This window comes from Andrographis paniculata, unplaced genomic scaffold (assembly GCF_009805555.1).
Source record: "Andrographis paniculata isolate CXL003 unplaced genomic scaffold, ASM980555v1 Contig79END, whole genome shotgun sequence".
In the NCBI taxonomy this organism is placed as follows: Eukaryota; Viridiplantae; Streptophyta; class Magnoliopsida; order Lamiales; family Acanthaceae; genus Andrographis; species Andrographis paniculata.
This window is the reverse complement of record NW_026137616.1, coordinates 3374858-3446946: the sequence shown is the minus strand read 5'-3', so window position 1 is coordinate 3446946 and position 72089 is coordinate 3374858. Positions and strand designations below refer to the sequence as shown.

Sequence of the window (72089 nt, the reverse complement as noted above, 5' to 3'; positions counted from 1 at the left end):
TGGGACGGAGGGAGTATATTTTTTTATTTTGTTATTTTAGGGTTTGTTTGTTTAGGTAATGAATCTTTTGACGGGTTTGGAAAAAATTTGGTTTGAATTTGATATTAAAATAATGTAAGATGTGATGTTTTTTGAAAAAAAAAAAGAGAGTTCAAATAGTAGAAACTTAGATTTGAAAGCAAAAGAAACAAACTCCAAGATATATATAAATATATATATATATATATATGCATAAGATATGCAAATTATGTTGATAATATAAAAAATAATACTATATTCGTCCCAAAACTATAATTTTAATTGGGTTGGACACGAGATTTAAAAAATATTTATATTATATTGGTAGTTATAAAAGACTTTCTTGCCCTTGTGAGTGTATTATTGTAGAAAGTAGTGACAATTGTGTAATAAAAATGAAAAAGTAATGGTAGTTTTATAGTGATATGGTTATTTATGGAAATAAAACTATTGTTTTGGGACGAACAAAAATGATAAACAAAAATATTGTATTGAAACATAAGGAATAATATTTATATTGAATGTTAACTTTTGTGAGAAGATAATATTAACTTCGGGTCCGAGAAAAATTCTTGGGTAAACAAACTCTTAGGGTATGTTTCTTTTTGTTAAAGTTTGGAAAAATTTTTTAGTTTGAGTTTGGTATTAAAATATTGTATGATGGGATGTTTTGTGAGAGAAAAAAATATATTTTTTTGAAAAAACACAGAGTTGAAATAGTATAAATATGGGGTTTGGTGATTAAAGAAACAAACCCTTAGTTTATTCACAATCAATTAATTTATTTTTTTTAATTTTTACTATTGTACTATATAAATAAAAAATACATTTACAATTTATATAATATTAAAAAATATTAGTATAAAAAACAAATGAATGTAAGAGTTAAAAATGACCTTTTTCCATTCTATTGGACTATTTATTTATAAGATATTACTGATAATTTAAAATGTATGTATAGAAAAAAAAAAAAAAAAAATAGATAGAGGACGAATGAATATAAAATATTCCATTACGAATATTTTTTTTTTAGCATTTTGTTTTGAAAATATTATTGAGCTAAGTGAATAATTGAGCAATCACCTTTAATTTGTTTATTTTTCAATTGCAATTTTCAAGATTATATTGGACATACACTCTTTTTTTATAATTTTTTATAAACTTTTTGTTTTTATATCATAATTCCGAATTACTCTCTCCGTCCCAAAAGTATAGTCTTATTGTGTTGGACAGGAGATTCAAAAAATATTAATATTACATTGGTGGTTGGTAAAAAGTATGAATAAATGACTTTTTTTGCTGTTGTGAGTATATTAGTGTAAAAAAATAGTGACAATTGTGTAATAATAATGAAAAAATATAGATAATTTTATGGTGATATGATTATTTATGAAAATGAGATTATTGTTTTGGGGTTGAGAAAAGATTTATCATTTCTATACACTCTAAACCTAAACCACTAGTAATATTTATAATATGAAAAAAAAAAATCAATTAGTTATATTGAAAAATATTTATAATTACACATAACTTTTTTATATTAAATTTTTTTTTTTAAATATAGAAAACTATAGTTTAAAAATCATTTCCTTAAAAAAATATTGTATAGTATAAAATTTTATACTATAATTTTTGGGAAAAAAAAATTATGTAAAATAATAAATTTATTAATATAGAAGAGAGAAACTTCTACTATTCTTAATAAAAATTTTACAATGTGAAAAAAATAAAATGGTTTTCTATGAATTTTTATACTAGAGTGATAGGGAAAGAAGGCCCATAAAATTCAAATTGGGGTTTTGCTAGGGCGTGCATTCGGTCGGTTTGGTTTGAATCGAACCAAACTTTCATTTTTGATAATTTTTCGGTTATAAAAATTGAAATTGAGATCGAACCAAAAATTTTAAAAATCAAGTAAATCGAACCAAACTAGTTTGGTTCGATTTAAAACCGAACTTTTATTTATTAATATATATTTTAATATACAATCAAATATAAATACTCAAAGTTATAATATATATTATTTATTAATATATAATTGATTATTATTTTTAAAAGTTCGATTTTTTTTGTTAACCAAAATTAAAAATCGAAAAACATAACTGAACCAAAACCAAAATGTATAAATTCGATTTTGGATCGAACCGACTAATGCTCACCGTATTGCACACTGAACATGGTCCGTCTAAAATGGAAATGATACAATTATCCTTTTTTTTTTTTTTATATTGATTTTCAATTCTGAAATTATCTATTTTACTGAAGTTTATTATTATTGTTATTATTATTATATTTATAAGGACTTCTCATACTTATTTGCAATATTGATGAACTTTTCTATATGGAAAACCAGCTTTACTTTACCTATTAGATTCTCATTACTTATTATTGAGATAATTAAAAATAAAAATAATTAATTTATTGTTCAAATTTTATTTTAATTTTTATATTTGTTATTTTCTATGACGATATGATTAATATAGTAGAAAATTATAATAATAAAAAAGAAAGTATGTCTTCACTCATATTTGTATAAATACTAGAACACGCTCTTGCGCGGTATACCGTGCGACTATTCTATAATGTAATGTAGTGAAACATTATTTATTTGAAATATAAACTGTAAAACAAAAATGTAATCGAATTATTTGTGCTCAGGTCGGTGGGTCAGGTCGTTTGGTTTGGTCGGTTGGTCTGGTCGGTTGGTTAGCGGTCGGATAGGAAGGTCGGAAAGTCCTCGGTCGGTTGGTCTGGTCGGTTGGTCCTCGGCCGGGTGATCAGGTCGGTTGGTTAGCGAACGGATGGGCAGGTCGGAAGGTCCTCGGTCGGTTGGTCTGGTCGGTTGGTCCTCGGTCGGATGGTTAGCGGTCAGACAGACAGGTCTGATGGTCACCATATCGGACAGACAGGTCTGATGGTCTGCGGTCGGATAAAGTAGATCGGCTGGTCTGCGGTCGGATAGGCAAGTCAGCTGGTCCGCAGGTGGATGGACAGGTTGCTTGGTGGGTGCGGCCAAGGAGTCTTTTGGTCTAGCGATTGGTCTCTGGATTGGTCGATTGGGCTATTTGAGTTCTGGAACTGGTGGAGGCGTTTGGCGAGGCGGTTGATGTAACCGACCAGACGACGTTTCAAAATGTTTCGTCTTGGGCGGTTGACGGCGGTTGCTGGCGACGGTTCCAAAACGTCTTTTCAAGCCAGTACAAAGGTAGGGTAAGAGCTAAATTGTCATTTTCGAAATGAGGGGCATGATAGACTTTTCAAGTGACAAATCCATACAATCTCGTGTATAACAACATACAAGTTTTAATACCCAAATCAACTAATACATAAGGTCTTGTTACGTACAAAAATAATAATAATAATAATAATAATAATAATGGTAGCAGTGTCTTGAAGGAAGGTAGGACCCGAAGTCGGGTAGAAAAGTAGAAAAATTTGCGCTCAGGTCGGGAGGTCCTCAAGATGGAAAGTCATCAGGAAGGAAAGTCCTCAGGTCGGTTAATCAGGTCGGTTGGTTAGCGGGTCGGAAAGTCTGTAGGTCTGATGGTCAGTAGGTCGGACAGACAGGTCTGATGGTCAGCAGGTCGGACAAACAAGTCGGAAGGTCTGCGGTCGGGTAGTCAGGTCGGTTGGTTAGCGGGTCGGATGGTCCATAGGTCGGAAATTCTGCAGGTCTGATGGTCAGCAGGTCGGACAGACAGGTTTGATGGTCAGCAGGTCGGACAGACAGGTGTGATGGTCAGCAGGTCGGACAAACAAGTCTGATGGTCTGCGGTCGGATAAAGTAGGTCGGCTGGTCTAGCAATTGGTCTTTTGAATGGTCGGTCGGGCCAGTTGAGTTCTGGAACTGGTGGAAGCGTTTGGCGAGACGGTGCAAGACACGTGTCAATAAAGGAGGAATTAGTGGGCAGTTGATGTAACCGACCAGACGACGTTTCAAAGCGTTTCGTCTTGGGTGGTTGACGGCGGTTGCTGGCGACGGTTCCAAAACGTCTTTTCAAGTAATATTTAAGGATTTAGATTTTTTATTTTCAAGCATCTTCAATCAACTTCAACAAAGCAAAGTCAGATTTGGGGATCACCACTTTAAATTTTCAGCATTTTAATTTTCCAATCAATTTCCTTTTATGTACCGTACAGTGTTTAGAGATTCCTAATCTCAGACGCTAAAAAATCAAATTTAAGGTGTTACGTACAAAAATAATAATAATAATAAAAATAATGGTAGCAGGGTCTTGAACGAAGGTAGGACCCGAAGTCGGGCAGAAAAGTAGAAAAATTTGCGCTCAGGTCGGGAGGTCCTCAAGACGGAAAGTGGTCAGGTCGGGACGTCCTCAGGTCGGGAGTTCCTCAAGACGGAAAGTGGTCACGTCGGGAAGTCCTCAGGTCGGGAGGTCCTCAAGACAGAAAGTGGTCAGGACGGGAAGTCCTCAGGTCGGGAGGTCCTCAAGACGGAAAGTGGTCAGGTCGGGAAGTCCTCAGGTCGGGAGGTCGTCAAGGCGAAAAGTGATCAGGTCGGGAAGTCCTTAGGTCGGGAAGTCTGCAGGTCTGATGGTCAGCAGGTCGGACAGACAGGTCTGATGGTCAGCAGGTCGGATAAAGTAGGTCGGCTGGTCTAGCAATTGGTCTCTGGAATGGTCGGTCGGGCAAGTTGAGTTTGGGAACTGGTGGAAGCGTTTGGCGAGACGGTGCAAGGCACGTGTCAATAAAAGAGGAATTAGAGATTCCTAATCTCAGGCGCTAATTAATTAAATTTAAGGATATTTTCCATATCTTTGAATTTTACTTTTTGTCTGTTGAAAAAATACATCAACACTTTATTTTCAGATTTTACTTTTTATTGTTGAAAAATTGCATCAACAACAATAAAAAATAAAATAGAGGAGAATGTAGATGAAATGTTTGAGATAAGAAGGGTGACCCTGCATCTCTTTATGAGTTTTGAAATGTCAAAAATAGCAAGGATATTTCAACTTTGATAATTGTTACGCAAAAAAAAAAAAAAAAAAAATAATAATAATAATAAGGATAGCAGGATCTTAAAGGAAGATAGACACGAAATCGGGTGGAAAAGGAAAAAAAAATTGCGCTCAGGTCGGTTGGTCCTCGGTCGGATGGTCAGGTGCGTTGGTTAGCAGTCAGATAGGCAGGTCGGAAGATCCTCGGTCGGTTGGTCTGGTCGGTTAGTCCTCGGTCGGATGATCAGGTCGGTTGGTTAGCGGTCGGATTGGCAGGTCAGAAGGTCCTCGGTCGGTCGGTTGGTATGGTCGGTTGGTCCTCGGTCGGATTGTTAGCGGTCGGACAGACAGGTCTGATGGTCAACAGGTCGGACAGACAGGTCTGATGGTCTGCGTTCAGATAAAGTAGGTCGGCTGGTCTGCGGTCGGATAGGCAAGTCAGCTGGTCCGCAGGCGGATAGACAGGTCGCTTGGTTGGTGCGGCCAAGAAGTCTTTTGGTATAGCGATTGGTCTCTGGATTGGTCGGTTGGGCTATTTGAGTTCTGGAACTGGTGGAGGCGTTTGGCGAGGCGGTTGATGTAACCGAGCAGACGATGTTTCAAAACGTTTCGTCTTGGGCGGTTGACGGTGGTTGCTGGCGACGGTTCCAAAACGTCTTTTCAAGCCAGTACAAAGGTAGATTAATGGCTAAATTGTCATTTTCGAAATGAGGGGCTGGATAGGCTTTTCAAGTGGCAGATCCGTACAATCTCGTCTTTTCAAGCCAGTACAAAGGTAGGTTAAGGGCTAAATTGTCATTTTTGAAATGAGGGGCAAGATAGACTTTTCAAGTGGCAGATCCGTACAAACTCGTATTTATATGATATAATATTTATTACTCCCCCCGTCCTAGATAACGTGTCTGCTACAATGAAGACACAGTGTTTTAGGAGGGGTGTAATCAGTAGATAATTAAGAATGTATCAGTGAAAATAATTATCCTATAATATAAATAATTATAAATTAAGATTAAGATAACTAATTAGTTTAATTAAAATTTTAAAAAATAAAATTAAAAAATTTAAAATAAGATTAAAGTGTGTAATCATTTTCCAAAAAAGGAAAATGACATGGTCCGTGCGACAGACAGAAACGGCAACGTGGACATGGTATCTGGGACTGAGAGAGTAGTATTCAATTGTCAGTATAATAGGTGTGTTGGTTTGAGGGTTTGGATTTTGAGTTGAGATTTGAATAGTAAAAATTTTGAATTTAAATAATTGTATGATGTGATATAAATAGGTATTGATGTAATATTTTGAATGAAAAATTGATTTTTTAGTATAATATAAAAAATAAAAAATAGGTATTTGATTTAATATTTTTGGGGGAAAAAATAAGATGAACAGTGGAAATTAAATCCAATCCCCCAAACAAATATAATACATGTTCAATATATATACCATGTTCTTATTTTTATTCATGTTAAGAAAAAAATATGAATTATGATTTTAACTAAAAAAATTCAAAAAATATTAAATATGTTTACTTGTGAAATTTTGAGTTTTGATTTTGATTTTAATAATGAAATTTTGAATTAAACTATTATTTAATGGGATATATATAGATATGATATCTTAAATATAAAATTTAATATAATAAATAAAAAATGAATATTTCCCTAATTTTGTAGAAAACTTTTTTTTGAAATAATAGTAAAACAACAATCAAAATCTCACCAATAAACATACAATATTCATAAATTAGTGTTTCATCATTTATGTGAAGTTAAAAATAATATATTTATGGTCGTAAGAAGCTCTGCTGGTGTAGGGATTGGACTTGTGATTGCAAGGTTATGGGTTTAAATCTCTGACGTTTCAGGTCACCTGCCACACATGGTTCGCCTAGTGTGACTTTTCCGTCGGGCCTGATTTGCAGGGTATTAGGTTCGACCGGGGGTTTACCCAGTGCGCACTTTCGGGTAGTGGCTGCGGGTTCCCACGTCATCCAAAAAAAAATATGTATTTTTTGTTCCAAATAAGGTGCAATATTTGATTTTGAAATTAGATGATATGATGGATAAAAAAATGTATATTTTATTTTTTATTTTAAATTTGAATGATGTGATGCGATAAAGTGTGCGGTATAAATTAAATATAATTATTTCCTATTTTGCAGGATGTTTGAGACATACCAAAAAAAAATATTACATGATATTTGAGACGGAACGAGTAGTATTTTACTTGTTAGTAGAAGTATGTAATGGATTTTAAAATTTTTATATTTTTACTTTATGTATAAAGTAATTTTATGTAATAGTATTTTTTTTTTAATTTAAGTAAAAGATAAAGATATTTTGGTATTAATATATGATTATTTTTACTAAAATAAGAAAAAAAATACTTTTAGCGAAACAAACAACAATGATAAAAATAATAATTTGAGTTGAGATGAAAAATAAAAAATACCAAAATATAAATTAAAGTTTGTTTGGTCATGTTGTATTTAAATTTATATTTTTATTTGAATTTTGATACTCTCTCGATTCCATAAGAAGGGTATCATGAACTTTTTACATGTTAATATTTGAATATTAATTATTATATTAATACTTAATACAAATCAAGGAAAGTGACAAAAATACCTATTAGTATCTTATAATACAAATATAATAATATTTATAAAATAAATTATACAAATATAATAATATTTTTAATATTAAATACAATGACATAAAAAAACAAATGATGTTTTCTTATGGAACAGAGGTAGTATAATATTTTACTAAAGAAAATATTATTTTATTCGTCAGTCAAATTACTCTCATTTTTTTTTGTTGATTCATCGGATTAGTCTATTACTAATTTTGGTAAAATTAAATTTTAGTAATATTTATTTTACTCAATACTTACTTACTACAATTGTTACAATCTTTATTACATTATCTCTCATCATTATCACAGATAATTACTAACTAAATTTTAAAAATATTCCAATTACTTTTTTAATTTTAATTACTCTTCAATAAAATATAAATTTATTTTAATTTTCATGTCGGATCCAAATGAGCTATTTTTACCTAACGAAAAAAATATACTCCATCCGTCCTATATCTATATATTCATTTGCTTTTGACACGGAGTTTTAAAAATATTAGTATTATATTGAGATAAAGTAGAAGTAAATGTGAAAAAGACTAAATTAACCATATTAGTATTGTATAATATAAAAATAATGACATTTGTGTAATATATTGTAAATTAGAAGAGTATTTATAATGTTAAGTAGATAATATAATTACTAAAAAAAAATAGATATTTTGTTATAAGACGGACTGAAATAAAAAAATGAATATATTATTAAAGGGAGGGAGTATATATTTTTTTAGCATAGTCGTATAGAACAAAAAGATAGAATTAAGATAAAAATTATTAATTTAATATTATTTATAAAATTGATAATCAAATAAGAGTTTTTTTTTTGCTAGGAGCCTATCAAAGTAATTTTTTTTTTTCATTTCATTTCTCATTTTATTATATTTATTGTTACAATATAATACATATTTCTTTATTTTATTCTAAATTGATTAATTATCAATATTTTTTTTAAAAAAATCATGTATATATATTATATATAACAAATAAATATATTACGGTTATTTTATTATTGTTTTAAGAAGATTGTCTTGCCTTATTCAATTTTTGTATATATTATTGAAAAGAAATTATTTTTATATTTTTATCAAATTATTGAAATAATTATTCAATAACATTATTTAAACTTATTTTATTTTTAATTGTAATTTGATCTATTGGTATATTATTTAAAAAAATACTATAATTATTCCATGTTATTCATCTTAAAAGTATTTAATAAATATCATATTGTTGGATGAATTAAAGGTATTAATGTTCAAACTATGTGGATTGTCACATCTAACAATTGTTATGTGAAATGCACTTTGTAAAGATTGTATATGCATGACAACAATATAATTGAAGTAAATTTAAGATAATATATAATCCAATATATATAATACATCGTAATATTTCATTTATATTATTGTTGATTGATTTTTTCAATAATAAAAAATAAAATTCGAAAATAAAAATTATTTTTGAATTTGATAAAATAAATGTCTGAGATTAAGATGTTGGATTTGGGATCAAATATGTGTATCGAATATGTTGTTAAAGTCATTATTTTATTCAGTCTTATTATTTAAGTGATCTAATTAATACAATTAATTATTGACTGATAGGTTTGATTGTTATGGAATGAAAATGCAGCTACCCGTATAATATTATTATTTTGGTGACATGACAAATTAATAATATTAATTAAGGGCATAATTGTAATTGCAATTATGCTTGCCCTATTATAAATAGGCTAGGGTTAGGTCCCCATGATCAGCACGCCGTAAAAGAGATCTAATTCTCCCTGCAGTTTCTGCTCCTCACCCGTCAAGGACAGAAAAGAAGCCGGCTCTCTGATCTTGGAAGACCAAACCTTTAATCACCCAAGATTTGTATATGGCTTCATCAGGTACGCTTCCGCTTTAAAGGATCGGACATTTAAATTCAACAATTGGTATCAGAGCCAAGTTGAACTATTTGGATGTTTTCTTGAATTAATCCATGTTTAATCGGATCGCATTTGATCCCCAAAATAATTCAACTCCGATTTTGGGAAAACTTGAATTTCTTTTTCGAAACTATCAGAATAAATTCATTCCCGAAATAATTCGTTGCTTTCGATGACGCCGTCCGACAATAATTGATTCGAATGATTTTGTGTGAAATCTTCAAGCATATCTGGGCATCTATTTGATTATTTGTTCACCTATTTCCTCTATTTGCACAAATATGCAAATTAAGATACACACCCAGTGACATTATTGTGTATTGATCTTGGAATCCGTGTACATAATTGAATGCCTTGGAATCCGTGTACATATTAGTAATCTTCGTTAGAAATCTGTACATATATATACATAATTGGTTGATTTGATTTCCGTGCCAATATATTTTATTTTATTTTTATTTAATTTATTTGTATCTATTATTATTGGCAAATATATTCTAATATATAGATAAAGATTCATGATACAAAATTTAAGTATAGCATGGAAATTTATATATTCATTCATTTATTTTATTGATTAATTTATGTATTAAATACACGCATATTCATGTTTGTGTGTTTGTTAATTTATCATGAATATTTTGGAATATATTGTTTATGAAATTGATATATGCATCTTCAGAAATTAATTTTTGCCTATATTGCAAATATTTCAACCTTCAGAATTGGAAACTCATTAATAATGTTTGCTGCGTTTTGACGGTGAAAATCTAGTATTTGAAGTTGCCAAAGTAACCTCTCTTATATGAAATTTTTTCTTGATAACGTAAGTGTTTATATGTTTATTTTAATTCATGTGATTATTCTTCGGCCCAAAGGTAGTCGATAATTGACAGAATGAAATATACATATGCGATAATATGTATGGGACAATTATATAGATTTAACTTATGTGAATAGTAAATCAGTCCAAAGATTGGTTACTGTTTGACATTACCTTATTGTCCGTATATGATTATTGCAACAAGATGACTGCTTGCAGTTAATGGCATTGATCCAAAGATTAAACATTAATGTTGCGTTTAGTGTCTTGAGATGGGATTGCATTATTTTATTTTGAGTTTCATTATGCTACTTGAGTACTTATGTGTATATTAATTCCTTGTTATCTTCAGGATCGAATCTTTTGGTATCTTCTAACTATTCAGTCCCAATACTGTCTGGGGACAACTATCAGCACTGGAAAGAATCAATATTGATTCATTTGGGCTGTATGGATCTAGACTTGGCATTAAGGATAGACCAACCCCCTTCTCCTACGGAAGAAAGCACTGCAGATGAAAAGCAGTTGTTTGAGAAGTGGGATAGGTCTAATCGCCTTAGTCTAATGATCATAAAGAAAAGCATTCCAGAAATCTTTAGGGGCACGATATCTGATGATATCATTACTGCCAATGATTTCCTTGTCGAAATTGAGAAACGCTTTACCAAAAGCGATAAGGCGGAAATGAGTACTCTTCTCAAGAGTCTCATTACCATGAAGTATAACGGCAAAGGAAATATAAGGGAATACATCCTGAACATGTCTAATACTGCTTCTAAGTTGAGAGCACTTAAGTTAGACCTTTCAGAGGACATGTTAGTCCTATTGGTTTTGCTCTCACTTCCTACTCAATACGATCAGTTTAAAGTCAGTTACAACTGTCAAAAGGAGAAGTGGACTCTTAATGAGCTCATCTCTCACTGTGTTGAGGAAGAAGAAAGAATGAAGCGTAATAAGACTGAAGAGGTACATGTGGTGGATACCTCAAGGGATGTAGGCGGCAAGAAGAGAAAATATAAGGCCGTTAAGGTTGAGACTGCTAAGGCTCATGTTCCAGCTCCAGCTCCTCGGGCTCGTCCTGAAAAGACTTGCTTCTTTTGCAAGAAACCTGGACATGAGAAGAAGAATTGTACTAAGTTTCACGATTGGCGCGTGAAGAAGGGTACGTTTCTTACTTTGGTTTGTTCTGAGGTTAATTTAGCTTCAGTACCTCGAAATACTTGGTGGTTAGACTCTGGATCAACTACTAACATCAGTGTTTCAATGCAGGGTTGCCTGAGCTACCGAAACCCAACTGATGCTGAAAGACGCATTTACTTTGGAAATGGGGACTCAGTAGAGGTGGAAGCCGTGGGCATTTTCAAGTTGTTATTGAGTACTGGACATTTTCTTGAATTGCAAGACACTTTTATTATACCGTCGTTTAGACGGAATTTGGTTTCTGTTTCTTATTTGGACAAATTCGGTTATCATTGTTCTTTTGGAAACAATAAAGTTGAGTTGTCTTTTAATTCATGTTTGGTTGGTTTTGGTACTTTTATGGTGAATGACAGTTTATATATGCTCGATATTTTGACTTCCTATAATGTGGCACTTAATATGGAATCAAAGGGTACTAAGCGAAAATTGCATGACTCTAGTTTATTGTGGCACAAACGTTTAGGTCATATTTCAAGAAACAGAGTTGAAAGACTCATTAAGGATGGAATCCTTGATTCCATAAATTTTTCAGACTTTGACGTTTGTGTCGATTGCATTAAGGGTAAACAAACCAAGGTTAAAAGGATAGGTGCTTATCGAGCTACGGATGTCTTAGAATTGATACATACAGACATTTGTGGGCCTTTTCCCACTCCTTCGTGGAACGGTCAACAATATTTTGTGTCATTCATAGACGATTATTCTCGATATGGTCATCTGTACCTTATTAAGGAAAAATCTGAGGCACTGGACATGTTCAAAGCATTTAAGGCTGAAGTTGAAAATCAACTAAGCAAACGCATTAAGACTGTCAGATCTGACCATGGAGGAGAATATTACGGCAGAAATGATGGCTCGGGTGAACAACGTCCAGGTCCTTTTGCTGACTTCCTTAAGGAGTGTGGAATCGTCCCTCAATACACCATGCCCGGTTCACCTAGCATGAACGGTGTTGCTGAGAGACGAAACCGCACATTGAAGGATATGGTTCGAAGTATGATTAGTCAATCTACTTTGCCACCATCATTATGGGGAGAAGCATTAAAGACAGCAGTCTACATCCTTAATCGAGTGCCAACTAAGGCGACTGCCAAAACACCCTATGAACTCTGGATTGGGCGCAAGCCTAGCTTAAATCATCTTAGGGTGTGGGGTTGTCCAGCTGAGGCGAAGGCCTATAGACCAAATGAACCAAAGCTAGCACCTCGTACAGTAAGCAGTTATTTTATTGGCTACTCGGAACGGTCAAGGGGGTATAAATTTTATGATCCCACATCAAGAACTATTTTTGAGACGGCTACTGTCAAGTTCTTTGAGGATGTTGAGTTTAGGGGGAGAAATACAGTTTTAGACTTTACTTTTGAGGATCAAGAAATCACTGATGTGATTGATAAAACACCTCATGAGTTAGCAGTCATTCCAGCTCCCATAGAGTTTCAAAGTGCGACTGAGGAACCCGTTCGTATAGAACAGGAACCTATGCCTATGGAACAAACTCAACAAACTCAAGAACATACAGTTCAAGAGCCAACGCAATTGCGTAGATCCACTAGAGAACGGAGAAATGCTATTCCGGATGATTATGTGACATTTCTTCAAGAAAGTGAGGATAATGATGGCATGACTGAGGATGATCCAATTAATATTTATCATGCCATGAAGGGTCCTTATTCAGATAAATGGATTAATGCGATGCGTGATGAGTACAAGTCAATGCAAGACAATAAAGTTTGGGAACTTGTCCCATTGCCAGAAGGTGCAAAACCCGTAGGTTGCAAATGGATTTTTAAAACCAAACGGGATGCAAATGGTAATGTGGAGAGGTATAAGGCACGTCTTGTAGCTAAAGGCTATACTCAGAAAAAAGGGATTGATTATAAAGAGACTTTCTCTCCGGTTTCTTCGAAGGACTCTTTTAGGACAATCATGGCTCTTGTGGCATACTTTGATTTAGAGCTCCATCAAATGGATGTTAAGACGGCGTTTCTGAATGGTGACATTAATGAAACGATCTATATGGTACAACCAGAAACTTTTGAGGTCGGTGACCCAAAGCAAATGGTTTGTAAATTAAGAAAATCCATCTATGGGCTCAAACAAGCGTCTCGACAGTGGTATCACAAGTTTCATCAAGTAATTCTCTCATATGGTTTTGAGATGAATGTGGTTGATGATTGTGTTTATCATAAGTTCAGTGGGAGCAAGTTTATTTTCTTGGTTTTGTATGTGGATGACATTTTGCTTGCCACAAATAATGTGAGCATGTTGCACGAAACTAAGAAATTTCTCTCGAGTAACTTTGAAATGAAAGATCTTGGTGAAGCATCTTTTGTATTAGGGATCCAAATATATCGTGATAGATCTCGGTGTATTCTCGGATTATCTCAAAAGAGCTATATTGATAAAATACTCGAGCGATTCAGCATGCAGAAATGCAAGCCGGGAGATACCCCTATAGCTAAAGGAGAGAAATTAAGTCTCAGCCAATGCCCTAAAGCAAATCTGGAAATTGAGGAGATGGAAAAAATCCCCTATGCCTCGGCAGTTGGGAGCCTCATGTATGCACAAGTATGTACGCGTCCAGATATTGCGTACATAGTCGGTGTGTTAGGCAGATACCTTAGTAATCCTGGATTGGATCACTGGAAGGCAGCCAAGAGGGTGATGAGATACCTGAAGAGAACCAGTAATCACATGCTCACATATAGGAGGTCAGACCAATTGGAGATCGTTGGATACTCTGACTCCGACTTTGCAGGATGCCAAGATAGTAGGAAATCTACATCTGGCTATGTTTATATGTTGGCTGGTGGGGCCATCGCTTGGCGCAGTGCCAAACAGACACTCGTTACCAGTTCCACGATGGAAGCTGAGTTCGTGGCGTGTTTTGAGGCATCACAGCAAGCGATTTGGCTAAAGAACTTTGTCGCTGGGCTGCGAATCATTCCGATGGTTGAAAAACCCATCAAGATTTTCTGTGACAACAATTCAGCCGTTGAATACTCCAACAACAATAGGAGTTCATCCAGGTCAAAACATATTGACATTAAGTTCCTAGTTGTGAAGGAGAGAGTGAAAGATCATCATATCTCGATCGAGCACTTAGGGACGAAATCTATGTTAGCAGACCCCCTAACTAAAGGTGTAACGCCTAAGGTCTTCCATGAGCATACTGCTCATATGGGTGTGTTACAATTTGAGGAAGCTTCACTGTAGTGGGAGTATGCATTTACATTCTTTTGTCCTTCACTTGATATTTGTTTTATACTCTTTTGATCATTATTTCGGTTATGATGTTTTGGACATTATGATTAAGTAATTTACGATCTCATTCAGTTTGGACCAGTAGAAAATTGACATATTTAGATCACACTTATGTAATTTTCTCTCTGCACGTTCCATGATTGATCTATGTCATTTGATTACACTGATATTTGTGATTACTGTAAGTTTAGCTGTTGATACGGCGAATGCTTCTTTAGTCCTATATTGCTGTGATTGATGGACCAGATTGTTGCAAGCCTTGTTTTATAATGACTGAAAATTGAGCTCATAAGGAACAATATGTTCATTCAGACACATACTAGATCCAGTGGGAGATTGTTGGATTTGGGATCAAATATGTGTATCGAATATGTTGTTAAAGTCATTATTTTATTCAGTCTTATTATTTAAGTGATCTAATTAATACAATTAATTATTGACTGATAGGTTTGATTGTTATGGAATGAAAATGCAGCTACCCGTATAATATTATTATTTTGGTGACATGACAAATTAATAATATTAATTAAGGGCATAATTGTAATTGCAATTATGCTTGCCCTATTATAAATAGGCTAGGGTTAGGTCCCCATGATCAGCACGCCGTAAAAGAGATCTAATTCTCCCTGCAGTTTCTGCTCCTCACCCGTCAAGGACAGAAAAGAAGCCGGCTCTCTGATCTTGGAAGACCAAACCTTTAATCACCCAAGATTTGTATATGGCTTCATCAGGTACGCTTCCGCTTTAAAGGATCGGGCATTTAAATTCAACATAAGAATCTCTAGACATCGATACGATACATAAATAAAATAGAAAAAATAACTACTGCAGACTGTAAAAGTAAATGGTAATCCCCAAAAGAAATTCCAGTGAATTTGTTGTCGATTGAAGATTGAAGATCCCTTTTCCAAGAGGGACATGAATCTTTAAATATTCCCTAAGGAAACGTTTCAAAACGCCGCCTGGTCGGTTATAGCAACTGCCGTCAACCGCCCGCTAATTCCTCTTCCATTGACACGTGTTTTAACTGAATCATCAACCATTCCCACCAGTTACAGAACCCAACTGGCTCGACCGACTGCCTCCTGACACTTTACCTCCTTAAATAGACGGCTGATCCTGAACGACCGCTCAACCGCCCAGCAAACTTTAGACAGACTGTAGGCCGACCGACTGAACCTACCGAATAACCCAACGATTGACCAACCGACCAATCCAGATACTAACTGGTCACTAGACCAAACGACTAATCAGTCGCCCAATCGAGCGACCACCATCCAGTTTCTTCAAACGGCTGAACAACCATTCGTCCAGTCAATTTATTGGTCGCCACCAATCAAGCGACCAACTGACCGCACTTTCAAGCGACTGAACTACTGTTTGACCAAATGATCGGCCAATCGATCAGGCGATTAACAGATCGCCTAATTAAACGACCAAATAATAGACATTTCCTTTTGTCCGACCTCCGTGTCTGTCATCTCATCTTTCTTCGCCCGACCTCCTTTTGACCGATCTCCGTATCGGTCTTCTCATCTTTCTTCGCCCGACTTCCACTTTTGACCGACCTCCGTATCTGCCGTCTCATCCTTCTTCGCCTGACTTCCTCTTTCGACTGACCTCCGTATCGGCCGTCTCATCTCTCTTCGCCCGACCTTATCTTGTCCGACCTCCTTTAAGACCTTGCTACCATTATCAGGTCAATTGGACTATATATCAATCCAATTTATAAACCCTATACATTATTATTATTATTATTATTATTTTTTCTTACGTAACAATTATATTTATAGTTACCTGGTCTTACATATCATGTTACATTTTCTATTTTCGTTCGTCCTATGTATTATGTCACTTTTGTTTTGGAGAAATATTATACATTTTAATCATATTTTACATTTTAAATTTCACTATAATTTTATAATTTTTATTCAAATAATTAGTTATCTTAATCTCAATCTATAATTGTTTGTATTATATTGTAATTAATTTTACTAATAATACTTAATTATTTATTAATCATACCCCTCATAAATTTTATTGTCTACAGTAACTATGACAAAATATTAAGGACGGAGGAGTATTTTATACTCCGTATAATTTTCAATATAAATATGATGTTAACTTGACTGCAAAAAAATGGTATCGAAAATATGAATTTAAAATTGTCACACAAACAATATGAGCTTATCTTTCAATATCAATCATCTTATTTCAAAATTTACAAGATCAGGTATATTTTACTTCTATAGTATACATATATATTACTCTATTGTTAATCATTTTATCACACTAATATTTCTTTAAATATATGATAGAGAAACAATATATAATTAATATAAAAATTTATTCACACTTTTATAGATCATCCTTATATATTTTTAGTATATGCTCCACCTTCATGAGCACGAACGAAAAATCGTAACATTCTAATTTTTGTATTACTTCTTAATTGATTTGAAAAATATTGTATATTTTTTATAATATATTTATCAACATATTAAATTACATATATAATATTATTTTTAATAATTTTTACAACCTTGCAACTCTCATGTGCACCATTAGTAGAAATTGTACTACAAGACATATTCAATACCATAACTAAAAAATAAAAATAAAATTATGTATATACTCTCTATGTCAATTAATAATATTTTCAGGTATATGAATTTAGGTATATTAATATTTTATTAAAATGCAGTACACATATTGTAAATATAATTTTATTTTAATTTTTAATGTAAAGATAATAATGATACGATAAAATAGATGTATTTCGTGGAATGTAACTTTATTTTTAAAAAAAAAATGAAAAAATTTGAATCCAAAAACTAATAAAAAAATAAATTAAGAGTATATATTTTTTTTTATGAATTTAAAAAAAATTTAATTTAAATTTGATATACAAAGAAAATATAATGAAATATTTTATAAAAAAAAAATATAGTATATATATTTTAAGAAATACATGGTTAAAAAGTAAAAATTTGTTTAAATGCAAAATAAACAAATGCTTAGTGAATGGAGCAGGGAATAGCATACTTTGAGGGTATATTTGTTTGGAGATTGAATTTTAATTACACTATTTATTATTATTATTTTTTTATTTTTTTATTTTTTAAAAAAATATCAAATTAAACAACTATTTTTTATATTATAAACACCTATTTATATTTAGATCATACAATTATTTAAATTCAAAAATTTAATATTCACACCCAACTCAAAATCCAAACGCTAAAACAAACACACTCTGATCAATGTATTCATAGAAGTAACAAAGAGCACCTGACATGAACGGACCCTAGAAATCCGACTCGTCTATAAATTTCCGACCAAACACTCTCCAATGACTAACACAGAACTCGCCGAAGAAGACGACAATGGCTATCAACATCACCGTGAAGCAATCGACGGTTGTGAAGCCATCGGAGCCGACGCCAAAGACAATCCTCGAGCTCTCCAACCTCGACTCCATTATGCCGCGCATTATGTACGCACGCGTACTCCTCTTCTACCGTCGTCCCGCCGCCGCCTCCGCGTTCCTCGACTCCGCCGTTCTCAAGTCCGCCCTCAGCCGCGCCCTCGTCCACTTCTACCCCTTCGCCGGCCGACTCACCGCCGACCAAAATAACCACATCCAAATCGACTGCAACGGCGACGGCGCTCTGTTCGTCGAGGCGGACTCCGACGCCGATCTGGAAGACCTCGGCGACTTCTCCCCGAGGTACGACGTGACGCTCATCCCCGCCGTCGATCATTCCAAGCAAATTTCAGAAAAGCCCCTTTTCCTCGTCCAGGTTCATAGCTGAATTGCTCAATTTAGTGAAATAAAATTCAATTAGGGTTTGAAAACTTTGAAATTGACGAACATTGGATTATTGTGGTGCAGGTAACACGATTCCGATGCGGCGGCGCGTGCATCGGCTTCGCGGAGGACCACCACGTCGCTGACGCAACCGCCTATCTCAAATTCATCCACACCTGGGCGAATTTTGCACGCGGCGAATACACCACCGCCCACGCGCCGCCGTTCATGGACCGCCGTGAAGCTTTATCTCCCCGCCGGCCGCCGCGGCCGGCGTTTTCCCACGTGGAGTACCAACCGCCTCCGGCTTTGAAGAAACCCCAAAACGACGTCGCACCAGGTTCCGTTGCATTTCCAAAAATGTGCAAACTAACAAAGGAACAAATAACCGCCCTGAAAGCCAAATGCCAGGCCGAAAACGACGTCGTCAAGCTCACGACCTTTGAGGTCGTGGCGGGGCATATATGGCGGAGCATCACCGCCGCGCGGCGGCTGCCGTCCGATCAGAGCACCAAGCTGCGGATTCCAGTGAACGGAAGGCGGAGGATGGAGCCGCCGCTGCCGGAGGGGTATTTCGGGAACGTTCTCTTCCACGCCACGCCGATCGCTCCGGCGGGAGAGCTTGTGGAGAAATCCGTCGGATTCGCCGCCGGGAAGGTGCACGAGGCCATGGCGGCGATGCGGAGCGAGCGGCTGCAGTCGGCGCTGGACTATTTGGAGATGGAGAAAGATCGGTGGGACGCCATTGGAGAGAATTTGATGAACTACGATTCGCCGAATGTGTCGATTGTGAGTTGGATGTGGATGCCTCTATACAATCTGGATTTCGGATTCGGGCGGCCGTGTTTTGTGGCGCCGGGATATGGGAAGGGAATTGATATCCCGGCGGGGTCGAGCATGGTTTGTCCGGCGGCGGAGGACGACGGTGGACAGGTGGTTTTCACGGTGGCGGGGGATGAAGGAGAAGGTGACCTGTTTGAAAATGTCTTTTATGATTTTTAATTTAATAAGTTAGGGCGTTAGTTTGAATTTGGTAATAATAATTTTTGCATCAAAATTCGTTTCTCGAGCTAAAATAAATTGGAAACATTAATGGAGCTGATGCGGTTGGACCGTGACAGTGATGTCATGCATTTAAATGTCCTCAGTGACGTCATGCATTTGAATTTCCGTGATGTCATCTTTGGTGGGTTTGGTTATGGGTTCTGTAGAGCCACCGAACCTGCTGCTCAGGGGTGGTAAAAGAGCCGAACGGTCGGACCCAATTGAATTGAATTGAATTTCCGTGATGTCATCTTTGGTGGGTTTGGTTTGGTTTGAATATAAATACTACATATTTGATATTTGTTCGTTTCGATTCGATTTTGATTTTTTATATATTTTTTTTTCAGTTTGTTTAACCGAACCGAACATATTTATATATTTATATTAATATTATATTTTAAAATTGATATAAATAATTATATTTGATTCGATTTCGGTTCGCTTTCGATTCGAATATTTATTTGAAATATTTGCAAATATTTTTTATTTAATTAGAATTTAATTTTTATTATATATTTTTTTTCTTAATTTCGATTCGGTTCGAGTTATTTGTAAATACTACAAATATTTTCGGTTAATCGAAATTTTCGGTTCGGATACAGTTCGCGATTTCGGGTATTTGTTCGATTCGGTTCGGTTATCAAATAAACTCTACCGTGAAACCGAGTCGAATATGGATTATTTTTCCGAAAATTAAAAATTAGATACATCCCGGTAGTGTCTCTGGTGGCTGGCGTTATAACCCAAAGATAAAACAGTTTCTGTCTCCAATGAGAGTGACACATCTAATCGTTGGAGCTCCGACGAACAAAAACGAGAGAGGAACTGAGTTGGAGAGGTTGTCGGAAAGCTAGAAGAGATGAGATGAGAATGAGAGAATTGTTGATGTTGGTGTTTAGAATAAAGGGGGGAAGCCCTTTATATAGGCGTCTCCACTCGGCCAAAATAGCAGGGGATCAATTACGATTATAATTACGACTTTAATTATCAATGTAATTTATTCTAAATTCAAACATTATGTTTGAAGCAGTCGTAATTGATTCTAATTACAAACGAAAATGTGACAATCATAATTTATTCTAATTTTAAACATTCCGTTTGAAACGATTGTAATTTATTCTAATTTCAAACCTTCCGATTATAATATATTTATCCAACGGATAATATTTTATCTAAATAATACTGCGACTTAGAATTTAATTTGGGGTAGCACAATTTGGTTTGTCTCAAGAGAGACAAAATAATCAAAATATTAATTAAACTCCATATACAATAAATAATATTTATTTATTTATTAGATTAATTTGGTACACCAACCAAATTAATCGAATACAAAATAACCAATTGGTTGCCCAAATGGAAAATGTGAATTATCTATAGGATACTTTATTTGATGTTGAAAATAAAGATACTAAATATGTGTATGATTCAAATGCTATGACCGAGATGTGTTAGAAATTGTACAAAATATTGGAATGGAAAATATAAATAGAAACAATATATCATGATATGGAACTACCATAATGAAAAACTATGCAAGTACTTTTGATACCTCTCATGTCATGGTCACAATAAGTCTATTGAATTGTTAATACGAACGCTGAGATCATATGCACCTCAATTCAACATGTTTGTTAAACACAAAATTATTGTGTTTGTTTGGGGGATTGGATTAGATTTCCAATATTAATTCTATTTTTTCTCCCCAAAAATATCAAATCAAACATCTATTTTTTATTATTTATATTATACTAAAAATTATTTACATTCAAAACATCACATTAACACCTATTTATATCACATCATACAACTATTCAAATTCAAAATTTTTACTATTCAAATCTCAACTCGAAATCCAAACTCCCAAACAAACACACCCAGAGAACTATTTTTATTGTTGCTTAATGAATCTCATAAAACCATCTTTATGTTTGGTAGAATTCATATTACTCCCTCTTTAACTCTGTATTAAGTATTTTATGTTTTATACTTTAAACATAATTTTTTTTTTTAATAAGTGTTGGAACAAGAATTCCCCTCACCTATTTTGGCATATTGTCTTCCATTCTTTCCTGCTGTTGCCTCTTACAGTTTTTCTTTTGGAGTAATTTGTCTTATCTAGTTGCTGCAACAACCTGTATGCAACTTGTTTTGTCTCTTCTCTTCTCTCGTGGTAGCTTTTCAAGAGAAAAGGGATGAATACTTTGGGTTAGTCAACTTGGCACAGAGTTCATGAAGACACATCATTCCATTTAGATGCAAGAGATTATATTATGTTTGTTTTGCATGGTCTGCATGGTGGCTATCTTGTTTACCGTGATTGAGAGTGTGGTTGTGGTAAGGGGTTTAGAGAGTGTGTGTAGTGAGAGAAAAAGTGTATCAATCCTCTCAACCTCAACCCTTCCATTCTCGATGTATTGAGTGCGTGTAAGACACATTTGTCTCGCTGGAGAGTTTGCCGGAAGAATGAGAAATTAAAGTTCTGATCAAAGGAAGCATCCAAATTTTGAGCAACGGTGCTATTTGGTAGTCGTTAGTACGCGCTTGTGACGACATATACCTGATGAGAAGTTTTTCCTAGGTAACCAGTATAGTTGTATGAGTTTTGGTTGTTTTTGTTCTTAGTTAGCACTGATTAGTGAACTACTCCTGGATTCGAATCCCTCGGATGTAGGTTGGTTATAACCTAATCGGGTAACCAAATATCTTGTCATTTATTGTTTTAGCCACTGCATTTATTTTGTTGACAAAATGTTGTTATAACTGTGATATAACTACGTTTTGAGAGTTGACCCTTAAATAGGTGTTCAAATGTGATTTGGCTTATTTCTTACTAAAACTCAACACAGAATGGCTTATTTCTTTCATGAGCATTAGTCTCTAGAGAATCCTAAAACACATCATATTCTTGCTAAAAGGTTTTGCTACAATTGCTTGTACAAACTTACTTCAGACCATTTCTTATACACTTCTATGTTCTCATTTAATCATCAATCTTCATACCTCTACAAACAAGCCACCATCAAGCTCTTGCCTCATTGATTCTACTGATTCTTATTTTAATGTAAGAGCACAAGAAAATGTAGTTAAGTGTAACTCTATTCTTTTATTGCACAACAGACTTAGCCAAAAATCTTGGTCCAAACTGAAACATATTGTATTTGAAAATTCAAGCAGAATTTCTAATTTTCACTATGATATATCATTTTTACCAAAATACACCGGCTGTCTTTCTCTCTTAGCATCTCGCATGATAATACTCTATTTGAGTTCTTATATATTAATGTTTAAGGGCCTTACAAACTCTTCACTCCCGCATAGTCCAAATAATTTATCCTTGTAATGGATGATCATTCCCATTGTACCTGGACATCCCTTTTGTCATCAAAATATGAAGTTTCAAAGTTGATCCAAACATAATCTCCTACATAAAGAATTATTTTGGTAACTCTCCTAAATATATAAGAATTGATAATGACAATGAATTTATTAGTTCTCACTACCAATTTTTGTTCCAATCATTTAGAATTATTCACAAAAGATCTATCCTATACACTTCATAACAAAATGTCAGGAGATAAAGAAAATATAAATACCTGTTAAACATTGAAAAACCCTTAAACACTTCTCACATATGACAATTTCAAAATTTTGGTTGCTATGCTTTGCACTAATTTTTTTTCCCTTATGGTAAATTCTCTTTCAAGGGCTAAAAGTACATTTTTATTGGATATCTCATTCATAAAAAAAATATATATTTTATAACCTTAAAACCAACCTCAAATTTCTCAGTTAAAATGTTATTTTTGTTGGATAATCGGTTAATCAGTTATTTATTTAATCAATAAAATTTAATATATAAATTAAATTCATAATTTTCGAAACCGATTATTCGCTGAGTTGAAATGCAAATGGGGTATATAATGGTTATTAGGCATATGAATGCCGGTAAAAATAAGTGCGCCGGCTGCCCGCACCAGATAATATAGTTGTGGATTTATACTTGGACTTGAGTTTGGTAAATAAATGGATTAATATAGTCAAGGGAGTTTAATTGAAATAACAAATATTTTTTGTCAAATGTAAAATCCAAGAAATTAAATTTATATACCAATAATAACCTCAAATTAGCATGCATGAGTATATAATGCATTTCAAATATAATTGCATCCACAATGCAAAATACAACTTATATTGAGTTTATACATACATGCATGCATGGAGGTTTTTGAAATACATGCATGGAAATTGCCATTATATGCAATGATTAATAACACATGGTGGTTACAAAATTCAAATTTTAAATTGTATAATGGTGATTGTGCAAATTAAATTGCATAAAAATGTTTGCTATGTGTGTAGGTTTTCAAATTGCTATTTATTTGCAATTTATTGACATGCAATTTATTGACATGCAATTAATCTTTGACCGTTACATCTGTGGGAGTGCTTAGTGCATGCAATTTATTTGCAATTTATTGGCATGCAATTAATCTTCGACCGTTACATCCGTGGGAGTGCTTAGTGCATCTCATTTGAATATACAAAAAACCAAGAGAAGATCTCTTCTCTCTACTCCTCTCATCCCCGAAAATATTTTTCGACAGAGTTTCCGATGAGTTGTCTGGTATAAATGACAACTCTTTTTTAAACATTATGGAGATCTCCAACGCGGCTGCAAAAATGACGTTGCAGCCGCATAATTGGAGTTTGGCCCCTCCAATGCAACGTCATATCCAACTCATTTTTTTTTTTTTGTTTGCTACAGTTCAAGTTGGTGTATTTTTTGTTTTTAATTTTTGTATATTAATTCTTTGATTTATTTTTTAATTTTTTTAAAAAAGATAATAATTAATTGTAGATATAGAAAATGATTTAAAATAATGTATAAAATGGAATATTTGAAGAATATTCTTTTTGGAGTAAAAAATAGAGTTGTGGATTAGAGTAAAAGTACTTTAGCAACGGTATTTTTGGAGTTAAAACTGCATAAATAGAGTTTGTGGGTTGAAGATGACCTAAGCCTCCCGACATAGCTCATGTTCCCATCATTTTAGTTCGTCGGAGCTCCAAAATATTGAGGTACCACTTAATTCGGAGACGAACATTGTTTTATTTTTGGGAACATTGCGCAATGAACCAGAGGCACTACGGGGCGTATTCGTTTTTACGGAAAGAAGTTCTACCTCGACTTGACATGATTATCAAATTTATTTCGATAAATTATTATTGATTATCGAATTTATTTCGATAAAATTATTGTGATTATCAAATTTCTTTCGATAAATTATTTTGATATCGAATTTTATTTTTCGATAATTATTTGATATTCTTGCGATATAATAATTTTCTAACAATTTTAAAAGAATCCATTTTTCATTTCAAAAATGTTTCACATGTTAATTTCTTACATACTCCATATATATATATATATATTATCTCCTCTACTCCTCACATTGAAGACGACTCTCCTATAAATCTCTCATACCCGTTTTGCTGACCATCATAAACTTTTGATAATTGCACTTTCCAAAATATTCATTTCAGGCCTATCATTGACTCATCGTATTATATTTATAGTTGTTACTCCTCTTCATTTACTCAGACATCCCTCCAGACCAAGAGTTCTCTCTATACAAGACTTAATGTTTTACCTCACACTATATTTTCCTTTGGTTGATTGCTCTCTTAAACAAATAACTATTTCTATTGTTTCCTTATTGGCCAATATCTCATTACTCCATAAACCTTCGCATAATGATGTTGCTAAGTAGAACTTCATGTAGGTTAAAGTCAAGAATAAAGACTTATAAGCTTTAAAGGAAAATAAAACTTTGGGAAGTTACCACCTTACCTCAAGGTCATAAATTCTGTAACAGTAAATGGGTGTATAAGATGAAATCGTAAGGCATATGACTCTATTAATAGGGCCAAGGCACAACTGGTTATAAGGAATTTTTATAAAGAGAAAGAACTTTATGACACACATACTTTTTTTTCTTGAAAGAAAGTTTGCTATTGTTCAAATTGTTATAACCTTCGCCACTACATCTAAATAACTTTGATTTTAAATTGATGTCAATAATGCTTTTCTTCATGGCTTTATCAATGAAGAAATTTATATGATTCCTCTATTTTGTTATACTACCGTTGCTCCCAACCAAGTTTGCAAATTAGAAAAAATCTATTTATAATTTGAAGAAGGCTAGCAAATAATGGAATAAAGAATTATATGATTTTCTACATATCTCAGGTTATTTTTTGTCTATACATGATTATTCCATTTGTATTAAATATTCTGGGAGTTTGTTTATTGTTGTATTAATATATGCAAATGATATTTTCTTAAATAGAAATTCTCTTTATGAAATTTTCCTTGTCAAAGTTGTAGTTCATAAGCAATTGACCATCAAAGATTTAAGAGTTGCTTGTTATTTCTTTGGAATTAAATTATGTCTCACTCATCATAGTATCATTATCCCTCGGAATAAATACATATGAGATATTTTATCAGGTTATAATATGCATAACCTTGCTTCAACCAAGACATTACTTCTTGGTCTCAAGCTACTATTGAATGTTGATGATCCTTGATGACTCCAAATATAAACATATTCTTAGCTTGACAAAATTGTGTATTATTTGAATTTCTGTATAAAAACCATCATAATAACTTGTTAATGGCATACATTATTGATTTATATCTTTTGGCATGAATCAGAGTTCGTTTGTTGAGGTTATTAACGATTCTTGTCATTTTTAAGCAGTATTTTGGTGCCAGAAAAGCTAAGGTAGACACCACAAGCGACATCCACCTCCGCTCGCAAGCGACGGTTACATCACCTAGAAAAGACTAAGGCAAGAGAGACAAACGGTAGCTTCTACCGCTTGAAAGCGATAGTCTCTCCCGCTCGCAAGTGATGGCCCAGACGCCCACCGCTGCAGAATGACAGCAGAGATTAATTAAGTGTTCCAACTGCAGCGGTACAACCATTCCATTGCCAGTCAGCACAAGCAAGCCTAGCTGCGTTGATGGCCTCCGGCAAGCGAGGAAGGCCTGAGCCGTTACAATCCTCTGCAAGCGAGCGGGCACCCTAAGAGTTACGGCCAGCAACTGCTTCAACAGAATAACTGCCATCAACCGCCTAACTGCCTAGCGGTTGAAACTGCTTTGTAACTGCTTGCGACCGTTCCTTTTCACCTACTATAAATAGGGCCAGATATCTCTATGTAAATATACTTGGATTGGAGTATTTTTAGAGATTAATTTCCTGCACATTCTAACTATCTTCCTGTTTTTCGAGAGCTCTAACCCTGTAAGGGAGTTCTTCACATGAATGGCCAAGGGAGTAGGGATTTTCCTTCTCCCTTGGCCAAGACTTTACCGCTTACTTAGAGTAGCTTACTGCATAAGATTACAACTTTCTAGAACTAGCATTTCCAACTTTATTAGTAAATAATGAAATATCATTAAGTTCTTCATCTCTATTTCTTTCACATTTTCTTCACACTTGTATAAACTTTGTATTTAAAGAATTTCATTTCACTGGTTTAGAGCATGAGAAGAATTGATTATCTAAGTCTTGTCTTTTGCCAAAAGCGTTTTCAAGGTAGTTCAATGTAGTTAAGTACGCGGGAGCCTTGTCGACCTGCTTAACTACTGTTTTGAATTCAATTTTGATTAAAAAGAGGTAAGAGAAGGGTAAAGTCACTAATGAGGTAGAATTTGGAAAAATTCATGGGGTATAGACGATGGTCTATTAGGTCACAGAATCTCCTAGTGACAGTAGAGTTTCTTTCTTATAATATTCCAATTTTGGGTGTCATTGAAGTCTTGTTGTAAATCCCTTAATGTCAGATTCCAGTGATAAGAATTATTTATAATTCGGTTTATATATTTATATTATCTCCTTCCATCGCTTCCGTATTATACATATACCTCCGTTAACACACTTACACCGCTCGCTCATTACATCTAGAAAAACCTAGCCATTAAGTAACGCACAGTTCAGACACAACGCCTCTCCCTCACTCTCCACCGCTTACATATGTATATATATATCGTGTCATCCGCTCATGTCCCGTTCACTCGATTATCGCTGGCACTTCACCGCTCGCCTTCGCTCCGCTTGTCTCCACTCACTTTTACCGCTTTTACTTACCGCTTTCCATAGAATAGAATCTGGATCCGCTGCAGAGCGGGTCCTTTACTGCATTTTTCGTCGCTTTCTCAAGATCTACACTTGATTCAAAATTCATGACTTAAAATCCTTGTGTTCGACCTGGAAACTCACAAGTAAAAAGAGTATAAATAATTGTGATAACTACTCAGGATCTACGACCACAATCTTTTACTATATCTGACCGTCTTTTATAGTTACTCACACCTTGATTTTCGAATATAAAAATTCCCTGTGAAAATGTATAAATTGCGTTTCAATAAAAATTTAGTTATCATTCCTCTATCTCAACCTTAAGAGTACATGAAGTTCATTGGACGACTTCTTTACCTCTGCATGATACAACCATATTTATCTTATTATGTATAACATTTAAGCCAATTTGTGGCTTCCCAAAGGTTGCCCATCATTTAATATGGTATTGAAAACAACATAATATTTTGGTCTTTTTTTATCTTGCATAACATAATCTTGCTCTAACAAGTTTTAGTAATGTCGATTGGAATTTTTGTTTGTCTACTCCAAAGTTACTCGTAGGCTATTATATCTTTCTTAACCATTCTCTTGTCTTTTGAAAAACAAAGAATCAACACAATGTCTCACATTCCTCCATAGATGTTGAATATCAAAGTATGGATGCTTCTTCTTCCTTGTTAATCTTTTTGCTCAATGATTTATAGATATTAGTGTCTTATCCAATCACTCTGTTATGTGACAACAAAATAATCCAACAAAGTGCAACATATCCATGTTTTCATGATTGTCCTAAATATCTTGAATTTGATTGTTACTTTACATGCGAAAGAACCTTTGAGATGTATTTGGTATAAGAAATAAAAATAGTGTCATTTTTTTTTGGTTTGATTGAACTAGATAATCTAAAGTTAAAAATTTTTATCTCTCCCATATACAAAAAAAAATATAAATAATTGAAAATTTAGAGTCTGTTTATTTTACAATTTTTTATTATTTAACTTTTATAATTTTTTTATAAAAATCATTTTTATTTTATAAAATATTATATTTAATCACTATTCAAATAAAAAATTAGGATAAAATAAAATAAAATTCACTAAGTAAGAATGTCGATACTTCTTTTCTTAAACATTTTTATACGATGCACTTTTGTTTTTTTTTTATCAATTATATTTGTCAATACATCATTCCCTCTATTATTGACCTTCTTATCATTTTAGTTTATCTCGTAACTAATTTTTTTTGCACATGTTGTCATTCGGTGCCGAAAATGCTTGCGTGACACATCGGAAGACACGTGTCTATCAAGAAAATACCACCTGACGGACACGTTGAATATTAATCTTTTAGAAAAAATTTTTTCCTGATAATAACCATTTATCATTTTAGTTTCGTAACATGAACTTGTATAAAAATGGTCTTGTAAGTGATTTTTTTTTTTCACAATTTATCATATGGTGCCGGAGATGTGCACGTGACACCCACATAGCACGTCGGAACACACGTCATGCCAGGTAGGTGCTACCCGGCGGACACATGGAATTTTTTATTATTAAATTACTATTATTTTTTAAAATTTTTGTATAATAATAAAAATTAAAAGAATTTAAGAAAAAAATTCACGTGTTTGTCGAGTATTGCCTAGCGGACATGTGTGTTCCGATGTGCCACACGTCCATCAACACACTCTTATACAAAATATTATTTTTACTTATTTTAAGTGAAGAACGCATGACACTTGCATAGCACGCCTGACTTACCCGTATGATTTTTTTTTTTTTACAAATTTTTTGTTTTTGGCATGTCCAAATAAAAAAATTGGTACTTTTTAAATTTTGGTATTGTTTAAATTTTTAGAAATTAAAAAATAATAATTAAAAATTTCACGTGTCCGTCGAATAGCGCCTATTTGGCAAACACGTGTGCTCGGGCGTATCATGCGGATGTCATGTGCGCATCCATGTGTGGAAGTGGTACTTACATGGCGGATACGTGTTCTCCGACATACCACGCAGGCATCTCCGGATCCGGAGATCAAATGTACCAAAAAAAATTCATTTAAGATATTATTTCAATACAAACTTTAACTACGAAACTAAAAAATGATAAAGATGATCAATTATGGAACTAAAAAAAGTAATTTATCCAAGAATCAATTCTCATTTTATGTTCAATTTATCTTCATTTATACTTGTATTTTCTATACTAAAAGCGTACCATTATAATCAAATACTTTAATTTTGATCTTGTTCGCTGAGAGATTGAAACTAAAGTTGAGATTAATAATAGTAAAAAATTATTAATTATTTATTTGATATAATATATTAATATCAGTACAATGGTTTTAATATAATATAAAATAAAAAGATATATAATTAATTTAATATTTAACAAATAGGAAATAGTAAAATTTCAACTTTGTTCTTTTATCTAAAATTTTTCAATATATTTTTTAAATAAATTAATATACTATGCACAAAACACACTAGACACACTGTGTATGGCATCACAAGTCCATCTCCCACACCACAATCATCCGGCACAAAAATTTAATTTTTTGCAATTTGTATTAAATTTTTAATGTTAAGAAGTATACACCGGAAATGTAATAGAATGAACATCCATCAGAGTTGGGAAAGTAAAAACCTACCACTAAATTAAATTTAAATTCATGGATTCGAATTTATTATCCCCTATTTGCAATAATTAATTATGTCAAGAGCCAAAATAGCACTACTATAATTTAAATTAAAATCAAATTTATTTATTCGATACGATCTTTACATAAAATGCATTATTTTTTTTTTATATAAAAATTATATTAAAATATTATTTAAATAAAAATATATACATTTATACGTTTTTGTTTATATAGATAATTTGAAAGTTTTTGGCATATTTTAGCAACAATAATAAAAAAAATTAATACAAAAATACCATGTTGTGTATATGTGTTTGTTTGGGAAATTTGTGAGAATTTATGTTATTCATCAAATTTTTTCTTTTAAAAAAATATAAAATCAAATATCTAATTTTTATTTTTTATATTATAATAAAAATTAATTTTATATTCAAAAAATCACATCAACACCTATTATTTCAATTTAAAAATTTTATTATTCAAATCTAAAAAAAAGACCAAAAAAATAAACAATTTTATTATTCGCTTTAAAATTTTCAAATTCAGTGCTGTGTAAGTGCAACGAATACGACGTCGTCTATAAATACCCACCAATCAGTAAACATTCACCGAAACAAAACGCAATGGCTGTCAACATCAACATCGCCGTGAAGCAATCGGCGGTAGTGAAGCCATCGGAGCCGACGCCGGCGGCGATTCTCAACCTCTCCAACCTCGACTCCATTTTCCCGCGCATCATGTACGGCCGCGTCCTCCTCTTCTACCGTCACTCCGACGCCTCCGCCACCGCCTTCCTCGACTCCGCCGTCCTCAAGTCCGCCCTCAGCCGCGCCCTCCTCCACTTCTACCCCTTCGCCGGCCGACTCACCGCCGACCAAAATAACTGCATCCAAATCAACTGCAACGGCGACGGCGCTCTGTTCGTGGAGGCGGAGTGCGACGCCACTTTGGAAGAGCTCGGCTTCTTCCCCAGGTCCGACGTCTCGCTCATTCCCGCCGCCGATCATTCCAAACCAATTTCAGAAAAGCCTCTCTTTCTCGTCCAGGTTCGAAATCGGATTCAATGTAGTTTAATTTCAATTATGGTTAATTTGATACTCAGCATTCAATTGTAATGCAGCTTACGCGCTTCCGATGCGGCGGCGCGTGCATAGGGTTCGCGGAGGACCACCACGTCGCCGACGGAACCGCCTGCCTCCGATTCCTCCACACCTGGGCCAATTTCACACGTGGCGACGGCACCGCCTACCCGCCGCCGTTGATTGACCGCCGGGCAGCTTTATCTCCCCGCCGCCCCCCGCAGCCGGCGTTCTCCCACGTGGAGTACCAACCGCCGCCGGCACTGAACAAAACCCAAAACGACGTCGTAACGGATTCCGAGACGATAACACTAATGTACAAACTAACAAAGGAACAAATAACCGCCCTGAAGGCCAAATGCAAGGCCGAAAACGACGTCGTCAAGCTCACGACCTTCGAGGTTGTGGCGGGGCATATATGGCGGAGCATCACCGCCGTCCGCCGCCTGTCGGCCGATCAGAACACGAAGCTGCGCGTCGCCGTGGACGGACGGCGGAGGATGGAGCCTCCGCCGCCGGAGGGGTATTTCGGGAACGTTCTGTTCCACGCCACGCCGATTGCTCCGGCGGGAGAGCTTGTGGAGAAATCCGTCGGATTCGCCGCCGGAAAGTTGCACGATTCGATGGCAGCGATGAAGAGCGAGCGGCTGCAGTCGGCGCTGGACTATTTGGAGATGGAGAAAGATCGGTGGGACGCCATTGGAGAGAATTTGTTTAATTACGATTCGCCGAATATGTCGATTATTAGTTGGGTGTGGCTGCCGCTGTACAATCTGGACTTCGGAATTGGGCCGCCGGTGGTGGTTTCGCCGGGATATGGAAAGGGAATCGGTTTTCCGTCGGGGTCGTGTATCGTCACTCGGTCGCCGGAGGACGACGGCGGACAGGTGGTTTATATAGTCTTGGCCGGGGAAGAAGAAGCTCAACAGTTTGCCAAAGTCCTTTATGATATTTAATTTATTGAGTCCGTTAAATCATCTGTTCAGCATCTGCATTTCTCTATAATCTACCTATTAATTTTATGTTTTTCAAAAATAAAATTTTTTATGTTTTTCAAAAATAAAAATTTATGTTAAAATTTAAATTTTATGTATTTGTTTTTTTATTTCAAATAAAGTTTATCTATCCTTACAAAATAACATACTAAATAATTTAAAAATAATATGAATAAAAATTATATTAAAATATTGTTTAAAAAAAATTGAAAACAAAATTAATTAAATAGTAAAATTATAATTAACAAAAAAACTTAAGTCATGAATTTTATTTATATTCTTCATCTTCCATCTAAAATTGTTTTTAATTTTATTGTATTAGATTATAATTTTATAAAATTATATATATTTTAAAAAATATCATATTACATTTGAAATATTAAAATTTGGATTAAAAGTTATATAAAAATTAAACTTGAATATCTCATAAATATTTTAATTATAAAATTATATCTAAATAGTATATCTGAATGTCATAATTGAAAAAAAATATATCATAAAATAATATAACAAAAAATTTATAATAAAAAGAAATAATATAGTAAAATTTAACTTTGACTATTATTTTTAATTTTCAAAATAAAATAATTTAAACCACTTAAATTCAAGGGTTTGTTTGGTTTGAGAGGAATTAATAAGAGTAGGTAGAATTAAAATTACTTTGTTAAATTCTCTTCTGAGGAGAGGAGAGGGGAAGAAAAGAAAGAAGGGAGAAAAAAAATTAAAATTCTTATATACTCTCCCGTCCCAGATACCATGTCCACATTGTCGTTTTTATTCGTTCCACGTACTATGTCATTTTTTTTTTGAAAAATAATTACACACTTTAATCTCATTTTAAATTTTTTAATTTTGTTTTTTTAATTTTAATTAAACTAATTAGTTATTTTAATCTTAATTTATAATTATTTATATTATATGATAATTATTTTCACTAATATATTTTTAATTATCTACTAATTACATCATTCCTAAAATAATATAATTACAGTGTAGTAGACACGATATGTGAGACAGAGAGAGTAATAAATATAATATGATATATAAATATAGTTTGTAAGTATTAATAGGCATATTTATGTATGTAAATGTGGATATGCTTTAATATATAAATATTACATATATAGGTGAATGTATGAAGTAATGTATGCATGTGTACGTGCAATAAATGCAAAGTGAGGGGAATTGACAGAAATGTTGAATGAATTTTTCTCTACTCTTATTATTCGCAACCAATGATATATATACATCAAACCATCCTACAAATAGCAGAGACAATTTAGCTAACAATAAAAATCGCGTTCATAAACAAAACGTCCACGTAGCATCCATATATAAGTAGCTCGTACGTATATAACAAAATTACATTGTTAGATTCTATTTCTTAGAGAAGAGAATGGTGGAAAATAAAATGAAGGTTATTTTGTTTTCCTTTCAAATTGGGAGAATTTGAATACTTCATAATTTATTTAAGAAATAATGATATTATATTAATAATGGTTAAAAAGTATGAATAAAATATTTTTTTGTTTAGTGTAAAAAGAAAATGCTGATATTTGTGTAATAATAATAATAATAATAATAATAATAATAATGTAGAAGTAGTTTTACCGTGATGCTCATGTTTATGTAAATGAAACTATTATTTTGGGACGGATAAAAATATTAAATAAGAATATTGTATTAAAACAGAGAGAGTATATACTTTTTAAATTTATAAAATTACTATTATATTGTTAATATTATATATTATATCCATATTCAATTATATATGAATTATATATAATTAAAATTATAAATTAATTATTTTATATAAATCAAATTAAATTATTTTTAATCTAATTATTTAATTAAACTTGTAGTAGTCCAATTTTAATTTATAAAACAAATATATATTTATTCTGTTTATTCTATTTATCTAACACAACAATCGATATTTATTTTATAATTTATTCTTAATGAATAATTTTTTCAACACAACATACGAATATTCATTTTATAATTTATTCTTAATAAATAATTTTTCTGTTAGAATAATTATTTTGTTATCTAATAATTCTATTTTATTATATGTAATGTTATTTTTATTTATGTTATATTTTATTTATATATACTTATTTTAAAACCAACTAAGTAGGGCAATTTATTTTCCTTCACCTCAATCATTTATAAAAATAAAAACAAATATTATATTTCTTAATCTTCCTTCCTTCTCATCCTTTTTATTCTCTAGTTTGAACTACACAGATTTTAAATTCGATAATATCTTTACTCTTTGTTGAGAGAAATTCATTCTCCTATAGAGGAGCTCAATCAATGAGAAGTCCAATATCAAATTCTTGATCATTCTAAATAACATTTGTGCAGAGATAGTACATTATTCTTGTGGACCACTTCTTTATTATGTTATATCTTATCCTAAACCGATAATCTTCATGTAATCAAGAAATACATATCTTGTTCTCATCTTTAATAAATATGAAAGACAATAATAGTTCTCCTATTTCGTTCAGTTCTTTAATCATCTTCTATTTTATTATATCATAAAAATGAAAGATAAAAATAGTTCTCCTATTTTATTATATGGATCTACAATGTCCTCATTCTCTCCTTAAAATGAATCCTTTAATTGAGCAACAACGGCTGAAGTTGCTAGTCGTCTCGCAGTTAAAGCAACAACTTCTTTTGAAGTTGAAACAGTCTCCAAACAACAAGCTTATTTGCCCAAAGCTTTGTTGGTAACAAGTGAAGATCAATCAAATCTTTTTCTATCCTCAGTCCCTCTCAATGAGAATAATTACTTCACTTGATCCTATAGAGTGTGGAATGCACTCATAGCCAAAAGAAAAAGTGGATTCCTCACCGGAAAGCAATCCAAATCAGGGGAGGACAACCCATAGTATGAAGCATGGCTAGAAGTGGATGCATTAATCAAAACTTGGATGATCAACTCTATGATTCCAGAACTTCAAGGAGCTTTCATCTTTGACTTCACCGCCAAAGAACGTTGGGAGAACTTTAAAGAAAAGTATGAGCAATCAAATGGTTCACTTGTCTATAATCTAGAACGGTCACCCACCTCCTTAAAGCAAGGTGATGATTCTATTGCTGCTTATGCTACCAAGCTTAAAAAACTTTGGCAAGAATTATTAACCATTGATCCACCTCTTGAATGTTCATGTGGAGCTCACTCAAAACTTTTGAAAAAGATGGACAAAAATTTGTTGATTAATTTCCTGAGTGGATTGAATGATACCTACGAGAGTGCAAGAGGACAAATTCTATTGATGGATCCCATTCTCAACATGAGCAAAGCCTACATAATGATCATTTAATTTCAAAAACAAAGGGAGCTTCATATTGCAACATAACACAATGCCTTTTCAATAGCCAGTAAGCCTTATCAATGAAAACATAACAGTGAGAGGAAAAAACTGTTGCATGTTGAAAAGAAAAACATAGTGTGTGAATTTTGCAAGAAAAAAGGTCATACAAAAGATACATATTTCTCTCTGGATGGTGTACCAGCTTGGTCTATCACTATCTGCTAACCTTGTTCTAACTTATGCGTTTTTGCTTCCATTATTTCAATTCAATCTTATTTCAGTTAGTACTTTGCTTAGATATATCAATTATATCCTCACATTCACTTCTAACAAATGTTTAATACAAGACCAGAGCTCTAAAGTCAATTTGGCTACTGGAAACCGAAAAAACAACCTACACCATAGCTGTCTCAACCTATTATGTTAATCTGCTTGCTTCAGCTGTTGTTTTTTATTATCCTCTGTTGCATTAGCGCCTAGGTCACTCATCTGCTGAATGTTTGAAACATCTTGGATTTGTTCATTTTCCTAAAAATTCATTTTGTGATACATATCACAAATCTAAAAAATATAGATTGTCCATTAATAAGAGTAACTCATGTGCATCCTTTGTGGTTGAACTGGTCCATATGGATACATGGGCCTATATAAGTCTCCCACTTTAAATAGATGTCGCTATTTCCTAAGAATTGTTGATGATTATTTTCGAGGCACCTGGACCTATTTGTTGCCCAACAAACAAAACATCTACCATATAATACAAAGTTTCCTTACACTGGTCCAAAATCAGTTCAATTCCTCTGTAAAGAAGGTAAGAACCGATAATGGAACATATTTTCTTAACCAAAATTGCAGAGCCCTATTTGATAAATATGGCATAATCCATGAGCACTTATGTCCATATTCTCCCAAACAAAATGGAGGAGTAGAGATCAAGCACAAACACTTGTTGCAAGTGACTCGATCTCTACTCCTTCATGTTGTATTGCCTATTGGGGAGATGCTCTCCTCCATGCCACATACTTGCTTAACAGAACCCCTATTTTAGTTTTTGATTGGGTCACTCCCTCCCAAAAACTCTATCAAACCCAACCAACCTATGATCACCTTAAGGTGTTTGGATGTCTCTGTTATGCAACCAACACCGCACCTGATAAAATCAAATTTGACACTAAAGCCCAAAAATGCATCTTTCTTGGTTATCCAGCCAGCCAAAAAGGCTTTAAGTTGTTTGATATTGAAAATCGGAAAAGAATTGTTGCCCATGATGTAATCTTTTATGAGCATGAATTTTCCTTATTATGTTGTTAATTCTCAATCACCCCTGCCCAATATTCCTATATATCCTAGTCTTATGATCCTATCCCCATCATCATTAATCCTATATTAACTTCACACACCACTCATTCCAACACAACAAACACCACTCCTTAAAGTAATCCCATCACTCCACAAGAAGAATAATTTCATAGTCATCACTATGGTGACATTGTCTTTGAATTCAATTAGCCTTCTTCCTATTCTTCTACCTTTCCCAACACTTTGACAAGAACTACCTCATAAACAAAGAAAACTACTTGCTTGGCTTAATGATTACATATGTCATGCAATTAGTTCCACAGCAAAAAACAGGCCAGCAAATGCATGTGTGGCATGTTGCATTATCTGATCATGATCAGGAACCAACTTCTTATGCTCAAGCTCAATATGTAAAAGAATGAAAGATGCTATGAAAGAAGAGTTGGATTCCTTGAAAAAAAATGGAAAATAGGAAATCGTTGTCTTGCCAAATGAAACTCGTCCAATATCATGCAAATGGATGTATTGAATTAAAAGGAATGGTGATGGAAGCATTCAGAGGTATAAAGCTCGTCTTGTGGCCAAAGGCTACCTTCAAATTTCTGGACAAGACTTCCCTGATTCATTTGCTCCGTTTCCTAAAGTTGTCACAGTTCGAATCTTAATAGCTATTGCAGCCCCAAGACAGTGGGAGATGCATCAATTGGACATAAATAATGCTTTCTTGCATGGCTATTTGAATAAGGAGATATACATGGTTCCACCCAAGGCTGTAATGTTCTCCCGGCCATGTTTGCAAGTTGAAAAAGTCGCTCTATGGGCTGAAACAGATCCCCATACAATGGTATAAACAATTTACCACCAAGGTGTTGGAATATGGATTCAAGCGGTTCACTAATGACAATTGTTTGTTTATCCTTAATAAGGACATTGACATTACTCTGCTATTGGTATACGTTGATGATATTCTTATCACATAAACTAATGCCCAAACCATATAGAAGTTAGAAGTATCTGGATCAAACATTCACCATAAAAAATCTGAACCAAGTTGACTTATTTCTTGGAATTCAGATTGAAAGATCTGTTGTTGGTTTGGTTGTCTCCCAATAATTCAATATATTGTTTTGGAGACTGGAATGCAAGATGTTAAGCCTTGTGACATTTCATTTGTTACAAGCTGGAAACTTCAACAAGACAAAGTACAAGTCCTTTCAACTCATGGAAACTACATACGTATTATGGTGGAAGACTTTTATATTTTACCATGACAAGGCCAGACCTTTGCTACTCTGTACAACAGTTCAGCCAATTCATGGCCAATCTAACTACTGAACATTGAAAGGTTGTACAACAAATCCTAAAGATATTTGAAAGAAACTATGAATTTACATCTTTTATTTCGAGTCGATAAAGAGCTCAATTTCAACGCATTTTCAGATGTTGTATGGGGTCATGCTTGGACTTTCGAAAATCTCTTTCCGGTTATTGCTTGTTTCTTGGATCATGTTTTATATCATGGAAAACCAAGAAACAAACAACTGTGGATTTCTGCTGAAGCAGAGTACAGGGCATTGCATGCTATAGTTTATGTGGCATTGTCGATGACATACTTGATGCATGAGCTGTAAATTTCCGTCACCCTTCCTGTGCCAATTTGTTGTGAAAATCAATTCACAATTCGAATGGTGGAAAATCCAGTCCACCATGAAATAACCAAACACATAGATGTGGGTTGTCATTTTATTCGTCATCATTTTGCGGAAGGTGTTATCATCCTTTAGTTTGTTCCATCTGAAAGACAATTGGCTGATGCGTTTACGAAGGAATTTCTGGCCTCCCAACTTCGTTGCATGTGTTGCAAGTTGAACTGGAAATATACTACCCAAATTCCTCTGGGAAACATGTTGAAAAATTTACTCTTTCTATAGAGGAGCTCAATCAACGAAAAGTTCAATCCCTTTTTTTTTTTTAATAACAGAATTTGTTATTAGAGTTCATTTGTGCATAAATAACACTTTATTCTCGTGGGATTACTTTCCTATTTTGTTATATCTGATACTAAACGGATAATCTTCATGTAATCAAAACTACATATTTTGTTCTCATCTTTAATGACAATGAAAGACAAAAATAGTTCTCCTATTTTGTTCTGTTCTATAATCATTTTCTTCTTGATTATATCACTCTTCCTGTGGCATCAATTCATTTGTTGTAACTGAGATAACATAGATGAGAATAGAGGATTAGATGTCTGTGTATACTCTTATTGCAATTAATAATAATAATAATGAAGCATGCATTTAGTAAATTTTATTACAAACTCATAAGCTTACAACAGCAAACAAGGTTCCTGAAGAATGCAAAACAAAACGCTAAAATGAAAACGCAATCATCATCATCATCGTCCTCAACTTCTACCCACAGAACAATAAACTCAATAAAAATGGCAATAACGAATCAAAAAAGAATAGTGTAAAAATACGTGCCCGGCAACCCTCCGGCGCGATCAAGTTTTGCATCTATGCGACGGCAGGCATGTCCTTAAGCCAAGCATCCAGCGGCTTGCCAATTGAGTACACAATGAAACCCATCTCCCTAAGCTTCTTCACATCCACAACATTCCGACCGTCGAAAACGAATGCCGGTTTCTGCATATTGTCGTAAATCTTCTTGAAGTCGAGCTTCCGGAACTCGTCCCATTCAGTTAAAATGCAGACAGCGTGCGCGCCTTTGGTCGCTTCGTACGCGTCCCAGACACACTGAACTTTCTTAACCGAAGTGGGACTTATCGGCTGGAGGTGGAGCGGGTGGTCCCAATCGAATTTCTTCATCGACAGGTCCCGCTGGATTTGATCCTCAGTGACCTGAGGATCGTAGATGCTCAGCTGGGCCTTATCGCCGAGCAATCCTTGGCAGACGTCGATGGCGGGAGTTTCTCTAGTGTCGCCGGTGTCCTTCTTGAAGGCGAACCCGAGGATTGCGACTTTCTTGTTGGCGACGGTGTTGAACATGGAGGCGACGACGCGGTTGACGAATCGGCTCTTTTGGTAGTCGTTGATCTTGATGACCTGTTTCCAGTATTCAGCGACTTCGGGTAAGCCGTTGCACTCGCAGATGTAGACTAGATTGAGGATGTCCTTCTGGAAGCACGACCCCCCGAAGCCGACGCTGGCGTTGAGGAACTTGGGGCCGATTCTGGTGTCTTTGCCGACAGCGTAGGCGACTTGGGAGACGTCTGCGCCGGTGGCCTCGCAGAGAGCGGACATGGCGTTGACGGATGAGATTCGTTGGGCAAGGAATGCGTTTGCGGCGAGCTTCGAGAGCTCGGCAGACCATAAATTGGTGGTGAGGATTCGATCCTCCGGAACCCAGTTGGCGTAGACCTCCTTCAGTGCTTGAACAGCCTTATGGCCGCCCGGGGTTTCCCGGCCTCCGATGAGGACTCTATCGGGGGTGAAAAGATCGTCGATGGCTGTCCCCTCAGCGAGGAATTCCGGATTGGAGAGGATTTGGTAGTTGATTCCCTTGCTGTTGTGGGTCAGGATCTTTTCGATGGCCTCGGCTGTTTTCACGGGGACGGTGGATTTTTCGACAACAATCTTGTCGGATTTAGAGACATCGGCGATCATGCGGGCAGCGCTCTCCCAGTAGGTTAAATCTGCGGCTTTGCCAGCTCCGAGACCTCGGGTCTTGGTTGGGGTGTTGACGGAGACGAAGACAATGTCGGCTTCAGAGACATGTTTCTCCACGTCTGTGCTGAAGAATAAGTTCTTGCCGCGACATTTCTTCACGACATCATCAAGGCCTGGCTCGTAGATGGGAAGCTGATCACTGTTCCAGGCACTGATACGAGGAACAGAGATGTCGACAACTGCGACTTCAATTTTGGGACATTTGAGTGCTATCACAGCCATGGTAGGGCCTCCTACGTACCCTGCTCCGATGCAGCAAATCTTAACCATTTTTCCCCTTTTCCAGTGGCCTGAAAAGTTCATACACAAATTGCTCAGATTCTGTTTGAATAATGATGCCTACATATATATATATTGTTATGCTAACACAAAGGAAACATTAGTTATACAACTGACCTCTTGATCAGACTAATTGAACATTGAGGAGCAAAATGTGAACTAGAAGAAATTTTGACAGCAATTTCATTGCATGATTTACAATGCCAAGGATCTTAAGGAATAATTCTAACAGAACTTAAAGGATAGCATCACCAGCACCATGGAAGAAGTATGTTTCTTATCATGGATTACTTCGGAAATCGGAATTTTATCCCCGTAGGAGATAAGATCCTATTGAGAAATGAAACCAATCTAGGGAAAGGTTAACCAGTTTTCACTTTCCAGTCAACATCAATTATGCAGTCACAAATCAGCAGTGAGAACAGGAACATATTTCGAGGATCATCAAACCAACGTAATCGCAGTATTTCAGAGTTGAGAACGAACAATACTAAGCAATTCTTCAAGTCATTAAACATAATCGTATCAGATCTACATCATATTCCACAAAACTCATGCAGATCCAGCATTACTCATGCAATTACCAAACAACATCATAAATTAAGAATCAAGCGAGAAACAAAATCATTCACAAAGTCAAGTCTGTCACCAGATCAAGCAAACTGCCGACAGACAACAAACCAGAAACAATCACCACAATCCCGATCTCACTCATTCACCACCACAAAAAATGAAACCCAAACACTTCAATCACACACAATTTCAACCGCCACAATTTCAATCCGGATCTGCCGAGACGAGTGCCGACACGCATCCGCACCAACAAACACATGATATGCAAAAACTGTACAAACAAATCGACAAAAATCAACAACATTACCTCCGAATCACAGTAGCTAATCCTGCAGCGCAGACAGAATAAGAATAATCGCGCGAGGAATGAAATTGGCGTCCGAGAAGAGAACGTGAGAGAGCTCAGAAGGCTGGCAGCTTCGTTATATAATCGTTGGCGACGCGAGATCTCGCACCGCGGTCTTCGGAGATGAAAGGACCATAATACCCCTATTTTACCGGGTCTTTGTCAAGAAGACAATTTTACCCCTCGCATCCTTCTTCAACTCTCTTTCTTTAGTTTTAAATAGCATTCTTACATTTGGGATTAAAATGCTACTTTATGTAAAAATATTTAAATAAAAAAAATAATGTCGTATTTAATAATATAGACCTTGCCAATTGTATTTAAAAAATAAATTAAATAGATTATTGTCCCAGTTATGGCCTATTACAATAACCATTGATTGCTATTCATTCTTATTAATTGAATTCGTACAATAAATAAATAATGAAATGAAAGATGTGGAAATGAAGCAAAGTTGAAGTGCGTCAATTAAGCAATTAATTAGAAATGGGAGGACCTGTGACAGAGATAATTAATTTGCATGTGGGGCCCAACAAAATGTCAAATGTCATATTTAAGCCGTTTGTTATAAGCACGAGAGAAGTACGCTTCACTCTTGTTTGCCATTTGTTATATGTTTTTTTTTTTTTTGGGAAATTTTATTTTATTTTCTAGTTTTAATAGTAGTTTAAATATAAATATTAGTAAATATTATTTTAATTTAAATATAATATTATGTTTATGTATATAATTTGTTATTTAGTTAACTTTCATTTACTTCGAAAGTACTATTTTTTATTTTGTTTTTATTTATTAGGTATTGAAAATTATAAAAATAGTACATACTTTTTTATTTTAATTTTTTTTTTAAAAAATAATAATTAATTTTTTAAAAATATTGTAAAAAAATAAAAGAATCTTAGTATTTTATACTTTTCCATCCAATTGATATGAATTGAATACAAATTTTTAATGAATACAATATCATAGTATTTTTTAATATAAAATAAAAATATTTTACAAAGAATATGAATAAGTTAAATGATATGAGATTTTTTTTTCAATAAATTAAATATATAAATAATTATGGTATAGTTATATATATAAGTGCAATGTTGAAAAATATAAAGTAAACAATATATAATACTCTCTTTGGGGTGTTTTATAATTATGTTATATTTTATTTTATTTTATTTTGTACGTTAACTTTGTACACATTTTTTTATTTATAGTAAATAAATTTTTTTGTCCATAATTTTATTATTCTCATTCTAAAATATAATTATAAATCTATCACTAATTTTTTCTATTTACCACATTATTTTTTATAAAATCTTTAATAAATTCTTACAATATCTCTATTTTATTTTTTCCTATTCCATTTTTATATTAAAAATATTACTACTATTTTTAGTCTATGTAGCTAAGTAAAGTGACAATTAATTCTGACTTCTTACTCAAAATCAAAATTGTAAATTTATTTATGGACAAATAAAAAGGAAGAAAATATATAGAATTATTAAATAGAGTTACTAAAAATATTCAAATTAAAAAAAAAATTAAAAAAAAATGTATTATTCTTTGAATTATATATATATATATGACCGCGGCTACAGTGCTGAATTTAAAATTAAGAATTATGTTGAACAACACATGGTGTGTTATTTGAAAGTACAAAATATTACTATATACAGCACACTGCATATGTTAATATAATATAAATACATCACATGAACAAAGAACATAGGCTATAGTCTCTACAACACATCGTGTGTTGTCAGACAACACACAATATTATTACAGATATTGTATATGTTAATATAATACAAATATGTTACATGAACTAACAATACATATTATAATTCTACAGCACACACAACAGTTAATTTTAGCATATGACATATTATTATACAATATACTTGTTATAATTAAAAAACTGCACATACTTTTATTATACACTGTTGTATATAATAATAATGTGTGTTGTTTATATATATATATATATGTATATATATGGTATTATATTGTTTTTGCACAAAACATATAGTTAATTGTCTAAAAATTAAAGTATTGTAGAATTTTATTTTTTTTTTGTTTCAATAATAAATTAGATATGATATTTTGTAAGATTTTAGTGCAATTTTTTTTTAAATTGCAAAAAAATAAAACTTAAATAATAAATAAAATGTGATATTTTGAAAAATTAAAATAATATAATTTTTAAAAAATATAAAATTAAATATTAAAAATGATTAAAAAATAAAAATATATATTCTCCATCAAGTTATATGCATTTTTCTTTATACGACTAGTGTGGCAAAAATAAGCACGACCTGAAAGCCCGGTCCGAGCACGAAAACATTGTGCTTGGACCTTCAAAAGTAGACCAAAAAATTTTCGAGCCATGTCTAGCTCGACATGCTAATAAATCGGATTGTACCAGACTAAACTCGATTTCTTAAAATTAATGTTCGGTATTTAATATTTTTATACGTTGAGCACAAAATTTAAATTTAGGGTTTTGGCCCAAGAAAGGAAAATGGTGTGGGCCAGGTCGAGTCTTTGGGAGTGAATTTATGTGACACCCCGGTTCGCAAGCCACACAAAGTCGGGCGTGTCGAGATGTCGTAGATTGGCCCTCCTGTCATCAGACACACGCACTCTAGAAGACTTTTCGGGGGGTCACTCATCATCAGATTACTCTAGGGTAAACACGTTTAACTCTAGAGTTCTTTCAATAGGGCTTCTGAAAAAGAATGTTCACATTGTTACATTTAACCTTTAATTTGCTTTGGGTTGCCTAATACCAGCTCATCCACACACGGGAGTTGGCTAAGCAATGGCCAAACACCGGGGGTATTACAATTTCAGTCGGGCTGACGGGCAGAAACCAATAGACCATCAGATTTGATTGGTCGGTTCCTCATATAAGAGGCCCATCCGAATGTGAATATTGAGTCGGTTGGTTTTCAAGGAACTGTTTGGAACTGCTAAATTGCTCGTATGTGGTTACAATTGATCACGTGACGACGGAAAGTTGGTCAAGGGTAATCGACGACGGTTTAGTGCACGATCTTGGTGACCGACTCAGAAATGATTTCAAACGGTTCAAATAAGATTTTATTTAAATGAACAGATGGAGAATGGGCAAGACATCTTGAATCATCTCACGGAAGTCTTATTTGGGGATCATTCTTCAATCATCTCAAGGAAGTCTTATTGGGGGATCATTCTTTTAAATTCTCAATTTTAGTGCAGTTTTTAGTTCTTTATGTATTTGTTTTAGGAATATGTGATCTTTGACATCTTCTTCTTCTTTTTTTTTTTTTTTTTTTTTTTTTTTTTTTTCAAGTTTGGAATATATTTTTGAATATTACTTTATATTGTTGAAAATCTACATCAACATTATATACTCCATTCGTCCGGCTCTAAGGGTCTCATTTACCTTTTGCGTCATTGTACTTAGCATTAAAAAATATTCTTATTTTTTTATAATTCTTTGCACAAACGTCATTATAACGGTATTATAAGATACTAAGACACTAATAAAAGTATTTTTGTCATTTTCCTTTGATTTGGACTATATTTTCATATAATAATTAATATTCAAATATTAACACACAAAAAGTAAATAACATCCTTAGAACCGGACAGAGGTAGTATATATTAACTAATAATATAGTAACAAACAAGTGATTTATTTCTCTAACTCTCAATTTTCACGTTCAACTAAACAAGAAAAATAAGGTCATCTTTATTTCTTTGACCTAATTTCTTTGTACTAAACACAGCCTTAAACAAATTCATAAAATTAAATAGAACAAAATAAATAAATAAATAAATACTTCATCCATTCGAATCATATGTAATCATTTTGTCATTTTCGTATATCCAACTCAAATGTATCTACAAACAATATTATTAAAAAATAAACGAGTTGTCCCGTAAGGGATGACATTGTGGTTTGAAGAGTAAACTTGTGACTATGAGGTCATGGTTCAAACCCTGACGCTTCCGGATGTACCTGTCACACATGGTTCGCCCAGTGTAACTTGACTTGTGGGCCTAGTTTGAGGGTATTATTTTTATTTTTATTTTTTAATAAACTATTCATTTTTTAAATTTTGATCCGTCATATAACAACGTATTTTTGTCTTATTTAATAATTTTATTATTTACTTAACATTAAAAATATCATTATATTTCACTAATATTGTTACTTTATATCATATAGTACTAATAAAATTATTTATTTTCTTTTAATTTGTACTCCCCCCGTCCCGGATATTTTGTCGAATTTACTGTAGACACGAGAATTTAGGAGGAGTATAATTAGTAAATAATTAAACATGTATTAGTGACAATAAGTATCTTATAATAAAAATAAGGGCAACTTCCAATAAAATCTCTATTTCTTATTACAAATTCTTACTTACTTTCTAAATATAAATATCTTATTCTTTACTCCCTATTTTTATAATTTTCATCTTTTTCACTCCCAACCTATTTAAAAAGACCATAATACCCTTATTTATTTTATTCATTTTTTTCATCATTCTCTCCAATTTCATAAAATTGATTTTTAATTTTATTTTACATTTTTTATGGTAAAAAAAATAAAAACAATTAATAAAAAATCAATCATTATAAACGAAAAAAATATCACCGGCGACGGAACAACAACTAAAACGACTACAATATCTTATAATGAAAATTTCTATAAACCTAGGCTATGTAATCTCTAAATTATACAAACATATTTATTTATAAATTTTATGGTGTTAGATTTTTTTAACTTAATTGTTAATTATTATTTTATTTTTGGGCTTATGCAGTAAATAACTAAATTTTATAAAAATGTAACTATTGTCTATTTAATTTATTGAATGTGATGTATTTTATTTGGTAATGGTATTTGCGATAGTTAATTTATAATGTTTTAATTCAGAAAGTACAAATTTTTTTAAAACAAAAATATATTTTTTTCATATAGAAAATAAATAAGCTTCATTTCAATTCAATGAAATTCACTGTTGCGGTAGCATTTTTTTTAAACATAACCTTTATAATTTTTTAAAATAACAGCAATACTTAAATTACAATACAAAATATTTATAAAAAATATTGGTCTCGACCAACTAAAATTCATGTAAAACGGAAAATATTTATTTCAAACACTATATAAAAGTATCGATTGCTCAACAATAAAGTATTAAAATAAATTTAAAAAGTACAAAACTTTGTTTTAAAAAGTATTTTTTTAAATATGAAAAGTAATTATGACACCGTAAACCCATTCTTTAAACTCGATGCAATTCACCATTGCGATGATATATTTTTTTTGACACAACCCATATAATTTTATTTTTGTTTATTGTCGATGTTGCTTACAAACTTTCATTAATCAATTGAGGTGTATTGAACAATAGTAGAAAATAAGAATTAAGTAAACACTAGTATCTTTGAAGTAAAAAATGTGTGGCGTTTAATCTTGAAAGCATCGTCCGACAATAACTCACTTGATTTGATACAATAATGAGTAAAATTCTTAAAATAAATAATGCAATACTTAAATTGCATTACAAAACATCTATAAACAATATTGGTTTCGACTAACTTAAATTCATGTAAGGCGAAAATATTTATTTCAAACACCTTACAAAAGTATTGGTTGCTCAACAATAAAGTATAAAGAATAAATTCAAAAAGTACAAATTTTGTATTAAAAAGTATGTTTTTCTCATGTTAAGTACAAATGAAACAATAACCTTCTTTCGACTCTATGCAATTCATCGTTGTGATGATATATATTTCCTATATAATATTTGTAAGTTTATTTGCGTTTATTCTCAATATAAAATTACAAATATTAATTTATCCATAGGGTCTTATGGCACAACAGTTGTGGTGATCATTTTGAAATACTCGTTCGATAATAAATTATTTGATTTGATACAATGCTGATAAAAATTCTTAAAAAATAAATGCAATACTTGAATTATAATGTAAAATATTTATAAAAACTATTTGTTTCGACTGACTAAAGTTTGTATAAGACAAAAATAGGTATCTCAAATACTCTGTAAAAGTAACTGTTCTACAATAAAGTATTAAAAATAAATTCGAAAAGTATGAACAACATCATAACCTTATTTCAATTTTATATATTCTTTCGACATAACTCTTGTAAATTTATATACGTTTTTATAAAAAATGCAAACATAACTAATACTCTCAAAACTAAAATTAACCTTTTACCTAGATGACAAATATAAATCAACATATTCACTTGGGTGTTGGTTCGATCTCGATGTGTGATGTTTGTGGGCAACCGTGGTCATAGTGGTTTGAGTTGGTGTTGGTGCTTGCATTGGTAGTTGAGGTAAATTTGTTATTTGATGTAATTTGAAACTGATGATAAATCAGTTAGGAGAAAAGTTTTCAATCCTTACCCTTGTAATTTTCGATTTTCATTGGTGAAAATTAAAAAAACAGTTTTTATTATCTATCATTTGATATATAAAAAAATTAAATTCGAGCGGAAGAATTATTTGAACAAATAAAGTAATTTTTGGGGTTCATGTTAGAGTATGGTAATCTAGTAAATAAAAAGATATATAAAGAGTATAATAGAAATTTTAAAGTTAAATTTACAAAATAAGGAGTAAATAGGAATGAGCAGGGAGTTACTAGGAATAAAATAGTATATAGGGACTGAACAAGAAAGTATATTGTGATGTAGGGATTATGGAAGAATTAACCCTAAAAATAATTACAAATTAACATTAAGATAGCTGATTAATATAATTAAAATTAAAAAAAAACTATAAATTAATTTTTTAAAATAAAATTAAAGTGTATAATTATTTTTCAAAAAAGGAAAGTGACAACATAAGTGGGACGGACGAAAATAGAAAGGTGGACATTAGAAATGGGACGGAGGGAACATTGTATACTTCTCTTTTGAAAGAGATCTTTTGGAGTTTTATAATAAATTAAAAAATAATAGTATCTTTTGAAAGAGATCTTTTGGAGTTTTATAATAAATTAAAAAATAATAGTATTTTATTGGTTAGTGAAAGTGTGTAAGAAATTTAGACAATTTTGTCATTTGACTTTAATGGTATGTTTGTAATTTAAATAAAATTTAAGGGTATTTTAGTATTAGTATACGATTAATTGTACTAAAAAAATGAAAGAAGTACTTTTTGAGTGGGACGAACAAAAATTAATGAAAATTGTACTTTGAATTAGGATGGAGGGAGCATTAACATTATACTAATATTAAAAAATCTACGCATAAAAACAACCGGAGATATATTTATTTAAGAGACGAAATAGGAATGACAATGGGTAGAGATAGATCCGAGACCCGACCTAAACCCTACACATTTATTTCGGGTCGAGTCCAATTATTTGAGTACTGTCTAGAGGATGAGTCAAATCTTTAATAAATTTTAGAGGGTCGGGTCGGTTCAGGTCCATGGTTTAATAGCAAACCCTACCCAACACGGTATTGGATCCTATTAATTAAAATAATATTTTCTCCGTCATATTTCAAAGTATTTTTTTTACTATTTTCGTCCGTCTTCCTTCAAAGTATTTTGAAATGGACCGGAGGGAGTAAATTTTACATATTTTTTTTTTTATTTTTAATTTCTATTTTCAGTTTTATTTTTAGTGTTGATGGTGGTGGTATGGCTGGCAAACGGATCAGGTCGGGTCGGGTTCAGATTCGGGTCAGCTTAAACGGGTTACAAAACCTTTGACCTGAACCTGACCCATTTAATTAAATTGTTTGATATTTGCAATCTTAACCTGACCTTTTATTAATCGGGTCAACTTGAATATGATTCATATAACCCGTTTAAATCTAAAATTTTTAAATTTTAATTTAAAATTACAAATTATACTAACAAAAAATTTTAATGCATAATATATATACATATTAAAGCAAAAAATTATTTATTCATATCATAAAATCGATATTCAAGAATTGAATTAACAAACACTACATTGTACATACCACAATCCTTTATTTTTTATTATTTATATTTATAAAATTGGCCATAAATATTGAATTGTATTGGCCATAAATATTGAATTGTATTGATAAAATTTAAAATAATATTAATTAAACAGGTTAGACGGGTTATTTTCAGGTCGAAAATGTAGACCTTAACCTGACCCATTTAATTAAATAGGTTAAACGGATTTGACCCAATTATTAATTGGGTCGAAAATCTCAACCCAAACCCAACTATTTAGGTCAGATTCGAGTCGGATTATCAGGTCGGATTAATTTTTGCCAGCCCTGGGTGGTGGTGGTGCGGCGTCAAGGCGATAATGAAAATTTATATTTATTGTATATATATTTTTTAATTTATTTTTTTAATAAGTAAATATATTTTTAGATAAGTCGGTCGAATTAAACTATTATTGAAATTTTTTGAATTTGACGATCCGGTACATCATGGATAGAATTTGAGTATATACGAATCCGAATACATTAGAGTCTGTATAGAGTTCTGTATCAAATAATAGCCACCGAATAAACATTTTGGACCAATATTGAAATTGGAAAGAAATTTGGAAGAATATCAAATGACAAGGGTTCATTCAATGCTTACAAGTACCAACTATTGAGATATTTCTGTTATGCACAGATTACACTGATTTCTCCACCGACACTATATCAAAATCAAAATTTTTTATTTTCTTTAAAGTAACTATATACCAAAATATTTACTATTTACCTATTATATCATACTACATATCTATAAAATATTAAATAATAAATTTACAACCGGATGAAAGAAATATAATTTATTTATATTATATAACTCTCTCAATTCCAGTTAATTTGTACACTTTGTTTAAAGTTCAGAGTTTTAAATATTATATAATTATGATACAATAAAAATAATCAAAAGTTTAAATAATTTAATTAAAATAAAAATTTATAAATTATGAATTTTAAAATATAAATAACATTATATATTTTTTTTTTAAACAAAATAAATTATACAAATTATATTTCGTCCCATTAAAATATGCTTTTCACACGTAAATTTTTGACATTTGTACAATTACTAAATTAGAAAATAATAACCTTAACGACAGAAATGAAAAATGATAACCTTTCAATAGAACGGACGGAGTATAATATACTATAAGTTGAGATGAGACTGATTTCTCCATCAAGACTATCATATTCCGTTAATTTAATTTATATACTCTGTTCGTCCATCATCAATCTACCAATTTTGTCATTTTTAATAAGTCCATCACAAATGTATCTACTTCCTTTCTTTGTAAGTCTTGTACTTCCATTCAAATATAAAAATAATCTCACCCTTCATATTACACAAATACCATCAAATAATAGCACAAATATCAAGGGTATAACAATATTTATACATGTCAATTATACTATATTTCAATATAATACTAATATACTAAAATCTACGTACAAAAAACAAACACAAACGGATACATTCATGATGGACGAAGGAAGTAATTTATTTGTACCATAAAACTGAACCAACGTCAACAATAAGTCATATACTACTTTTTCTTATAGAACTCCTAATCAAAATATTATTTAAATAAAAATTCAATTTCAAATCACAACCAAAAAAATTCATAATTTTGATCGAGAATAACCAGAATAAAGTCTTGAAGTGACCCAAGAAAAAGTATAGACCAAAGCTGTGACTAGAAGATGACTCGAGAAAAACCGAGTGAAATTCATCGAGCACTCTCTTCTTAACGCAAAATTCATTACTAGTAACAGAATGAATAACAATAAAAATGCTACCAAAATATAAATAACATAACTCAATCATGCAGATTGCAAATCTTGCTCAGATAGATTTCAACAGGCAAAATCATAATTCGAAAAACATTGAAGGGAAATGCATTTTCAACCAAAACCTTGTTTGAAGATTCTCCGCACTGAGTTCATGGTGTGGCTACTGCGATTCTTCCAGCAACTTGATCAAGATCGCGCTGGCCACTGGACGTGATCCTTCTTCCACTGTAAAACAGTATTCGTAAGGTAATAAGTTTTCTAATTTCAAGTTCTGTGGATATGCATGGTTATAAAAACTCACCCCCGTGGATCGAGTTCCACAATGGACATATTCTGGAGCTGCTGGAGGATGTGACGAGCAATGGCACCGCTGCTTTTGCCAAAATGGGGAGGGCGACTTCCATTCCTCTTGCTCCCGCCGTAAATTCTACGGAAACCACCAACACCAAGACCTCCCCTCAAATATATCTTCCGAGCCATGGAAGCTGCACCATTTCATAAAATGGCATCACTTTGACCGTATGCATTGTTTAGAAAGATATATTTTCTGCTTTAGGATGGTAAAAAACAAGATATACCATACAGGGCTTTATGTTTTGTGAACTTGGTAAAAAAATAATTATATAAAATTATATCACCTACAAAACAATATTCACATTGTATGTATTTTTATTGAAATATAATTGATAAAACACTTAAATATACATTAATTTTTTTTTTAATCCTATACATATTAGATCAAAAATGAAATATTATTTAAATAAATCCTCTCCAGCCCAAGTCAATTGAACCGATAACCAAACAAACCCTAACCAGTCAAGTTCAATAAGAAAATTATAAATATAGGATAATGGATCAATATGACTTAATATGCTACAATGCACATGCATCTATATTTACGTTATTCTATTAACATAATTCGGTAAATACTCTTAAATTGTTCCATATTTGTTCAGAATGAACAGAATGGGTGTGAACAGAAGTATTACAATAATCTCTCATGTGACTAACAGCAATTAAATTATTTTGACAGCTGGAGCAGGTAACAAGATGCTAAGGCAGTGCATATTTATATCACACAATGATAACCAACAACAATCACTTGGCATAATATACCAACATCAGGATTTTATATCAGATATTACAATTTACAATCATAATACTTGATAGTTTATCAGAGAAATGAAACTTAGCCATGTACTCCTCTGATTTTAGTTTATTCTACTTGCAAATTACAAACATGTGGGGCATCTTCAAGTTAAAAAATACAAAATTATTGCAATGAATTAAACTATAGAACTACATGTTAACATTTTCCATCAATAATAGAAATTTGCAGGTAAGGAAATAAAGAAATAGCATGAATTATAGATAAAACATCAGATAAACAATAATTGCAAACCAATATATGCATCAAAACCACCAAATGATAAGAGATCTGAGATTATTACCAGCCCTGATGTAGTACCAATCGGGATCATATGGAGCAAGTTCTTTGAGCACACCAGTTTTCACAATATCCGTCCACTCGGGTAGTTCCATCTGTTAAAATAAAGAAAATTATGATTAGCAATAAAAAAATATACGGTCATGAATTTCATCTATGCCATTCATATATCTTATCGAACATCCATCCCACTGTAAAATAGCCAAAAGTTTTAAGATTTTAGCAGTTTTTCACTACACGGAATTCGCAAGAATCCATTATCTAACCCTTTTATATCCAAAGTCCAATCATTCCATTACGAACGAAAAGCAATAAGTTCAAAGAATGGCACAATCACAATCTCAAATTCTTGAGCTGCTCAGTTCAATGTTCGACCCAAAACCCGCGATTGGAATCGTGTTGACTAATTTGTGGTATAGATAAATCCGTCGTGCCAAAAACACCAGCAAAATTAACCACACAAAGCATTAAAACAACCGCAAAAATTAATAAGTAAATAATCCACAACTCAAAAAACCGAGATGCAATAACAAATGAATCCAGGAAAATCATGCCTTGCCGGATCGCTTGAGGTGAGCCGCGTAGGCTTTAACAAACTCGTGCGGTGAGGCATCCTTAACAGTCCTTGCAGGCGCCGCCATTGGTACGATATCTGACGCCACTATAGAAACCTACCTCTGAAGATAACGAGCTGCGGAGAAGGAAACGGACGGTGAGGTGCGGAGAGAGATGACCCGCCTAGGGTTTTCGAGCTTTATATTTTGTTCCAAATTATTTGGGCTTAGGCCCAACACATTGGACCGAACTTTTATTTTTCGAGCCCAAATATAAAACACCTATGTAAGTTTGTAATTTTTTGTTTGTTTGTTTTTGGGTTTCAAGGGTGTGTTTGAGTTTGTTTTCGCTGTGAACTTCGCACGAACCAAACGTATTCAATGTAGGGTTTTCTTCCACGTCCATCTCAATGTGTTGCAGAATCAGTCAGAGGAAGCCGAAGAAATGGAATAGCACGTAGAATAGGTTGATTAAACGATTCTAGATTTTTGTTTTCAAATCGGGCATTTGGTCTAGTGGTATGATTCTCGCTTAGGGTGCGAGAGGTCCCGAGTTCAATTCTCGGAATGCCCCATTTTTTGATATTTTTTCCGAGGGTTTTGGCTGAATCTGGGAAACGAGGAAGAATTTTTGGTTTACTGAAGCAGAATTGCAGCGGGGATTGGGGAAGGCTACAATGTGGATTCTGAGCTTGAGCCGATTTCGTTTTTTATCGGAGGTTTAAACTCATTTGTGATTTCATAAATTGCGCCGACGATATTTGTTTGTTTGTTTTTTTTTTTTGAAGATGTTGTTGCATTTATTAACTCTTTATAGCAGATTCCTGGTCTTCGAGTTGGGGATTATGGTTCTTCGGAAGATTCCGAGCAGATTCATCGGTGATCGTGGCTCGATTTTTGCTTTTCCTAGGTGGTAAAGCTCATCTGCGCATAAAAAAATTGCTCGACAATGGTAATTTGTCGATTATACACTAATTTGAAGATCATGCGATAATTAGGATATTGTATTTCTGATTCGCGCGTTCAAGTTTAGGAATTAGGGTTCTTCGGAACTGCTAGATTGGGAACCGTCAGTTTGGACAGGTGGATTGTTGCCGAAAACCAGTAGATATGCATGAAATTCGAAAAATCATTTTGATTGACAAGTGACAAAGATAAAATCAATAGTTTCTCATTATCAGGCATTTTGTTAGAAAATAGAGTGATTTGAATCTCCGAAAATGGCGCTCAACCAACCAAAAAAAAACATTGTTCTTCCAAATTAAACCCTGGAATCACTTTTGTGGCCTTTCCGGTGCCCAAAATCATTCATCAACGTTTGTTGATCAGGATCGAGAAAATTCAAAGGTTTTCTGGATTTACATTCTCCTGTTTCTCTTCCAGAAGGTTTTGCTAAGTGTGATACCTTAGTTCATCTCATCTACGGAAGAGAGAAGGAAAACCTTGGACACAGAACGGGATTTGGATCTCGCGGTTTCATGAATTAGGTATGTCTTAACAATTCAGAAAATTTTCGGCTAAATTTTTATTTGAAATGGAATTTGAGAATTAGGGTTCATCAGATTGGATATCTTTTAATTACGAAGAGGGATTGAAATTTCATTGCTATGTGGCATTTTGCGTCTCTAGGTCAATAATGGAAGGTTTTTGTCATCTTCTTGCAGCATTGTTGATTATCTAATTTCTGCAACATTCATGCCTTCTGCAATTTGATAATCCTGTCCTGTCTTTGATGAATATCTGCACAAATTGATCATTATTGATTAGAACAATGGTTAGCATGCTTCTATCCAGACATTTGAACAAAATGGCATGAAGATCAGTAAGAACACAGAGAAATTTAGAATCAGGTGTGGTTGGAAGAAATGTTAGATTATGTATATATGTTTTATTGAACTGTATGTATCATTTCTACACATCTCTGCTTCCATTGTTGAACTTGAATTTAGTTTGTTGAACTCATTCCCTGCTTTCTTCTATTGCCTTTCTCGTCAGTCTGTGATATATATAGCTCGAGGACTTGGATGAATCTTCGGAAAATGGAGCCAGAAAACATTAAAGAACATCTGAAGAAGAATTCTGGGGATGATATTGGTGGTGCACCAGGAAATATTAAAGATTCATCATCTTCTTCCTTGGAGCATCATAATGGTGACTCAGGCCATCTTGACGATTCTCCATCAAAAATCACCGGTCAAATGCCTCAGTCGAGCACATCAAGTGAACCCCTTGTCACGAAGAATCAATTTCCAGAATTGTCGCCAATGAAATCTCCCCCGGTGCAAACAATGGGACAGCCTCTGGGCTACGATCCAAACCGGATACCTGCCTCTGTCTTTGCCACAAAACCAGAAAACACCGCAGACTGGAGTACGAACTCAAATGAATCCTTATTCAGCCTTCACATTGGGAATCACAGCTTCTCTCATGACTACGCGATTATGTTTGGAAAGTCCGGTGAATTGCCTGGATCCGAAGATTGGAACAGCTTTTCTGCCAACCCGTTTAAAGCATCGCGTGAACTCCCCAGGCTCGATGAATGGAACAACAAAGCTCCACCATCCAATCCCCATCATCAGCCAAAACCTAATGACTCGAACCACCTCCCCCCAGCCATGGAAGCTCCGCCAACAAGGGCACCCTCGGGAAAACATTCGGAAATCAAGAACAAAGATGACGATCAGATTCAGAAATCATCTATGGAGAGTGAAGCCGTGGTTAAACCAGGTGCTGATCAATCTGTTGCATCGCCCAGCGTCAAACTTTCCGTGCCGGAGGCTGCTTCTCCTCCAGTAAATGCGACCCTCACTTTTCCGAGTCCTCCTCGCTGTTCTGACGGGAGTGGAAACAGCAGCAGCTCGTTCGCATTCCCATTGTAAGTAAAGAATCCTTCTTATTTACCTGCAACTATAGATCTTATAATTCGGCGCTAACTTGAATCTCTCCGTGCATCAGATTGGCGAACGGTAGCGCGAAGAATGCTGCCTCTTTGAAAGTTGTACCGGAGAAAACCGATGATTCAGAAGCAGAATCGCAAACACAATCACAACCTCAGCCGGAAAGTGCTGAAGAAACGTCGAAAGCTCCAGCCAAGTCGAGATGGTGTTCTTGCTTCCCATGCTTCCCGCAGTGCTGCTGACATTATATGGTTCCATTTTTCCGACCCTTTATTTGGCTTATGGCGTGCTTATAAGCTTCATTGAACTGCGCCGGGTATGTTTTCGGGTCTATTATATGTCTGGAAACTCTACCTTAAGAAGAAAAAAATGTCCATAACAATTTGGGGGGACTTGTTTAAGTCCTTGATGTGATGATAACTCTTGCTTTGAAATGAAATTGTGAAATCCAGAGTTTATTATAATTCTTTTCTAATATGGGAATTATTGTTGTTATTTTTCGGGGGCACATGAAGAAATTCTCACATATATATATATATATATTCTCTTCTTTCTAATCAGTCTCATCTCATTTCTCTAAATTCAATTGTGGTCTACATTTCTCTATTTCATACCACGTCAGCACTGCGCCACTCATTTAGACTAAATTCGTCTCATCTTCTTTCTCTTTCGTCCTCACTCAGTCTTTCTCTAGTCTTTCTCGCTTTTCGAATATCCGGACAGTTCATCGTTTATCTTCTTTTTTTTGAATCTATCACCTACAGGCTGTCACATTAAAATTTCTTTGTTAATAAGTGATACTATCTAAAAAAAAATATTTTATTCATGTGTTGATAATACCTATAATTTATTTTTGCTCAAAGTTTCCAAAAAGTCCATGATGACCCTGATCATGGCATTTCAATTAAAAATCGAGTAAACCCTCGTGCAGGCGAGGCACGATCGACGGAGTCCTTTTTTAACTTTTTCATTTTTCCATTGCCCTCTCTCTCTCTAGGCGCTCGCTCTGGTCTTTCCATCTTCCCCAAATTCATTCCTATCCCCATTGCTGAAGACTGTTGTCCTCTTGTCATTTCATCGTGAGGTCCCTCCATCTGCAGCCTTTCGCTCTATATTTATTTAAATTACATAAATTTTATACAAATAAGAAATATAAATTTTTTTAGATAATTCTTTTGAATAGAATAAATAAATAAATAATTGATTAATTCTTACGTATTGTTATCTGATTTTTATAAAAATTATAAAAATAAATAATTTAATCAATTATTTATTTTATATTATTAAAAGACTTATTTATAATATTTTACACTTTTTATTTGTATAAAACTTATATAATTTAGGTATTTATTTAGAATCAAATATCAATTTTGGACAAGAATGATGTTTCATATAAACTTTATAGTAACACATTTCACGCAATAAATTAAATATAAAATACTTTATGCAATTTTTACTAAAATACAAAAGAGTGTGTTATATAATTTATTTATTTACTATATTTATAATGGCAACACAAACATGGGCATGTTCAATATATATACAACCCATTGTTGTAAAAACACAAGTGGAGTTGTGTCTAGAAACGAAACAGTCGTGTTAAGCAAATAGAATAGCGTCTTGTATATAAATACAACCATGTTAATTTCACACACGACCTTGTTCAAGCAATAAAGTAGTGCCTCGTGGGGATAGGCATGGCCGTATAGGAAACACAACCGTGTTAATATTATATACGCCTGAATGTTAAAAAATACTCCCTCCGTTCATTTACAACGATTACATTTACTTTTGGCGCGGTATTTAAAAAATAATAGTATTTTTATTATAGTGAATAATTAAAAGTAGTGTAATAACATTTTTGCCCTTACTTTTTTGTGTAAAAGTAACGATGTGATGTAAAGTAAGGGTATTTGTGAAAAAAAATAGAGTATTTAATGAAATGTAAACTTTGTAATTGGACGTCCCAAAATAGAAACATGTAAACTTTGTAAGCGGACGGAGGGAGTATATTATTCGCCTCTCTCGACCCACAGTAATGTTAATGTTGGATAATGAATTTAAATAATTTTACTAGTTTAATTTGAAGTTTATTAGGTTCCTTTCTATATATTAGGGGTGAGCATTCGGATTTTTCGAACCGATCAGAAAATTCGAAATTTTGAAAAAACCAATCCGAACCGAACCGAAATCCGAAAATTCGTAATACGAACTAAAAAATCCGAACCAAACCGAAAAATTCGAAATTTTAAATATTTTTATTATTTTTTTAATTTTTTATATTTTATTATTATTTTATAATATTAAATATATATGATATATAAAAAGTAAATATATTAAAATATAATTAATAAATTTGAGTTGTTTATATTAAAATATAATATTTTCTAATTAAATATTAAATATGTATAATAAAAAAATATATTAAAATGTTATATTTCGGATTTCGGATTGGTTCGAATTTTAAGTATACCGATCCAATCCGATCCAAAAATCCGAAAATTGTTAAAAATTCAATCTGATCCAATCCGAAAATCTGAACCAAATTTTAAATTTTGATTCGGTTCGAATTGGATTTCGAATTTCGGATATTTTGCTCACCCCTACTATATATATTTATTATGAACTTACTTATTTATAAATACTTTTACTTATAATATCATTATATTATTAAAAAAATGTTTTTTTTTCAAAATAAAATTAAAAAATGGTAATCGTTAAAAAAACAGAATACTGCACAGTTGTGCCGAACGCCATTAAAAGAATAAAAAAATATGATCTAGATGATGTCCGTGCCAAACGCCAATAAAAAAAAAAAAAAAGAAAACATCTCATGTTTTTCACATTCATTGGGTTGGTGTCCATTAAAATTTGAAATAGTACCCAATCCGTTTTTAAGCTATATATAATACTTCTTTCGTTTCGAATATTTTGTCAGCTTTACTGTAGACACAAAAATTTAAGAGGAGTATTAAATTAATAAATAATTAAAAATATATTAATAAAATAATTATCGTATAATAAAAATAATTATAGATTAAGATTAAGATAAGTGATTAATATAATTAAAATAAAAAAATTATAAATTAAATTTTTAAAATAAGATTAAAGTGTATAATTCTTTTTAAAAAAAATAAAAAAATAAGTGGGACAAACGAAAATGGAAAGATAGACATAAGAATGGGACGGAGGGAGTACTTACTATTCTTTAATACATGTAATTTAATTTTTTATTTTTTTTTAGAAAAAGGCAAGGAATTCAATAAATTTTTTTTGATGAATATCCGGAAATTAATAAAGAATAATAGAAATAAAAAAAAGGAGTCAAATCTCAAATAAACTTTTTATGCAATTTTTCTTAATAATATAGTCAATTTAAAAATGTTAAAATATGACTAGATTGTTTATATTTATATTTGAAATATTATAAATGACATACATAATAATAAATTATACAAAAATAAAAATTATATTAATAATATATTCAATAAATAAAATATACTAACGCAATAATAATAACATCATAACCGCCAATAATAATAAATACTAATTTTATGGTTAGAGTTTAATTTTAAAATTAGAATTGAATTTGGTAATTATAGAGACAAATATGGAATAAAATTTAAATTATATTTTATATCTAATAATAATAAGATAAAATTTAAAAATATGGATCATTTTGAACAATTGCTCATATTGTTCATGCTATTAGCCGACTCTATGTATACATATATATATAAAACAATATAATGATGTATTGTATAGTAGTATGTGCCCTAGAATATATATTTTTCTAAAATAAATAATACATTATGTTATATATTATATAAAATATTGTCAAAATATATATTGTATAGTGTATCATGTGGGGTGAAATATATATCCTCTGTTTTACTGTGGCTGATTGAATAAATTTGGACAACAATGCTTGAAAGTGATACTAAAAATGCCGCTTTTAATTGATAGTGTCGCTAAAATATTTAATAAGTTAATATACTTGTCTTCCCACTAAAATTCTCAGTCATGTGTTGTCGTTAATGTATTTTAATTTTAATTTTTATGTTTTGTTGTCCCGAAAGAGATGATATGGTGTGGATTGAATTCGTAATCGTGAGATTATGAGTTTAAATTTTTTTAACTATCTGCGAGTATGATACTGTGTTATCTTATGTGTATTTCTTTTTACACGGACAAACCAAAACACGTCGCGTGCTCAAAAGATACCTACCTAGTATATCATTTTTGTCCAAATTTATGCCTCGTGTTATTTGAATAAAAATAGCATCGGATGATTTGGGCAAAGCAGAAAAGAGAAATTTCTAGATTAGATTATCGTAGAGAATGAAGATACACATTGTGTGTACGGAAGAAAAATAAAATTAAAAAACTAACTAACTGACTGAAAAGAAATAGGCCAAAAAACTTAAACTAAATGACCCAATACAAATAATTAATTGATGGCCCAACTTCTATAACTAACTTTATCACCCTCTCACGGCGAGGATGTCGTTGTATAGCTAGGAGCGAAGTTGCAAGAAAGTTGGGCTAGGAAGAGGTTTTGTGAGGATGTCAGCTAACTGATCACCACTAAGCATAAAGACAAGAATGAGGAATTTGTTTTCTTAAGAATGTCGGATAAAATGACAAGCAATGTCGATATGTTTAGTCCACTCGTGAAATACGAAGTTCTCAGTAATGTTGATAGCAGCCTGGTTGTCGCAGTAAATTGAAACCGGGGTATGAAATCCAAATTTCAAAGCATGAAACATGTAAGATAACCACACAAGTTTGCTCATACACGAGCTCATACTCCGGTATTCAGATTCCGCGGTAGAGAGGCTGACAGTAATTTGTTTCTTGACTTTTCAAGAAACCAGATTATTGCCAACAAAAGATACAATAGCCAGAGATGGACTTCCGACTGTCCAAACAAGCGCCCCAATCTGCATCAGCAAAGGCTGTGACATTCAAAGCAGGATCACTAGAGTAATACAAGCCAAGATTGACAGAACCCTTGAGCTAGCATAGAACATGCAGAGTAACCTTTCAATGACAAGACATAGGGATGCAACATAAATTGGCTTAACTAATGTGTCGCAAAAGTGAGGTCAGGGCGAGAAAAATTGAGATATAATAAACGGCCAATGAGACGTCTGTAGGAGGCAGGATCAACCAAAGGAGCACCATCAAAAGTTGAGAACTTGATCCCAGGTGGCAGAGGAGTTTCAACTGCTAAAGAAAAATGCATATCCATATCCTCAAGAATGTCAAGATATACCATTTTTAGATAACATTAAACTAGAAGAAGACTGCGTAATCTCATTAACCAAGAAGAAATTTGTGTCACTAAGATCTTTAATAGTGAAAAGATAATTGAGATAGGTCTTGACTTTACTAATCAACCCAACAAAGGAACCAATAAGAAAGATGTAATCCATATATACTGTCAAGGCAAGAATATCAGAACCCCTGTGAAGAATAAAAAACAATGATCATGAGGAGATTGATAAAATCCGAAAGCAAGAACTTTTGTAGCAAGAGTTTGGAACCAAACTCGCGGGGCCTGTTTAAGCCAACCTGTTGTATAAGCCAACCTTGAGCAATACCCGGAGGATGATGGAGATAGACCCCATCGTCAAAAGTTCCATGTAATAAGGCGTAATTGACACCAACCTGTTGTATAAGCCAACCTTGAGCAATACCAATGGCCAAGAACAGTTGGACTGTAGTGCATTTTGTCACAAGTGCAAAGCTTTCATGAAAATCTTTTCATTGCTCCTGAAGATAGCCATTGGCGACAAGTTGGACTTTGCATCAAGAAATTGCACCAGTTTTGTCCCTTATAATTTAGTATAACCATTTGCATCCTATAACTTTTTTTTGGGGAGGGGGGGGGGGGCGTGCATGTACATCCCATGTATAGTTCTTCTCAAGGGTATCAAGTTCCTCTTGCATAGCTTGTATCCACTGAGTATTATCTGCAGTTTCAACATAAGAGGTTGGTTTATCATTATTGGTAGTACAAGGATAGATATAATCTTTAAGCCAATCAGGTTTCCTAACCTCCCTGTGGGGTTGTGTAGTTGGTGGCGTAGATGATAGTTCAACTGCTATAATAGTAGGAAAAGAAAATTCAGCATCTGGCGTAGGGGTAAATCCGTTGCTGTAGTTATAGGAGAGGAAGATTCAGCAGCCAAGGGTGAAGAAACCTAAGAAGTATGTTAAATAAGAGAAGAAATGTCTGTAGTTCAAGATTTTGTGTCTTTATGGCCAACCATAGGAGAAGGACAAGAGTCAAAGATAAACGTAGCACAACTTAATCCATAAAACACCGATTCAAAGAAAACCACATTTCTGGAGATCAAGAATATTCTAGTTGAAGGGATGAAAACCTTGTAACCTTTTACTTTCTTTTTTTTTTTTTTTTTTATAACCAGTGAAGATAGCTTTAATTCCTCTGTTACTAAATTTGTCCTTTGTAGGGTCTGTGTTATAAACAAAACACAAACATCCAAAGACCTACAGTCCATCAAGATCAGGTTTTCTGTTATATAAGACCTCATAAGGTGATCTCCAATTTAGCACAAGACTGGGAAGGATATTGATTAAGTGGGTGGCTGTTAGAACAACCTCTCCCCAAAACTCAGTAGTGAGATTAGTTTGAACCTGCAATGTCTTAGCAATTGAGATTAAGTGCTGATGTTTCCTCTCCAATCTATCATTCTGCTGTGGAGTGTAAGGGCAAGACTTGAAGTGACCAACTCCATTATCTTCTAACAGATTCTTGAATGCCAAGGAAGTAAACTAACCTTCAAAGTCTGTTCTCACATTCTTCATTTTGAAATTAAACTAAGTATGAACTAATCTGATGAACACAAAAAAGACATTCAAGACCTAAGATTTAAGTTGCAACAAGAAAATTCAGGTACTTATGCTATAGTCATCTACAATGGTAAGAAAATACTTTGCTCCACATGTATATGGTAAGTGGATAAGGGGCCCAAATATCGAGATACAATAGAACAAAAGAATAATAAACTTTATTAACACTCAAACCAAAAGGTAAATGTGTCATTTTAGTTGAATGACAAGCATCACAAGGTAAAGAAGCATATTCAACATCCTTATTCTAAAAAAAGAGTTAGACGTAAGTTTATGTGGTACCAAATTAGATGGATGTCCTAATCCCTGATGCCAAGGAGTATCCAGCTTTACATCACATATTCGATTATTGTAGCCCTCTAGATAGAACAACTGATCTTTAAACACTTATTTTCCAAGTACTTGATGATCATGGTCCTGAATCAAGCACTGATTATTCTTAAAAATCACAGATAAGCCAGGTGACAAGCAAAGTCTGCATATAGGTGCCAAGCAATATTTGAAAGTAGAAAGAAAATAGACATCAAGTAGAGTAATATTTTCACTCAAACTCACTGTGCATGTCTATTTTTCTAACTACACTGTTCTATTGGGCATGAAAACTTTAATAGGGCTACCAAACGGTATCAAACAATCAAATAGCTTCATGTCATTGGCTACATGGCATGTAGCCCTATTGTCAAGAATCCAACCTTTAAATGTATTCACTTTATTATATGCATTTATATAAACAATACCTTTAACATTCAAGAGCTTTCGTAATCTCTCTTTATATCAGATCACTTAAGGCTTCACTGGATGATAAAGAGCCTGAACTGTGAGAGTTGAACCCAATATTATAAAGAAACAACCAATGTAGTATCTTCACCAACTTGAAATGTAGTCTTAGTTGATTGACATTGTCCATTCTCTCTCATTTTCTTATATAGTTTTCCTTATTTCAATTAGGATAAACGTGAAGTTTGAAACATTAAGCTTTGGCATGTCCACGTCTCTTGCAGTGATCACAAAATCAAATTTATTTTCTCTATTCTATCGAATCTTCTTTCTGTTGTTCTTTTATCAACATTTCAAATGTTCTAGAGTTAGCAAGCAACACAGTGGGTGAAAGATCCTTTAACATATTGTATACCTCTTGCTGTTTTTCAACAGTTGAAAGTATACTATATACTTTGTTCACATCAGGCAAATGATCCATCATCAATATTTGATTTCTTATGGCATAAAAACTATCATTTAAACCCATGAAATAATCAATTGTATCTAAGTTTTGGAGGTAGAAATCAACTTCATTTCTGTCAATAGGCACAGGTGCTATGCAAGACAATTAATCTTTCAAACCTAAATTTTATTAAAATATGCAACCATAGAAAGATTACCTTGATATAGCCAACTTAGTTTCTGCCATAGTTCGTGACTTGTCTTGATGAGACTAAATGCAATTGTGATTTGTGGAGCGATTGAATTCAATAGCTAGCCGAGTACTATATCATCATTTTTTTTTCCATTCTAAGGCATCTATTGTATCTTTAGATCGCTTGATCTCTCCGGTCAAAAATCTTTTTAAATCATTTTGCTGAAAGAGCTCTCAACACAAATGTGCTCCAAATCAAATAATTTGTCTCCGTGAGTTGAAGACGAATAAGGGTCATGTTAGGTTGATCATGAGAAGAAATTTTCAGCTGCATCATGGACGAATTTAGTGTGCTTCCGGGAGAGGAAGATGAATTTATTGACATCTCACAATTTCAAAAAAACGATGGCTAGAAACAACAACAATAGCATGAATAAACCCAGAAAAGATGAAATCAATTAGTCAAGAAAATGAAGAACAATAATCGATCAAACTTATCCTAAGCTCTGATACCATGATGATCTGGGCAAAGAAGAGAAGGAAAATTTCTAAATTAGATTATCGTAGAAAATTAAGATACAGATCTGATATTGTGTTTAAAGAAGAAGAACATAATTAAAAAACAAATTACTACCTGGAAATAGACCAAACAAACTTAAACTAAATGATCAATACACATGATAAATTGATAGCCCAATTTCTATAACTAATTATATCAACATCTACTTATTATTACGATTATTATGATTATTACTAGACAAATTTGCTTATAATTTATTTGTACTTTGAAAAATTTACATTATATTTGTTTATAAGTTTTTTAAAATATTATACAAAATTTCTTAAAAAAAAAAGTTATGTGCATTATTTTTTTAAAAGCATAAAAAATCTACAACTAAATTATAAGAAAGAATAGTGCAAAACTTTCAAACAACTAAAGAATTATAGTTATTTTGCCCTAAAAAAAGAATTGAAGAATTTTCGAAAATAGTCTAAGTGGGTGGAAACCATTGTTAAGAAGGCCCATTAATGTCGGGCCTACTAATGGGCCTTAATTCATTTATTGACCGGCTGATGGCCCACCACATTATTAATTTCCATGGATTCCACAGGACCATTTTTATTTAAAATATATCATAAATGCAATAATTATAAATTGCCACCCTCACATGTCTATAATATAAAATATAACATAATATTTTAGGGGTTGGACTTGTGACCGTGAAGTCATGGGTTCAAAACCCCGACGCCTCAGGTCACCTGCCACACATGGTTCGCCTAGTGTGACTTTCCCGTCGGTCCTGATTTGCAGGGTATTAGGTTCGACCGGGGGTTTATCCAGTGCGTACTTTTGAATAACAGTTGCAGATTCCCACTGTCATAAAAGAAAAAAAATATATATATATAATATAATATAATATATTATAAAAATAATTTAATCGAAATGTTAGCTGTCCTCATTATAGTATAAATTATGACATGCTTTCCAATGGAATTCCATTGTGAGTGGTCAACAACTATTAAAATTTCATGTACAACTCACCTTAATACTACTAATATATTCATGCCTCAACTGTCATTAATTTTTAGAAACAAATTTAAAAAAAAAAATTAAGGGTATTTTTTTTTAAAATTATATATATATATTAGAAATCATAATAACATAACTTTTATTTTACAAATAATCATATTTAAATTTTATTAAGAATATATTTTCGAATTACTCCCTCGGTAATATAAAAATAAGCTGATTTGATTTGGACATGAGTTTTATATGATATGTATTTTTTGTATTTTATTGTAAAAAAAATATAAAAATAGTAAAAATAGTATATATATATTAAAAGAATATGTTTTTTTTTTTATGACACACAAATCTTTTATTTATTTATTTTTATTTTTTATGATAGTTTGAATAATATTTTAAATTTATAACATTAAAAGTTTGTTTGGTTGTGATTTAAAATTAATTTGAGACAAAATTTTATTTTAAATTTTTGCTTAAATAATATTTTGATATAATATTTTATAAAAAGATAATAAGTAATATATATATATATATTATTTAAAACCATACAAAATAAGTAATATTAATTTGAGTTCGAAATAGTAAATAAACAACATATCAAGGACACCTTTGTTTTGTAAATTAATTTATGATATACTTTATTATTATTATTATTATTTAATTTTTAGTCTATTTATTTTTAATTTAATCATTTTGAGCTCTTATTTATTTGTTAAGTTAATTCTAGTCATATTTATATTTGTTTAATTTTAGTTTTAATTTTCAATTCCGTTATAAATTATAAAAATGAATAATTTTCACGACCTTCATATTTAAAAATAAAAATTAAATATATTAATATATACAAAATAAGATTAAAATGACCCTACCAAGATCCAGATAAATAAAAAATTAAAATATCAAATAAAGGTGGATAAATAATAAGATTCATGTTTGGCTTATGTTTTTCGATAAAAAAATAATTTGGCTTATATTTTTCGATAAAAAATAATTCTTTATTTTATTTTATTTTATTTTTTTACATAAATTCAAACCGCTCAAACCATTTTATACAAACTTAGACCATATAAACATATTCTATTCTTTTGAAATTTAATTTTAGTTAAATTCGTATTATATAATCATTACGATTTTAATTAGTTAAATAGATTCTTTATATTCAAATAATGAAATAAACAAAAAATTCTAAAAGAGCACACCAAATTTGTATATATAATCTTTTAATGAGATATATTTCTAAAACTAAATAAATAAAACAACAAAAGAAAAATAATGAGAACTTGTAAAGAATTTGGTTAATAAGTTTCAACTTATTTATGTCATCATGTCAAAATTTTCATTATTTTTTTTTTCTTTGCAAAAAGGATCGTTGATTTTTTTTTAGAATTTTAATTTTATTGTTATTTTTATCAGTTTTACATAAAGTATCTCTTGCATTTCTAAGTTCACCTTAATTATCGAATTGCCTATTTTTCCTCATAACTTTTATTTCATTTCTCTTAGAGGTCTACTTTGTTAACTTATCACATCTAATATATTCTCTCCGTTCCATATCTATATATCTATTTCTTTTTTGCATGGAGTTTTAGAAATATTAGTATTATATTGGGATAAAGTAGAAATAAAGGTAAAAGAACTAAATTAACCATATTGGTATTGTATGATATAAAAGTAATGACGTTTGTGTAATATATTGTAAATTGAAATAATATTTGTAATGTTAGGTAGATAGAACAATTACTAAAAAAAGAAATAGATATTTTGTAATGGGACGAACCAAAATAAAAAAATGGATAGATTGTTAAGGGACAGAGGGAGTATCGTTCAAGGATCCTATACTTACACCAAACAATACTAAAAGCATATGTATAGTCCTCATAATTTTTCATTTTTGACTATTGTGTATATTTCTCGACAAATGAGCAAAGTGTCCAAGCTCCCTAAATGTGTCTTGATGAAGTCGTAAAGATAGAACTTGAGTGATGTACGAGTTTATAGTGGACAAGAAACTTAAAACACAACTCGATCAAATAAAGTATTAGATAGTGTCAATCATGCAATACCAAGAACCAAACTCATATATTTACGAATCAAAGACAAAGAGCACATAACACACAATTTCTCAATCTATCCGCCTCAGCTATGAACATGCTGATTTCAAGCTCCACAACCTCCAAAGTCCACACTAGAAAATCACACATTTTTACTAACATATCAAACCTATATGCAAACTTAAAATCTTGTCCAACTTGATTATGGAAAAACTGATTACAATAACTTTTTTTTTTTTTTTTTTTTTTTCATATCACAAGCTTTCTAATGACATATTACACGTGACAATCGGGGTTCGTATGAGAAAATTACAATCCAAACGAGATTATTGACAAAAATTATTCTAGTTTTTTTTTTAAAAAAAAAAATTCGATTTTTGACTTTTTCAAATTTTTTTAATATTTTTTCCCTCTACTTTTTCACGGTCATTTTACGAGGCCTAGTCTAAACACTACAATCACATTGACCCCTTATATTTCCAAAACAACATCTAAGTAAACAATAATTTAACCTTACTTCACCAACAATGAATCCAAACGAACTAATAAACTTCTAACATTTAGCACAAGAGCATGTAATGTGCAATTATAATCACTTGTCAATAAATTCACAAGTTTGAATTCATATAATACATATGAATATATTGTGGACGTTGTACTGTAAGAAACATAGATGATCAAATTGTCTACACTAGAAGACCAAAAGAACACAAAAATTGAGATCAAATTTTCATCTAGGATTTGCAATAAAAACTTTAACTTTAGCAACTAAATGAATACATACTAAGGAATATATATATATATATATAGATTTTTTGTTTTGGAATTTTTGAATAAAAAAGATAAGTGTAAAATATCAAACCACTTTTATACCAAAATTTATATATGTCATGGCTCTGATACCAAAATTTAAATATGGCATATCTCTAATTAATCAATTACACAAGAAATAGAATAAATTAGCTAAATGGTACTAAGTAAATAAGAAAAATGATAATTGAAAGAGAAGTAAACTCAAGTTAATACTATCACATGCAAGTATGACATGATATATTTTTAACACCAAACTATCCTCTACAAAAATACCATCTCAGTCGATATTATGGAGAGTCCTTTCACCTTTCCAAATGTCACTAATTTGAAGCCTTATACTCAAATTCGATTCTAAAAACCAAACACCGTGAAATATGCAATTAAATTGCACTCTATAAAATATTAGGGTAAAAAAAGTATTGCTATAAAACATTACTTTCATAAAAACAACATACTTCCAACTGACATAATTCAAGCTCCAACGTGACTTCATTACTACGGCTCTTGATCAAGACAATCTATCAACAAGTCTTCGCATATTGTAACATGATCCTTCGAATATATTCCAATTTTCAAAATTCATTATCAAACTTTGAAATTTGTCAATGCATGTTTTCTCTTGGATTCTCAAACTTGGTCCGACTAAAAATTTTAGAATTGCGAATCCTCACGGGCATTCATGTCACCAACACTTGCCTTCACCTTTTATTTATTTATTTTTAAATTTGGATAATGGATCATTATATTTCTAGTTTGATGAATCTTCATCGGATAGAATTATCTAAAAAATTTTGGTTTAATTTAATTATAGATGCAACAAAAATTATTCGAGCAAAAATTATTCAGACAAAAATATACAGAGTTTTGCCATATAAGATCCATTGTCATTGTAATGTGTACGGTGATTTAAAATTTTAATATTTTAGATTAATTAAAAAAATTATAATATTTAATTTAAAACTAAAAAATTAAGTTGAATTAAAATTTTTGTTTTTATAGTTTTATAAATTTTATAATCATTTTATTAGATTTATATCATACACAGTATTATTTTAAATTCAATATATATATATATTTATTTATAATTACATGTTGTATATATATATATATATATTAAATACATACTTAAGATTACTATTAATTATAATTTCAAAATCTTACATCTATATATATATACTACTACATAATTTGAATGCTACAAGAAAAAAAGAAAGTTTTATTACGATAATATACATTATAAGTGTAATTCATTAATGTATATATTTTAAAATTTACCTTTAAAATAATTAAATAACATTATAATACTCTCTATATATTTATTTATTTATTTTTAAAAAATTACTATTTTGTCTATCATTATCTTTACACATAATTATAGTCAATTATCTAAAAAAAATTTAAATATCATTTAAATAATTATTTTAAAATTTAAAAGTATATAATTATATAATGTTATAGTAAAACAAAATTTATGTGTTCACTTTATATTTTTGTACGAATGCATTATTTTATGTTAGATATAGAAAAATTGTATTGATAATATAGAAGAAAATATTTTGTATTAAATTATTATTTTTTGTAGATAGATAAAATGTAAATATATTATTTATATTGTGTTAATTTGTGCATATATTATATACTTTTTAATATGCACTACAAGAAAATATTAATATAGCTTCGAAATAATTATATGACAAAATTATCACATGATTTATAAAATAGAGTAAACAAAGTAAAAGATATATTTATAGATTTTTTCAATCAATAGTATCATAGCAAATTATCCAAAAATTATTTTTAACCATAAGTTGTTTTTTTTATCAATGATATTATTATAACAAATTACTTGTGTCAAATATTATGACAAATTATGGCAAAATATTAATTAGTTTTAAATTATTTTTACGAGTCATCCTAACAATTTTCACAGTAAAGATGTATATATAGTCTATCTAATATATTATTTCATTTTACTATAAAATAAAATATTATAATAATATTATTTATAAGACTAAAAATAGTGTTATTGAAATAGTCAAATTCTATTTTTTTATGCTATTATATCTTAATGTATTTATAATAAATTTAAAAGATTTATTATAATAAATCATATGATTTAGGATAAAGTTGAATATATACAAAATTTATGTAAAGTTGAAATGCTTATCAAATTGCATTTTTAATTTTGATTTTGAATTTCAATGGAAGCTCGTAATGTTTTTTATTACGAGTTATGACATTTGATTGAAGAATCTAAGTAAAGAATCTAATGTTAATATACTTAGTATTTGATTCATTTTATTTGAATCGAAGTGTAAGATGCTTTAAAATATCTTGAAAATGATCTGAATTGATCAATTTGTACATATATGTAAAATGTCACATTACTCAATGAATGGATTAAAAAAAAAATACAATACTCTTATTTAGGTAATTGAAAATTTTGAATCGAAGTCTAAGATACTCTATAATGTTTTGAAAAACTGTTTAGATTGATAAATTTATACATATATATATATATGTAAACTATCACATTAGTGAATGAATAGATTAAAAATACGAATACAAGTGCAATAATCTCGTACAAGTAATTGAAAATTTTGAATCGAAGTGTAAAATGCTCCAAGATGCCTTGAAAAATTGTCTGAATTGATAAATTTATACATATATGTAAACTGCCCATTAGTGAATAAATA

The 72089-nt window shown here is 32.2% G+C and overlaps 5 protein-coding genes, 1 long non-coding RNA gene and 1 other non-coding gene across 12 annotated transcripts; 4 read left to right on the top strand and 3 right to left on the bottom strand.

Moving 5' to 3' along the window:
* Nucleotides 1-18076: 18076 nt before the first annotated feature.
* On the top strand, nt 18077-19643 carry LOC127240514 (shikimate O-hydroxycinnamoyltransferase-like). The gene is made up of 2 exons (XM_051259233.1): nt 18077-18633; nt 18726-19643. Exons 1-2 carry the CDS (start codon nt 18217-18219, stop codon nt 19641-19643), a joined length of 1335 nt encoding a protein of 444 aa, XP_051115190.1. The 5' UTR covers nt 18077-18216.
* An 11462-nt stretch (nt 19644-31105) lies between these two features.
* LOC127240513 (rosmarinate synthase-like) lies at nt 31106-38812 on the top strand. The gene is made up of 4 exons (XM_051259232.1): nt 31106-31528; nt 31603-32489; nt 37719-37972; nt 38622-38812. The coding sequence occupies exons 1-4, from the start codon at nt 31106-31108 to the stop codon at nt 38810-38812; spliced, it is 1755 nt and encodes a 584-aa protein (XP_051115189.1).
* Nucleotides 38813-39444: 632 nt separating this feature from the next.
* LOC127240630 (UDP-glucose 6-dehydrogenase 5) lies at nt 39445-42189 on the bottom strand. Its single transcript, XM_051259411.1, has 2 exons — nt 42036-42189; nt 39445-41166 (listed from the first exon to the last, which is right to left on the bottom strand). The coding sequence occupies exon 2, from the start codon at nt 41144-41146 to the stop codon at nt 39704-39706; it is 1443 nt and encodes a 480-aa protein (XP_051115368.1). The 5' UTR covers nt 41147-41166; nt 42036-42189; the 3' UTR covers nt 39445-39703.
* Nucleotides 42190-51797: 9608 nt separating this feature from the next.
* Nucleotides 51798-54055, bottom strand: LOC127240730 (40S ribosomal protein S19-3-like). The gene is made up of 4 exons (XM_051259552.1): nt 53869-54055; nt 53319-53409; nt 52169-52352; nt 51798-52092 (listed from the first exon to the last, which is right to left on the bottom strand). The coding sequence occupies exons 1-4, from the start codon at nt 53953-53955 to the stop codon at nt 52017-52019; spliced, it is 438 nt and encodes a 145-aa protein (XP_051115509.1). The 5' UTR covers nt 53956-54055; the 3' UTR covers nt 51798-52016.
* Nucleotides 54056-54370: 315 nt separating this feature from the next.
* Nucleotides 54371-54442, top strand: TRNAP-AGG (transfer RNA proline (anticodon AGG)). The gene has a single exon. It is a non-coding gene; the product is annotated as a tRNA-Pro (tRNA).
* On the top strand, nt 54418-57240 carry LOC127240076 (uncharacterized). 5 transcript variants are annotated; one of them, XM_051258523.1, is made up of 5 exons: nt 54418-54587; nt 54689-54820; nt 55252-55355; nt 55864-56743; nt 56824-57240. In XM_051258523.1, the coding sequence occupies exons 4-5, from the start codon at nt 55893-55895 to the stop codon at nt 57005-57007; spliced, it is 1035 nt and encodes a 344-aa protein (XP_051114480.1). In that variant the 5' UTR covers nt 54418-54587; nt 54689-54820; nt 55252-55355; nt 55864-55892; the 3' UTR covers nt 57008-57240. The 5 variants fall into 5 exon arrangements, with proteins under 5 accessions (XP_051114480.1, XP_051114481.1, XP_051114482.1 ...); XM_051258524.1 differs by having other exon boundaries at nt 55198-55355; XM_051258525.1 differs by adding an exon at nt 55533-55718 and having other exon boundaries at nt 54689-55355.
* A 5424-nt stretch (nt 57241-62664) lies between these two features.
* LOC127240558 (uncharacterized) lies at nt 62665-65571 on the bottom strand. 2 transcript variants are annotated; one of them, XR_007836340.1, is made up of 3 exons: nt 63432-65571; nt 62829-62974; nt 62665-62743 (listed from the first exon to the last, which is right to left on the bottom strand). It is a non-coding gene; the product is annotated as an uncharacterized LOC127240558 (long non-coding RNA). The 2 variants fall into 2 exon arrangements; XR_007836341.1 differs by having other exon boundaries at nt 62829-64462; nt 65027-65571.
* Nucleotides 65572-72089: the final 6518 nt, after the last annotated feature.

Bases quoted from the DNA above. Each gene is read 5' to 3' on its own strand.
- LOC127240076 (XM_051258523.1), top strand. From the start codon at position 55,893: ATGAATCTTCGGAAAATGGAGCCAGAAAACATTAAAGAACATCTGAAG. The intron at 56,744-56,823 runs GTAAGTAAAGAA...TCCGTGCATCAG, and splicing joins AGCTCGTTCGCATTCCCATT to ATTGGCGAACGGTAGCGCGA.
- LOC127240514 (XM_051259233.1), top strand. From the start codon at position 18,217: ATGGCTATCAACATCACCGTGAAGCAATCGACGGTTGTGAAGCCATCG. The intron at 18,634-18,725 runs GTTCATAGCTGA...ATTGTGGTGCAG, and splicing joins AGCCCCTTTTCCTCGTCCAG to GTAACACGATTCCGATGCGG.
- LOC127240513 (XM_051259232.1), top strand. From the start codon at position 31,106: ATGGCTGTCAACATCAACATCGCCGTGAAGCAATCGGCGGTAGTGAAG. The intron at 32,490-37,718 runs GTTTGCCAAAGT...TTGAATTAAAAG, and splicing joins GGGGAAGAAGAAGCTCAACA to GAATGGTGATGGAAGCATTC. The intron at 37,973-38,621 runs GTTTGCAAGTTG...ACGCATTTTCAG, and splicing joins TGTAATGTTCTCCCGGCCAT to ATGTTGTATGGGGTCATGCT.
- LOC127240730 (XM_051259552.1), bottom strand. From the start codon at position 53,955: ATGGCGGCGCCTGCAAGGACTGTTAAGGATGCCTCACCGCACGAGTTT. The intron at 52,353-53,318 runs GTAATAATCTCA...GAAATGGTGCAG, and splicing joins TTGGTACTACATCAGGGCTG to CTTCCATGGCTCGGAAGATA. The intron at 52,093-52,168 runs GTGAGTTTTTAT...ACTGTTTTACAG, and splicing joins GTGGAACTCGATCCACGGGG to TGGAAGAAGGATCACGTCCA.
- LOC127240630 (XM_051259411.1), bottom strand. From the start codon at position 41,146: ATGGTTAAGATTTGCTGCATCGGAGCAGGGTACGTAGGAGGCCCTACC.